The following is a 72,089-nucleotide window of genomic DNA, read 5'->3' on the forward strand; positions in this document are numbered from 1 at the left end:
GTCGGAGGCTTTCCTCGTCTTGACTACGATGTCATCGACGTAGGCCTCGACCATTCGACCAATGTGTTCTCCGAACATGTGGTTCATGCACCTTTGGTATGTCGCACCCGCATTCCTCAAATCGAATGGCATGGTAACATAGCAGTACATGCCAAAGGGTGTGATGAAAGAAGTTGCGAGCTGGTCGGACTCTTTCATCCTGATTTGGTGATACCCTGAGTAGGCATCGAGGAAAGACAGTGTTTCGCACCCAGCAGTGGAATCCACGATTTGATCGATGCGAGGCAGAGGGTAGGGAACCTTCGGACATGCTTTGTTTAGACCAGTGTAGTCTACACACATCCACCATTTCCCACCTTTATTTTTCACAAGCATAGGGTTGGCTAGCCATTCGGGATGGAATACACTTATGTCACACCCGGTTTTAGAAGGCAAACCGAATGCGAACCATGTACGTGCCAGGATCAGTTATTCACGTACACAGCAGTTACATAACATGGACATCATCACACAGTGCTCAAAATAGTATTAAAAGGGATAATAGTCGATTACATCATACGTTTGAGACGTCCATATAGTTCTTACAATAAATCAAAGTGCGGAAAAGAAACGTAGATAAACGCGGCCTTCACAGGCAGCCGACTGGGGGGTTGCTGCTAACCCACACCTAGAACTCGTCGTAGTCTTGGAACTCCTGGAAGTCTCCTTCCACAGCTTCATCTTCGCCTGAGCAGTGGTTGCAATGCTGACAACCTGGGGGGGTTTGGTGTGTAGAGCAAGGGTGAGTACACATCAACATACTCAGCAAGTATCCTGTTTGGCTGTAGTGGACTAGCTTTATGTGGGGATAAGTCAAGCAGTTGCTTTTAGTTGGTCAGATTATTACTTACTAGTAGAAAGCCAAGTTTTAGCATTACCCAAGTTATTAACCCGATGTACCCTTTCCAAACGGAAAGAATACTACTTACCAGCACCATAGTCATAACCAAAACCATCGATCTCATAACCACCTGTACCAAAGTATCTCTGATCAAGTCTCACTAATCACTGGAGCTCCCTTGGCCGCTCATAACCGTGAGCACGGCTGATATATCAGTTTTCAAACACTCTGCAGAGGTTGTGCACTTTACCCACAAGCCGTGATTCCCATTCTGCCCGGAGAGAGCTACTCCCCATTGACCACTACCTAGGTGGCCTAGCAGGGCATCACTACGTAGCCTTTACAAAGATTCCCCGGGGCTGTAGCCACCCGTTAGGTTTCCTAAATGTACCGCACTCCTCCCCAAGGGACAAATCAACCTTGGCAGAGCGAGCCGCATACACCGAGCCCCATTGACGACACGACGGCTAAGTGAACTACACCCCGGATCCTCTAATTATTCAGCTAAGGGCATCCCATTCCACCCTCATGGTTGCACTGTTTTCCCGGGCGGTCATCCATAGAACAGGTCCTTACGGAGAGGCACTCGAGAAACCGCTCGAGCCCCCTTGAATACCACAGATACAACATCATAATAAAAGAGGGAAACAACGTATCATTGATAATTCTCATCATGTTCATTGATTAGAGTTGAGCAATAGCATAAAGCTAAACAATAATAACCCAAAAGGTAATCAAGGACAAGGTAAATACAAAGCTAGTCAATCCTTAGGTTGATCATGGTATGCGGGTTGATGAATTATAAAGTAAATTGGACATAATAGGTCAGAGGACACTTGCCTTCACCAAACAGATGCTCAGGGTCTTCAGCTTCGTAGAACTCGAAGAGCTGGGTCATTTGGTCGTCGAAGCTTGTTCGCCGATTCCTCGAAGCTCGGAAATGGATCGCAGTCTATTCGCGACGCACAGCGAATACAAACAGGCACAAACAAACATATACTTGCATAAGAACATTACACCATACGAGATAAAATATTATAAAAGCGAGCAATATAAAATGGAGAGCGCTTCTACAGTTATGCGAGAAAAAGAACCGCGATAGTCGAAGCTATGGTCGAGGGGTTAGCATGTTTACACTAATCAAATGTAAATTAATACTACTAATTACTTTTGACTAACTTACTATTTTAATAGTTGACAGTTAAGCAAGTAACTTAATTAATATGAGCGATTCTAAGCGAGACGAATTAACGACGCGCGACGTGCAAACACGATGTGCGCAACGCGCGGACACAAACGACTTAGCGCGCGGACAACGCGCGATACGCGCGAACGGCATGCGGCAAGGCGCGCGACACACGCGAACGGCACACGACAACGCATGCGAACAACACGCGCAACACTCGCGAACGACACACGACGACGTGCGCGAAACAGCATCGCGACACGCGCGGACCGACATGCGAAACTAATAATTAAACAACGTGATTAAACTAAATAATTATTAATAAATAAGATTTCAGTTAAGGTTAATCATATTGGTGACTAATTATAAATGCGCGAATCGAATTCCTAAATTAGATTTTTAAATTGAAATGTCGTTTTAGTAGCCACTGGTTAAACAAACGTTTAACTAAATTAAATAAAATGTGAAAAAATTGGGATAAATATTTCTAAATTAAGATAATTTTAATACGAATCTAACGCAACTTGAATGGATCGAATCAGGTTTAAAACGCAAAAGTTATGAATGTTTTAAACCATACTGTAATTCGCGCGGACTAAATTTACAGAATTGTCATCTTCTTCCTCTCTTCATCTTCTTCCTCCCATCCATGGAAGAGAGAGGAGAGGAAGGGGAGGGGGCTGCGCAGGGGAGGACGAGGTTAGGCCGGCCGGGGGTGGGCGCGGCCGCACGGGGCGCGAGTGGAGCGGCCACCGCTGCCGGGGAGGGGTGCGCGCGGGCACGGGAGCACGGGAACGCGGGCGCCACCGCCGGCCACCGCCGCCGCCGCCGGGGAGGGAGAAGGGAGAGAGGGAGGAGGGGGGGCTCACCGGCGGGGGCGGCCGACGGCGGGGAGCGGCGGCCGAGCGCTAGGGCAGGGCGGCGGTTGGGCAGGGGGTAGGGGCGGCGCTAGGGAGAGAGAGAGGGAAAATGAGAGGGAGAGGGAGAGGGTTTGGGGAAAAAAGGGGGGATGGGGGGGCGGCTGGGCCTGCCAAGGCCCAAGAGGGGGCGCCAGGGGCGGCTGGGCCGGCCGGGGTCGGCCCACGGCGCGGGAGAGAGAGAAAAAGAGGAGAGAGAAAGAGAGAGAAAAAGAAAGAAAAGATCTTCTCCTCATTTTCGAAATCCGATCTTTCTACATGAATGCATTTGCACTTTCAAAGCAATCAAAAGAAATGCAAGGTTCGGCATGGTGCATCAAACAACATAAAGTATTTAGGGTTTTTCTTACACGGGAAATCCAAACCGAATCCCGCTAGAACTTTGGAAAAGGTCAAGGTTTAGCGAGGGAAAAAAAAGAAAAAGAAAAGGTAACGCCCGAATTTTGGCGAGTAAAGAAAAGAAAAAATTCAACTGCAAAATTCGGGGCGTTACAGAATACCTCTTTGATGAACCCTGCAGCCATCAGCTTGTGAATCTCCTCGCCTATGGCTCTACGCTTTTCTTCATCGAATCGGCGCAGAGGCTGCTTCACGGGTCGGGCTCCAGCTCGGATATCCAGTGAGTGCTCGGCGACTTCCCTCGGTATGTCAGGCATGTCCGAGGGACTCCACGCAAAAACCTCGGCGTTTGCGCGGAGAAAGTCGACGAGCACTGCTTCCTATTTGGGGTCGAGCTCGGAGCCGATCCGGATCTGCTTGGAGGCGTCATTGCTGGGGTCGAGAGGGACGGACTTAACCGCCTCTGCTGGTTCGAAGTTGCTGGTGTGGCGCTTCGCATCTGGCACCTCCTTGGAGAGGTTTTCCATGTCGGCGATGAGGGCCTCGGATCCGGCGAGGGCCTCGGCGTACTCCACGCACTCCACGTCGCATTCGTACGCGTGTCGGTACGTGGGGCCGACGGTGATGACCCCGTTGGGGCCCGGCATCTTGAGCTTGAGGTAGGTGTAGTTGGGGACGGCCATGAACTTGGCGTAACATGGTCTCCTCAGCACTGCGTGGTAGGTTCCTCGGAACCCGACCACCTCGAACGTGAGGGTTTCCTTTCGGAAGTTGGAGGGAGTCCCGAAGCAGACGGGCAGATCGAGTTGTCCAAGGGGCTGGACGCGCTTCCCGGGAATGATCCCATGAAAGGGCACCGCGCCGGCCCGGATCGTGGACAGGTCGATCTGCAAGAGCCCAAGGGTGTCGGCGTAGATGATGTTGAGGCTGCTGCCTCCGTCCATGAGGACCTTGGTAAGCCTGACGTTGCCGATGACGGGATCCACAACGAGCGGGTACTTCCCCGGGCTCGGCACGCGGTCGGGGTGGTCGTCTCGGTCGAAGGTGATGGGCTTGTCGGACCAGTCTAGATAGACTGGCGCTGCCACCTTTACCGAGCAGACCTCCCGGCGCTCTTGCTTGCGGTGCCGAGCCGAGGCGTTCGCCACCCGCCCACCGTAGATCATGAACCAGTCATGGACCTCGGGGAACTCCTCTGCCTTGTGAGCTTCCCTCTTGTCGTTGTCGGGGGCCCTGCCACCTTCCGCTGGTGGCCCGGCCTTGTGGAAGTAGCGCTAAAGCATGACGCACTCCTCAAGGGTGTGCTTGACGGGACCCTGATGATAGGGGCACGACTCCTTGAGCATCTTGTCGAACAAGTTGGGGGAGGTTTCTGAGGGTTCTCGTGCTCAGCGGCGGCGACAAGGTCTGCGTCGGCGGCGTCGCGTTTTGCTTGCGACTTCTTCTTGCCCTTCTTCCTCGTGCCGCGCTGAGCGGACGCTTCGGGGGCATCATCCGGCTGGCGCCCCTGAGGCTGCTTGTCCTTCCGGAAGATGGCCTCGACCGCCTCCTGGCTAGAGGCAAACTTGGTGGCGATGTCCATCAGCTCGCTCGCCCTGGTGGGAGTCTTGCAACCTAGCTTGCTCACCAGGTCGCGGCAAGTGGTGCCGGCGAGGAACGCGCCGATGACATCTGAGTTGGTGATGTTGGGCAGCTCGGTGCGCTGCTTCGAGAATCGCCGGATGTAATCCCGCAGGGATTCTCCCGGCTGCTGGCGGCAGCTTCGGAGATCCCAGGAGTTCCCAGGGCGCACGTATGTGCCCTAGAAATTGCCGGCGAAGGCTTTGACCAGGTCGTCCCAATTGGAGATCTGCGCAGGAGGCAGATGTTCCAGCCAGGCTCGAGCGGCGTCGGAGAGGAACAGGGGGAGGTTGCGGATGATGAGGTTGTCATCGTCCGGTCCACCCAGCTGGCAGGCCAGCCGGTAGTCCGCGAGCCACAATTCAGGCCTCGTTTCCCCCCAAGTACTTGGTGATGGTAGTCGGGGCCCGGAACCGGGTCAGGAACGGCGCCCGTCGTATGGCCCAGCTGAAAGCTTGCGGACCAGGTGGTTCAGGCGAAGGGCTCTGATCCTCCTCGCTGTCGTAGTGTCCCCCACGCCTGGGGTGGTAGCCTCGGCGCACCTTCTCGTCGAGGTGGGCTCGACGGTCGCGGTGATGGTGCTCGTTGCCGAGGTGGCCTGGGGCCGCAGGCGCTGTGTCCCGCGTGCGCTCGGTGTGGACCGAGGCCTCCCGCATGAATCGGGAAGTCGCGGCGCGATTCTTTGGGGGGTATCCCTACCTTCGGGAGGCAGAGCTTTCGTCCCGTCAGACCGCGGCATCCTCCAGGAGATTCCTGAGTTCTCCCTAGATACACTACCCCTCGGTAGTGGATGGTTCTGGCATCGCTCGGAGCAGTATTGCTGCTGCAGCCAGGTTCTAGCCGGCCCCACTGGAAGCCAGGGGTAGCCTTGCCCTGGCATCGTCGGTGATGCGGCACTGGACATCCTGGGCCAGATGACATACTTCTCCGGCCAGTGCTCGGCCTGCCCGCTCCTGCCCAATGTTCTGCCGGAGCTGCACAAGTTGTCCTGCTTCCTCGTCGAGCCTGTCATGCATCTCGCGGATTTGCTCGAGCTGTCTGTCCTGACCCCCCACAGGGACTGGTACCACAGCTAGCTCCCGAAGGATGTCAACGCGAGGCGCGGGCCTAGAGGGATCACCGTCCTCCGGCATACCAAGGTGGTTGCCTTCGTCGAGACCCTCTAGATCGACGTGGAAACATTCGTGACTTGGGCCACAGTCCTCGTCGCCGAGGCTGTGGCTATCATTGGAGCAATCGGAGAGGCAGTAGTCACATGCGGTCATGAAGTCCCGCATGGCACTAGAGTCACCGAGCCCGGAGAAATTCCAACCAGAGTTGGGCTCGTCGTCTTCCTCGGAGCCCGGGGGCCCGTAGGTCGAGACGGCCGTCAATGTGTCCCAGGTTGACCACATATGGTACCCCGGGAGGTTTGGATATGCCTTTATGAAAGCGTCCACCGAAGCGGGGTCGCTTGGTGGGTCAAAGCTGAATCTAAAAGGCACTGGATGGGAAATGGACTGTACCTCTTGATCGACGGATGGTGATGGAGTCGTGTCGGGGACGGACTGCACCGTTATCTCAGGTACAAGGCTGACGCCTAGCAAGTCCTTCACGAGCGTGCTGGCGTCGCTCGTCGTATGCTTGGGGTTGGCGTGTTGCGGGGAAACGACGCTTGTCTTCGTCTCAGGCGCGAGGTCAACGCCCGACGTATCCCCCGTTGGGGCGCCGGTGCCGTCGACTCGCTCGACAGCCGACGAGGTGCCGCCTCCTGCTTGGCCATGCCTGCCCCGTCTCCTCCTCTGTCGGCGGGGAAGGTGACGGGATAGACCCGGATGTCGCTCTTCAGCCACGTGGGGAAGATGTCGTCGATTCCGCCACCGGTGGGCGGGCTGACGGTCGTCATTGTCATTGTCGCGCGGTGGAGGAAGGAGTATCATGTCGTAGCTGCCGTCGAGGGACATGAACTCGAGACTCCCGAAACGGAGCTTCGTCCCGGGTTGAAGAGGTTGCCGGAGACTCCCCATCTGGAGCTTGACGGGAAGTTGTTCGTCTACACGCAGCAGGCCCCTACCTGGCGCGCCAACTGTCGGCGTTTCGACCCCGGGGGGTCCCTGGACCGACGAGTAAATTGTCGCTGCGTGTCCCAGCCCATATGGGTCAGCGTGAGATGGAGACACAAGGGGGGAAACAGTGAGGGGAAACCCGCGACCTCGTGTTGTCCTGCGCCCAGGGCGGATGCGCTTGCAGTAGGGGGTTACAAGCGTTCGCGAGGGAGAGAGAGAGAGGGGGCGTTAGGCTGCCCGTTCTCCCACGCGGCCACCTCTTTTGTATGAGAGCCCTGGACCTCCCTTTTATAGGCGTAAGGAGAGGGCCCAGGTGTACAACGGGGGGTGTAGCAGTGTGCTAACGTGTCTAGCAGAGAGGAGCTAGAGCCCTATGTACATGCCGATGTGTCTGTCGGAGAGGTGTTGCTGCCCTGTTCATGTGATGTCGTGGCCGTCGGAGGAGTGCTTGAGCCCTATGGAAGTACAGCTGTCGGGGTGTCCGGATCCTTGCTGACGTCTCCCTGCTTCCGTAAGGGGCCAAGAACCGCCGTCGTCATGGAGCACACGGGACGCCATCATTACTTGTTTTACCAGGGCGAGCCAGATGGGACGCCGGTCTTGTTCCCCGTAGCCTAAGCTAGCTAGGGGTAGGGTAATGATGGGGCCCCCCTGTGGCGTGGTCGGTCTGAGCCCGAGGTCAGGCGAGGCGATGACTCCTCCGAGGTCGAGGCTGAGCCCGAGCCCGGGGGTCGGGCGAGGCGGAGACCGTCGTCTTCCGGAGTAGAGGCTGAGTCCGAGCCCGGGGGTCGGGCGAGGCGGAGACCGTCGTCCAAGGTCGAGGTTGAGTCCGAGCCCTAGGGTCGGGCGAGGCGGAGTCCATCATCTTCCGAAGTCGTGGTTGAGTCCGAGCCCTGGGGTCGGGCGAGGCGGAGTCCATCGTCTTCCGAAGTCGTGGTTGAGTCCGAGCCCTAGGGTCGGGCGAGGCGGAGTCCATCGTCTTCCGAGGCCGAGACGGGGGCCGAGCCCTGGGGTCGGGCGAGGCGGAGCTTCCTATGGCGCCCAAGGCTGGACTTAGCTGTTGTCGGCCTCACTCTGGCGAGTGGCACAGCAGTCGGAGCAGGGCAGGCAACGCTGTTTTCCTGTTAGGTTGGTCAGTGGAGCGGCGAAGTGACTGCGGTCACTTTGGCTCTATTGACTGAGCGCACGTCAGGATAAGGTGTCAGGCGTCCCTTGCATTAAATGCTCCTGCGATCCGGTCGGTTGGTGTGGCGATCTGTCCAAGGTTGCTTCTCCGTGAAGCCTACTCGAGCTGGGCCTCAGGCGAGTCGAAGGTGCGCCCGTTGCTTGAGGAGACCCTCGGGCGAGGCGTGAATCCTCCGGGGTCGGCTGTCTTTGCCCGAGGCCGGGCTCGGGCGAGGCGGGATCGTGTCCCTTGGGCGGAGCCTTGGCCTGAATCGTGCCCATCAGGCCTTCGCATCTTTGTGCTGATGGGGTTTACCAGCTGAGATTAGGAGTCTTGGGGGTACCCCTAATTACGGTTCCCGACACACAATTTATGGATTTTGCCTTCTCGTGTCATTTTGATAATTCAATTCTATTAACAGATTTAAGGGAAGTTCCTATACCCATGGCTTGAAATGATAGTTTATATTTATTTATTTGTAAGCTATAATTGTGTTGTCATCAATCATAACAAGATAGACATTGCAAGTGCAGTCAAGCCCTAATGTTTGTTTTAGTGATAATCTATACTACTCTATTAAGAACCTAATGTGGGCACCTAGTGATACCACTGTTTCACCTTCCGCGCTGGGTCGTGCAAAAAAAATAGTGCAGAACAAGTACTCGAACCCACGCCTCCTGCTTTAGAAATTTGGGGCTAACCACCAAACCACACATACCTTAATACCTATTTATATGATACTCCCTCTGTCCTAGTATATAAGGCGTAACCACCTCTAGTTCAAAGACCATGAAATATAATTCTCTCTATACCACTGTATCGATGTACGCATGCATAGAGAGAGCACGCCTTATATTGTGGGATAAAAACAAAAAGTGGTTACGCCTTATATTATAGGACAGAGAAAGCATATAACAATCGTAGCAAAGTATGGCAACTGGCTAGTGAGATTTATTAAGTTATCAAGCATGTGATAAAAGTACAAGGATGTGTTATGACTTAGTGGAGCCCTCATTTACAAGATGTATAGTGATGAACTAAAAAGATGGTTCCAATTCTTTTTATATTCTATTTTTAGTATAGGAACCATCGTACTATAAAGGGGGATGCAACATGAAAGCTTAAGTGTGGGTGTAATGAATTTCATGAGTACTCAAGATGTGATCCACAACTGATACAGCTTATTGATGACTAACACATAATTCTTGTTCCCCCTCATGATTTGTTCTAGTTGGTCCTTATTCTTGGGCAACTTACGGTGTAGGATGTAGTTGATGAAGAGTTGTGTCTAGTCTAGTCTGATCACCATAAGTTTTTGTCAAATATCGGTGTGTCGGTTGGATATATATGAAAGGGAAATGTGCCCTTGGGCAATTTCTATTATGTTTTGGTGATTAAGTGTCCAACACATTTAATTAAGTTCTTATGTGCTAAATAAAGAGAAAAGTGCAAATCAAGACATGAGGTATGTTTCTAGACTTAGTACATTGTTTTCAGTACTAACATATTTTGTCTAAGTGCTAGAAACAGGAAAAGAAAGAATTGTAAATGACTTGGTTGTTGTTAGCCAAAGTCCAGCTCGGCCTGGCACACCGGACTATCCGATGGTGCACCGGACAGTGTCCGGTGGTGCACCGAACAATATCCGGTGCGCCAGGCTGGTTTTCTGTGAACAGGCCGCTCTCGGGAAAGTTTGGCGGCGTACGGCTATAATTCATCGGACTGTCCGGTGAGCCAACGGTCGCCAGCGCAACAGTCGGCCGCGCAATCCACGGGCGACGCGTGGCCCGCGCCAACGGTCGGCAGGGGGCACCGGACTGTCCGGTGTGCACCGGATAGTGTCCGATGCGCCAACCAGCCCGGAGCTGCAACGGTCGTCTGCACCAGAAAAGGAAAGGAGATCGGCACCGGACCGTCTACAGTGACTGTCTGGTGGCGCACCGGACTGTCCGATGCGCCACTCGACGGAAGGCAAGGATATCCTTCCATGTTGATCTTCAACGGCTCCAAGCTGCCTTGGGGTTATAAAAGGGACCCCTAGGCGCATGGATGAGCTACCTAAGCTTACAAGAAACTTTCTAAGTCTCCAATACTCCAACTTCACGCATTCAATTCTTAGAGATAGTGACTTGAGCTCCATTTGAGTTGTGAACTCCGTGCGTTGTGTTTTGAGCTCGAGTTGTGACTTGTGTGCGTGATTGTGCTATGGATTTGAGTCTTGTGTGTGTTGCTCTCCTCTCCCTTACTTTTGTGCTTCTTTTGTGATCATCATTGTAAGGGCGAGAGGCTCCAAGTTGTGGAGATTCTGCGCAAATGGGAGAAAGACTAAGAAAGGAAAAATCGTGGTATTCAAGTTGATCATTGGATCACTTGAAAGGGGTTGAGTGCAACCCTCGTCCATTGGGACGCCACAACATGGAAGTAGGCAAGTGTTACTTGGCCGAACCACGGGATAAAATTGCGTGTCTCTTGTGTGCTTTCTCTTTGATTGTCTATGTTCACAAGAGCTCGTTTCAAGCTACTTAGCCGTTCTAACTTTAATAACTAAGTTTTGTGGCTATTAGTGTTGAATTTTACAGGATCACCTATTCACCCCCCCCCCCCTCTAGGTGCTCTCAATTGGTATCAGAGTCGTTCTCTTCACGTAAGGGACTAATCACCCGAAGAGATGGATCCTAAGGGAAAGGGGATGGTGGTCAACGACAAGGAGAAGGAGTCCCTCTTCAACGAGCCAAGGGACGATAAGCCCACCGACTTAGGATCGAGTCACAAAAAGAGGGACGGGAAGAAGAAGAGGCGCATCAAGAAGATCATGTACTATGACAGTGATGCCTCGTCTTCTTCACCAAGAGACGACGACGATGATGACTCGTCGAAAAAGAAACCGGTTAATCAAAACTATTCATTTGATTATTCTCGTATTCCATTCAATTCTAATGCTCATTTGTTATCAATTCCACTTGGTAAACCTCCACACTTTGATGGAGAAGACTACTCTTTTTGGAGTCACAAAATGCGTAGTCACTTATTTTCTCTCCATCCTAGTATTTGGGAGATAGTTGAAAATGGAATGCACTTCGATAGTACGGATAACCCTGTGTTTATTAATGAGCAAATTCATAAGAATGCACAAGCTACCACTATTTTGCTAGCATCTTTGTGCAGGGATGAATACAACAAGGTGAGCGGCTTGGACAACGCCAAGCAAATTTGGGATACCCTCAAGATATCACATGAGGGAAACGACGCCACTATGATCACCAAAATGGAGTTGGTGGAAGGCGAGCTAGGGAGATTTGCGATGATCAGGGGAGAGGAGCCAACGCAAACCTACAACAGGCTCAAGACCCTAGTCAACAAAATTAGAAGTTATGGAAGCACAATATGGATGGACCATGACGTCGTTCGACTTATGCTAAGGTCATTCACGGTAATTGAACCCCATCTTGTAATCCTTATTTGTGAAAATCCCAGGTACACCAAAATGACGCCCGAGGAGTTACTCGGAAAATTCGTGAGCGGGCGTATGATGGTAAAGGAAGCACGATATGTGGATGATGCTCTTAATGGCCCTCTACCCGTCTACGAGCTTCAACCCGTTGCTCTCAAAGCAACAAGCAGCAGGGAGGCGCTACCAAGCAAGGTGGCACAAGTTGAGGCTGCCGGGCTAAACGAAGATGAGATGGCCCTAATCATCAAACGCTTCAAGACCACACTAAAAGGACGCAAGGAGTACCCCAACAAGAACAAAGCAAAGGGGAAGCGCTCCTGTTTCAAATGTGGTAAGACTGGTCATTTTATAGCATAATGCCCCGATAATGATAATGACCCGGAACAAGAAAAGCATGGGAAGAAGAAGAAGAAGGTTTACAAGAAGGCGAAGGGCGAGGCGCACCTTGGCAAAGAATGGGATTCAGACTGCTCTTCATCCGACTCTGACGATGAAGGACTGGCAGCCTCGGCCTTCAACAAGTCTTTGCTCTTCCCCAACGAACGCCACACTTGCCTCATGGCCAAGGAGAAGAAGGTGAGTGTTCGAGATTCCCCTAAATACTCTACTTCTAGTGATGAGGATTCCTCGGATGATGAAGTAGATTACTCTAGTCTATTTAAAAGATTAGATAGAGCTAAAGTAGAAAAGATTAATGAATTAATTGATGCTTTAAATGAAAAGGATAGACTTTTAGAAAAGCAAGAGGATATTTTGTATGAAGAGCATGATAAATTTGTTAGTGAAATTAAGAGAAATGAAATGTTATCCTCTGAATTGTCTGTCTGTCATGAATCTATCTCTAGTTTAAAGATTTTGAATGATGATTTAAATGCTAAGCTAGAGGAAGCTAATACTACTAGACCTTGTGTAGAACATGTAGTTATTTGCAATAGATGCAAGGACCTTGATGTTAATTCTTGTGATGAACACCTTACTTCTATTGCTAAACTAAATGATGAGGTGGCAAGTCTTAATGCTCAACTTAAGACTTGCAAAATTGATTTTGATAAATTAAAATTTGCTAGGGATGCCTACACTATTGGTAGACACCCCTCTATTAAGGATGGACTTGGTTTTTGAAAAGAAACCAAGAACTTAAGAAGCCAAAAGGCTCCCGTTCTCAATAAGGAGAAAGGGAAGGCTCCTATGGCTAGTAGTTCTCAAAAATGTCATGCCTACATTTATGATAGAAAATTTTCTAGGAATGCTCATTACAATAGGAGTTATGTTGCTTATAATGATTCACATGTTATGTTTGCCTCTAGCTCTACTTTTGTGCATGGAAGAAGTAGGCCTAGGAGAAGTAATGGTGTACCTCATGTGCCTAGGAGAATGTGTAATGAACCTTCTACCATTTACCATGCTTGCAATACTTCATTTGCTCTTTTATATAAGAATGAAAAAGTAGTTGCTAGAAAGTTGGAATCCAAATGCAAGGGAGACAAGACTTGTATTTGGGTCCCAAAGGCTATTGTGACTAACCTTGTAGGACCCAACAAGAGTTGGATACCTAAAACCCAAGTGTAAATTGACTTGCAGGTTTATGCATCCGGGGGCTCAAGCTAGATTATCGACAGCGGATGCACAAACCACATGGCGGGGGAGAAGAAGATGTTCACCTCCTACGTCAAGAACAAGGATTCCTAGGATACGATTATTTTTGGAGATGGGAACCAAGGCAAGGTCAAAGGTTTGGGAAAGATAGCCATCACAAGCGAGCACTCTATTTCAAATGTATTTTTAGTAGAGTCATTAGGGTATAATCTCCTGTCTATAAGTCAATTGTGCCACATGGGCTACAATTGTTTGTTTACAAATGTTGATGTTTCTGTCTTTAGAAGGAGTGATGGTTCATTAGCATTTAAGGGTGTATTAGACGACAAACTCTACTTAGTTGATTTTTCGAAAGAGGAGACCGATCTAGATGCATGCTTAATAGCTAAGACTAGTATGGGTTGGCTGTGGCATCGTCATCTAGCACATGTTGGGATGAAGAACCTACATAAACTTCTAAAGGGAGAATATGTGTTAGGACTAACCAATGTATGTTTCGAAAAAGATAGACCTTGTGCAGCTTGTCAGGCAGGGAAACAGGTGGGAAGCACTCATCACAACAAGAATGTGATGACAACATCAAGACCACTAGAGCTTCTTCACATGGACCTCTTCAGACCCATCGCCTACCTCAGCATTGGGGGAAGTAAGTATGGTCTAGTACTTGTTGATGATTTTTCCCGCTTCACTTGGGTGTTCTTAATTTTTGCAGGATAAATCAGAAACCCAAGGGACCCTAAAGCGCTTTCTAAGGAGGGCTCAAAACGAATTTGAGCTGAAGTTGAAAAAAGATAAGAAGCGACAACGGGTCCAAGTTCAAGAATCTGCAAGTGGAGGAGTATCTTGAGGAGGAAGGCGTGAAGCACGAGTTCTCCGCTCCCTACACACCACAGCAAATCGATGTGGTAGAGAGGAAGAACAGGACGCTTATCGACATGGCGAGGACGATGCTTGGAGAGTTCAAGACACCCGAGCGGTTTTGGTCGGAAGCTGTGAACATAGCTTGACACGCCATAAACCGGCTATATCTGCATCGCCTCCTCAAGAAGACCTCCTACGAACTCCTTACCGGTAACAAACCCAATGTTTATTACTTTCGTGTATTTGGGAGAAAATGCTATATTTTGGTGAAGAAAGGTAGACATTCTAAATTTGCTCCCAAAGCTGTAGAAGGGTTTTTACTAGGATATGACTCAAATACAAATGCATATAGAGTCTTCAACAAATCATCAGGTTTGGTTGAAGTCTCTGGCGACGTTGTATTTGATGAGACTAATGGCTCTCCAAGAGAGCAAGTTGATCTTCATGACATAGATGAGAATGATGTTCTGACGGCCGCAATGCGCATGATGGCGATAGGTGATGTGCGACCATAGGAACAACAAGAGCAAGATCAGCCATCTTCCTCTACAATGGTGCATCCCCCAACTCAAGATGATGGACAGGTTCCTCAAGAAGAGGCGCGTGATCAAGGGGAGCACGAGAAGAACAAGTTATGGAGGAAGAAGCACCACTGGCCCCTCCAACTCAAGTTTGAGCGACGATTCAAAGAAATCACCCCGTCGATCAGATTCTGGGTGACATAAGCAAGGGAGTAACAACTCGCTCACGTTTAGCTAATTTTTGTGAGCATTACTCATTTGTCTCTTCTATTGAGCCTTTCAGGGTAGAAGAGGCCTTGCAGGATCCAGACTGGGTGTTGGCCATGCAGGAAGAGCTCAACAACTTCAAGAGGAATGAAGTTTGGAGCCTGGTGCCATATCCCAAGCAAAATGTTGTGGGAACCAAGTGGGTGTTCCGCAACAAGCAAGACGAGCACGGAGTGGTGACAAGAAACAAGGCTCGACTTGTGGCAAAAGGTTATACCCAAGTCGCAGGTTTGAATTTCGAGGAGACTTTTGCTCTTGTGGCTAAGTGTCACACTCGGCTTTAAGGGACAAAGCCAGGTGCATCTCATACATGCGCCAAGAAGACAACATATATAATAACAGAGTGTATAGAGATAAATGTCAATAACATCAGAGTATTTATTACATAGCGGAAGTCTTACAAAATAAAAGATAAATATAAAACGAACTAAGGATCGTCGGTGCCAATGTCAACTGAGAAACGCCACCTAGATTGAATCGAACTCCTCGATACGTGGCTCCTCCTGAACCACCTGTTCTTCTCCTGTGGGGGTGTGAGACAGCAAGGGTGAGCTCACACATGTTCATCGTTCAACAAGTTGTGGGGAATAATGTGACATGAACTCACAAAGGTGAGAGTTCATGTGATGTGTAAGGCTAATCAATGACAGGGGTTAAAGCTGAGCATTGCTTTTAATAAGTTGGTCAAAATTTTATTAGCAATTACTAAGTGTAAGTAAATACCAAACCTTAAATAAAGTAATAGAACAAAATTAATAATAACCCATGCAATGCAAATGACAAAATTGAGTTTAGGTTCCATAATTTAATCATCGGAGAGTCCTGAGCCGCTCATGACCGTGAGCTCGGCTAGTATACCAGTTTTACACTCTGCAGAGGTTGTACTTTTTACCCACAAGTCGTGTTTCCCATGTCGCCAGGGTTAGCTAGGCCCTTAGACACTACCGAGGTGAATGGCTAGGAATCCACTACGAGGCCTTTACAAAGTTCCACTAGCTTCCGAAAACCCGCTACAGTTTATGGGAAGAGCACTTGCAAGAATCCCCCGTCTGATCGCCATCACAGCAAATCAACCCGAGAACCTCCTTGCATGCAACTCCCCTACTGCCCTTGCCCCTTTCGGGTAAGGTAGTCTTCCACTAGCTTTCCTAATTAGTTAGCCAAGGGGTCCCATTCCTCCCTTGTGGTGGCACGTGTTTCTCAAGTTAAGCTCCATGTTCCAATTAACAATAATATAATTGAAAGGGAATTAGGCTTACACCTAGTTCCTAAATAATTTTGGTGGTTGAATTGCCCAACACAAATAATTGGACTAACTAGTTTGCCCAAGTGTATAGATTATACAGGTGTAAAAGGTTCACACTCAGCCAATAAAAAGACCAAGTTTTGGATTCAATAAAGGAGCAATGGGGCAACCAAGGGCTCCCCTGGTCTGGCGCACCGGACTGTCCGGTGTGCCACCGGACAGTGAACAGTACCTGTCCGGTGCACCAGGGGACTCAGACTCAAACTCTTCGCCCTCGGGAATTCTCGGAAGCCGGCGCGCTATAATTCACCGGACTGTCCGGTGTGCACCGGACATGTCCGGTGCTCCAAGGAAGCGCGGTCTCCAGAACTCGCCAGCCTCGGGTTCGCGCGGCAGCTGCTCCGCTAAAATTCACCGGACTGTCCGGTGTGCACCGGACTGTCCGGTGTGCCAGCGGAGCAACGGTCATCTTCGCGCCAACGGTCGACTCTGACAGTAAACAGTGCAGAACAGTACACGCGGCAGAAGTCAGAGCAGAGGATCAGAGAGGCACCGGACTGTCCGGTGTGCACCGGACTGTCCGGTGCCACATAAGGACAAAGCCTCCAACGGTCGACCAGCTCCAATCTCAACGGATAGGATGACGTGGCTGGGGCACCGGACATGTCCGGTGTGCACCGGACTGTCCGGTGCGCCCATCGCCAGCAGCTTCTCCAACGGCTACAAAATTGGATGTTGGCTATAAATACCACCCCAACCGGCCACTTCAATGGGTGGGAGTCCAAGCAACATTCCAAGTCATCTAGTTGACATACTCAAGCCCTCCCAACCACCTATATTCATTGATCCATCATATACACAAGATTTAGTCCACTACACCCAACACAAGTGCCACAAAAGAGAGAGCAAGCAATTGAGAGCTACTCAATTGAGTTTAGCCCTAGCGCCTTGTGAGATTCATTGAGAGATAGTGTGCGCTACATCTTTGTGTTCATTTGCGCGTGGAGTTTTTGACTCCCATTCGAACTTCCTCCAAAGTGTTGGAGGCTTGTAAAAGCTAGCAAGAGACACCAAAGATTGTGGTGGTCCTTGTGGGATCGAGAGTGATCCTTGAGAAGAAGAAGAGCTCGCCGATCCTTGTGTGATCGGGAGAGAGGGAAAGGGTTGAAAAAGACCCGTCCTTAAGTGGACTCCTCAACGGGGACTAGGCCTTCGAGGGCCGAACCTCGGTAAAACAAATCACCTGTGTTCATTGTGCTTTTGCTTGTGATTTGTTTGCTTTCTCTTACTCTAAGTTCTCTTGCACTATTCTTTGCTCATATCATTTGGTGTTGCTTCAAGTTAAAATATCATTTAAGTGAAGCAACACTCCGCAAGAAAAGAACTTGAGTTAGTGCTCTTTTTCATCTAAGCTTTCTTGCTTTGTTATCATAGAATTATTAGTTGTATTGATTTATCACTTCCGCATTATTTGAAAGCTATACTTTTTACTAGCAAGAACTTAGTTTTTATACTCCGATAATTGTTCATCTTGTTCTAACCACTAATCAAAGGATCTAGTTGGGGGATAAAGTTTTAATTTTCAGGTTTCGCCTATCCACCCCCCCTCTAGGCGACTTTCAATTGGTATCAGAGCTAGGCACTTCATCTTGAGTCTAACAACTCGAAGTGATGGCTCGTAGAAGATCCCAAAAGAACAAGAAGACTCCTCCAACGAACGCAACTCAAAAGGAGGTAACTCTTGAGATATTATTTGATGATTGTTCTAATTATGATTCATGGTCTACTAGTGTGATAAATGCCTTTAGAACCATACATCCTCAATTAGAACAAATTATTGACAAGAGTATTTTCCCCTCTAGTTTTAATGGAAAAATTAATTCCGAAGAGGATCAAAGATGTTATCGCTTAAACTACCTAGCTTTTGACATCTTAAACAATTCTCTTAGCAAAGAAGATTATCGTGCCTTCATATCAAACTATGACGAATCCATTCCCGATGCGCATGATATTTGGACTAGAATTAAAATCAAGTTTGATGAGTCCAAACATAATAGTTCATTTAATGCCTCAACTTCCTTTAGTTTTTGTGATACTAACCCTTGCAAGGAAGAAGGAGAAAATGAACGATGGAGACCAAACGATGAATCCACCTCTCCAAAAGGTTTGTCTTCCCATTTCGATTCCCACATGTGTTGTGTAGCTAATGAAAATGATAGCGGAAGCACAAACGAGGATGAGGAGGAAGAAAGAAGCTTTGTGCATCTCTACGCTCGCCTAAGCCAAGAAGATAAGGCGGTCATGCTCAAACTTCTAGAAAGAGCGAGAGAACAAAGCGAAGCTCGTCAAAGGCTAGAAGATATTCTCTCCATAAAGATGCAACACTTTGACGAATTGACTAAAGAACATGAGGAGCTAAAGTGCTCTCATGTTGATTTGGTCCAAAGGTATGAAACTATTTCAATTGAGCAAGATAACGCTTTACATTGTATCGCTCAATTAGTAAATAGGAATACCTTGCTTAAGGACCAAATAGAAAAGCTAAAAGTTGAAAATCTAGCTTTTCAAAATAAATATGATATGCTTCTATGTTCTCATGAAAATCTTATAGATGATCATATCATATTAAAAATTGCTCATGAGGTTGTGATAGAAAATTTAAAATCCCAACAACCTCACTCATGCACATGTATTCAAATTGATACTATATTACCATGTGCTAATGCTTGTTGTTCGTCGACAAGCAAATCTTCTTTTGAGCTAGAATCTGCAGGAACAAATGATGATTCATATCAAAAGCTCAAAGAAGAAAATGAGAGGCTAAAGAAGAGCTTGACACAACTTAAAGGGAAATGCATTGCCCAACCTTCTCAAGATAACCGTGATCACATGGTGAAGAAGCTTGAGACGGGAACAACCGTGGCATGCACTACATCCCTTGAAGAAAATGTCAAGGATTTGAGGATTGCCAAGAGGAATAAACAAAAGAAGAAATTCAACACCTCCTCCAAAAGCCTCAACCACGCCTCCACAAAAGGTAACATCCAAGGCAACAAACAAGGAAAGAAGAAATCTTCAAAATTTGGAAAACGCCTATGCTACACATGCCGAAAGAAGGGACATCAATGCAAAGATTGTCCCATTGGTAAAAATCTCACTCCTAACTTGTCATTTGATTCATATATAACTAGGCAACCCAAGATTGCAACTTGTGCTAGAAAGGTAACAAGTTTACCAAGCGCTAGCACAAAGGACACTTGGGTTCCTAGATCTTTGTTTACTAACCTTAACGGACCCATCAAGCGATGGGTACCAAAATGTGCTTGACAAGATTTGTAGGAGAAGGAGATGGTATGAACCTTTGGGGTGCTTGAGGGAGTTAATTCAATTCTTATCAACTCAAGCTATCAATCTTCAAATGATCTACATATTCAAGATTGACCCAAGGTTACTTCAGTTTATTGTATTCAAAACTCATATCATCTCGGCAAGATATTAATGTTGTAGGAAATAAAGAATCATCATGTGCGGAATATCAAAGCCTACAACATGGAGGAAAGTCAAGGGATGGTAACATTTATATTCTTAAGTGCAATTATCTTAATTTGTCATATGTCTTGTGTAGTCACATAGAAATAGAAAGCACTTAAGGATGTTTTAAAAAATTATGTCATCATTCTTTGAAGAAAATTCCTCTCATATGGTAGATTGTGTATTCATCAAATTCTATATTATGACAATCTACATGTTTTTAAATTGTTGCAAGTTCACATGGCATGTTTCTACATTAATTATTCTATTATTGCCATGTTCTAGATATAGAGAGATACTTCATGTTCTTAAAAGAATAAGGTGTCATGTAAGGAATTCAAATACTTAGGACACTTATAAAAGGAAAATTCTCTCTATAGCTAGAAAAGTGAGACTATTGTTTTTATCTAAATAATTTAAGTAGTCTCACTTGTAGAGAATAAGTTTCTCTATGGAAATGCATATCTCATCATGTCTAGGAAATTCTATCCAATAATACATGTTGTATCTCTTATTGCTTAATTGGATATGATTCTTCTACAATTATCGCTCTCCATGTAATGAATTAGATTTATTCCCTTAAGTCTCAAGAGTTTAACCATGCTTGTTTTATGAGTTTAAAACGAGGCATACTTCTTGGAATGATCTAGTTCATATTATAAAGTTTCCATGCTTTAGTAATTCACCTTTTCATTCCCTATCAAAATAATTACTAAATGGAAACTAGTGCTTGTGTTGCTAACGTATCTCTTGAGCTTACTTATAAATATGCATAGAAGGAAAAGTACACAAGCCTCATGGGTTGATCTTCACCCAAAAGAAGAAAGGTAAAAGGAAAGGTATGGGAACTCATCTTCTTAATTAAGTTTAGTTCCCATCTCAATGGGTATTTAATCTAAATTATCATATTCTACCCATGTGAGAAATAGATTCTTTATTGGACTCATTTCAACTAAATGTGCATTCAATCTCATTCTTCTAAAAGCTCATGTCCATTAGAATCTATTTAATGCCTTTGCGATATTTATATATATGTTATCATATTGGATTGCCTTCAAGTAATGATTAGCTAACTTCAATATGATAAAGTAAAATCTCCAATGATTATTAAAATGCTTAAAAGGTGCTCACTCATTTTTCTCAAATGAAATGCACTAATGTTAAGGATTTTACTTCATGTCTGTGTGACTTATGGATGATAAATTGTTCATATTTATTTTCTAAAGTAATCATCATTCATCATATACTCCCTTGCGCTATTGACATCTCTCTTAAGTATTTTCAATAAGTTTGGAAGGAAAAAGAGACAACTACAAAGGGAGGACACTCAAATAAAAAAAAGGAACATCAAGGACAACAACACCTACTTGGACAATAAGGTTTTCACAACAATCAATGGTGTGGTTGTAAGCATTCTAAATCCTTTTTCATTATGATGTTACCAGGCTTAAGTTATTTGTTGCAAAATTTATGAGCCTTGATCAAAATGTATAATGCTTCCCCCTTTATGTCCTTAAAAGTGAATGCATCGAAATCAATTCTTTCAACTACCTGATGCATATCTTTAGGGGGAGTCCATTCTTATATTTTGATTATGTTGAGACTATTGCTTTATCTTAATAATTTCATATAGTCTCTTGCATGAGAATAATGTTTCTCATATAGTATGCTACTTCACATCAATCCAACTTGTTAAAATAATGTCGCTTTTATCAAAGATTGTTGCTTTCATTTCTAAAGTAGCATGCTTATTGGATTCTCCTACTTTCAAGCTTGATTGAAAGTTTAATGTCCTTGTTGCTCTCTTGATCGCATATTGGTTGATCATTAAACAACTTCGAGTATCACTTATGTTTCTTAGTGCCTCATGTAATTTCAATTTGATCTCAATTGATAATTTTAATTGACATCTATCTTGATATGCACTAAGGAAAAAGGAGAATTCATGATTCTTTTATGCAACTTGTGATCCATTTGATATATGCTAACAATAACTTGAAAAAGATCACTAGTTGTAGAACTCTCTCTTGTGCAAAGTATTTCCATATATTGTCATTGGGTATAGGTCTTAAGCAACTAAGACTAAGGACAAAGCACAATGAAGAGAGCGTCTCTATGAGAAGGTACAAAAGGGTAAAACCACTTCCTTTCATTTAAACTTGTACCTAAATCTTCCTCTTATAAGCATTCTTTGCATATCTTATACATAAGGAAGAGAAAGCATGTCCTTTGCATTTATCCCTGCTTCATACCTAGTTTAACCTCTTAAAATTTCACTCATGCATTATTGCATCTTTGCTAAAACTAGATGAAGTGATTCTATTGTCAAAGAGCTTAAAGCTTAACCTTGTAACGAGGATAAGCTACCTTTGTTCCAAAGGTGGATGGTCCTTAAGTCTCTTTGAAATCCTTAAAGGAAAATGCTTAAAATATCTGCAACATGCTTTCATAAGTGCATAAACTGTCTTGAGCATCACTCATATACTATGACACAATGCACTTCACTTTCTCTATGATATAGACTTGTTCTCATTAACCTAATTATGTGCACTTGGCATTTAAGGCCAAAATATGTATTCCTCTCAAGGCACATATTTAGGGGGAGAAATCTATATTATATAGAACTATGATCATGCTTAATTGACATATCTCTTGATCATATCTCTTTCATTTTGGTACAAATGCATATATCCTATTATTCCCGTACCATGACTACGACTAATATGTCTCCAAGTATATTACTATGCTAAGTCGTAGATTGAAAGGGAAATGGAGTCTTCGGCGAAAACAAAGGCTTCCACTCCGTATATCATACTTCGCCATCACTCCAAGCAACTCTCTATTCTTTGGGGGAGAAATGAGCATCAAAGAAAAGGACTTCGTCTCTGGAAGAGAGTAAGAGCCCAAAGCTAAAAGACCGGACTTCGCTTTTGGTATAATCTTAACTCATTTATTTATGCCCAAAGGGGAAGATAGCACTTCGAGGGCTCTAATGATTCCGTTTTTTGGCGATTCATGCCAAAAAGGGGGAGAAATGAGCCCAAAGCAAAAGGACCGCACCACCACCACTAAATTCAAAAACTTAGTGATTTCCAAAAGTATTTATCATTTGGTATCCTATTGTGTTCAAAAGGGGGAGAAAGTAGTATTTCAAAAATGGTATATCAAAACCCTCTTGAACACTAAGAGGTGGATCTCTTTTAAGGGAAGTTTTGTTAAGTCAAAAGAAAAGCATTTGAAACAGGGGGAGAAAATTTCAAATCTTAAAAAATGCTTTGCAAACTCTTATTCATTTACCTTTGACTATTTGCAAAAGATCTTTGAAATGGATTTACAAAAGGGATTTGCAAAAACAAAACATGTGGTGCAAACGTGGTCCAAAATGTTACATAAGAAAGGAACATTCCATGCATATCTTGTAAAGAAGTTATATTGGCTCAATTCCAAGCAACCTTTACACTTACATCATGCAAACTAGTTCAATTATGCACTTCTCTATTTGCTTTGGTTTGTGTTGGCATCAATCACCAAAAAGGGGGAGATTGAAAGGGAATTAGGCTTACACCTAGTTCCTAAATAATTTTGGTGGTTGAATTGCCCAACACAAATAATTGGACTAACTAGTTTGCCCAAGTGTATAGATTATACAGGTGTAAAAGGTTCACACTCAGCCAATAAAAAGACCAAGTTTTGGATTCAATAAAGGAGCAATGGGGCAACCAAGGGCTCCCCTGGTCTGGCGCACCGGACTGTCCGGTGTGCCACCGGACAGTGAACAGTACCTGTCCGGTGCACCAGGGGACTCAGACTCAAACTCTTCGCCCTCGGGAATTCTCGGAAGCCGGCGCGCTATAATTCACCGGACTGTCCGGTGTGCACCGGACATGTCCGGTGCTCCAAGGAAGCGCGGTCTCCAGAACTCGCCAGCCTCGGGTTCGCGCGGCAGCTGCTCCGCTAAAATTCACCGGACTGTCCGGTGTGCACCGGACTGTCCGGTGTGCCAGCGGAGCAACGGTCATCTTCGCGCCAACGGTCGACTCTGACAGTAAACAGTGCAGAACAGTACACGCGGCAGAAGTCAGAGCAGAGGATCAGAGAGGCACCGGACTGTCCGGTGTGCACCGGACTGTCCGGTGCCACATAAGGACAAAGCCTCCAACGGTCGACCAGCTCCAATCTCAACGGATAGGATGACGTGGCTGGGGCACCGGACATGTCCGGTGTGCACCGGACTGTCCGGTGCGCCCATCGCCAGCAGCTTCTCCAACGGCTACAAAATTGGATGTTGGCTATAAATACCACCCCAACCGGCCACTTCAATGGGTGGGAGTCCAAGCAACATTCCAAGTCATCTAGTTGACATACTCAAGCCCTCCCAACCACCTATATTCATTGATCCATCATATACACAAGATTTAGTCCACTACACCCAACACAAGTGCCACAAAAGAGAGAGCAAGCAATTGAGAGCTACTCAATTGAGTTTAGCCCTAGCGCCTTGTGAGATTCATTGAGAGATAGTGTGCGCTACATCTTTGTGTTCATTTGCGCGTGGAGTTTTTGACTCCCATTCGAACTTCCTCCAAAGTGTTGGAGGCTTGTAAAAGCTAGCAAGAGACACCAAAGATTGTGGTGGTCCTTGTGGGATCGAGAGTGATCCTTGAGAAGAAGAAGAGCTCGCCGATCCTTGTGTGATCGGGAGAGAGGGAAAGGGTTGAAAAAGACCCGTCCTTAAGTGGACTCCTCAACGGGGACTAGGCCTTCGAGGGCCGAACCTCGGTAAAACAAATCACCTGTGTTCATTGTGCTTTTGCTTGTGATTTGTTTGCTTTCTCTTACTCTAAGTTCTCTTGCACTATTCTTTGCTCATATCATTTGGTGTTGCTTCAAGTTAAAATATCATTTAAGTGAAGCAACACTCCGCAAGAAAAGAACTTGAGTTAGTGCTCTTTTTCATCTAAGCTTTCTTGCTTTGTTATCATAGAATTATTAGTTGTATTGATTTATCACTTCCGCATTATTTGAAAGCTATACTTTTTACTAGCAAGAACTTAGTTTTTATACTCCGATAATTGTTCATCTTGTTCTAACCACTAATCAAAGGATCTAGTTGGGGGATAAAGTTTTAATTTTCAGGTTTCGCCTATCCACCCCCCCTCTAGGCGACTTTCAATAATGATCTTGACATGAACATAAATAAAATAACAAAATAACTGGAACATGGATATAATAAATGATTATCCCAAAACCATATAAAGCAATAGCAAAAACTACCCATGTGATTCAGGGGCAAACAAGGTAATGAGATAAACAATCTAGGGTGACCTATTGGGTCCCATCAAAATTAAACATATGCATGGTAAATGATTATAAAGAACATTATTGGGTAACAAAGTGAATCAAGGGCACAACTTGCCTGGCACTTGAGATTCCAGGTACCAACTTGCTTTTGAGATGACACGTGTCCTCGCGCTAGTCGTAGCAATACAAACAAACATGGTATAGATAAAATTAACATCACACCAAACATAAAAATATACTGTATAATAATAATCTACGCGTCGCTAAGAGACTAACGCAACTTGAACGAATCAAATCGGAATTCAAACGAAGAAATTATGAATTTTAATGATTTTATGTGTTTTGTACAAGATTAAATTAGGAACTAGATTTTAAAGTGGTTTTCATGTCAAATCAGAGGTACTATGTGATAAACAATAATATTATAAAATTATAGAAATTGGAATGGGCTCATTTGGACTTAACATGAATTTTATATGAATTAAACAAGTTCTAGCAATTATTTTTCTATTAAAAATCCAATTCTAAATCCCTTTCTCTGATTTAACAGTACCCTGGTTTGCGCATAATAAACAGAGAACCCAGGGGCTGGGACGCAAAAACTCTATGACTCAATGAGCAGCGCGAGTGGGCCGCGGGTTGAATAAGAAAAAGAGCAGGGACTCTTTTGCACTATTTCCAGGCCGAAGGGGTATCGACTGTTTCTGGCTTCACGATCTGAGATCGAGGGTAAGGATTAAATCTCCCCTCAGCCCAAACCGGTGCGGAGCGAGGGCCGAACGATTCAAATCCGACGCTCCAAAACTAATATCGCAGAGCTCAATTCGAACCATACGATCCCGATCGTACGTTGCATCTCGATTGCGCGCAATGAACCTCAGCTTCTAATCTCTACCGCCCAATCCCGATCTAACGGTGCACGAGTATCGCCTTCCTCCTGACCTCGGACGGCGGCGCTCAGGTTAACCACGGTGGCGAGACGCTGGAGTTCGGCCGCAGGGGCCCCGATGACCCATTCCAAAATTAAATGGGTCACAATGTAGTGGAGAAGGTGGCGAAACCGGTGAAGGTAATCTCACAACTAATTATGGTGCCAGATCATTGGGCCGCGAGAATGCGCGGACACCCTGGTTGTGCACCGTGGCGAGCAATCGCGGACGCCCGAAATGCCATGGCTTAACCATGATTGGTCTAACTAGTCGTAGGCACAACGCGTAAGGAATGGAGCTTACCAGTACCGAAGTCGTGGAGGCGCTGGCCCTCAGTCGAAGCAGACGCCCTGCGGCGAGTAGTCGCTGATGAGCAATCCCTGGTGAAATTGATCACAACCCGCCCTGAAACCGACCGCCCGGGATCCCCGTGTCCATCTAGGCGTCGGGAGTCGCCCACCGGCGTTGGGCGGTGGAGAAAACAGGGCTATGGCGGCGGCAATTCCTTGTCTAAGGAGTTGGCATTCTAGTCGTATGGCGTGGCGTCGAGCGCAGTAACGTTGGGAGGTGAGGGATAGGTGCAGTTGGTAGGTATATGTACGACCGAAGCCCACGACTTGCAACATATTCCCCCGGATTCACGGTCGAGCGAAAATCACACCGCGAGCGGATCACGGGAGTTTGTTGCGGAAGGATGAGGATGACCCTGACAAGCCGACCCCACCAGCCAGCGGGAGCGAGGAAGCTGGGCGCGAATGTGCAGAGGCTGACATCCCGGGCCCCACCGCACAGCGCAGCGAAGTTCTGTAGATGGGCCGGCTGGGGTGAAATCGGCCGAGGCGTTGCTTTACCTTTTTTTTCTTTTTTCCTTTTCTTTTCCTGATTTCTTTTTTCCTTTTATTTTTGAATATCTATTTTGAATCCAAATTTTTCTGTGAACCTTGTACCTAGATCCAAATGTACAAATTGAACAAACATGTTATGGAAGGATTTTATTTATTTACTTTATTTTGTTTTTTCACTCTAATTTGCAAATTAGGGTTAAATTCCCAAATTTGGATATTAATATATTTCTTTTTATATTATTTTTATATTGTCACAAAATTGCACAAAATAAAATCCCATCATGATGCATGTATTATTTTTGGGTGTCTTTTTGTCATTTATTTATTTGTTATATGTGGTGTTCACACGAAATAACAAATATAGATAACAACCATATATATAAAGGACTAAAATTTTCTCTTTTTTAAACTTTTCTTACAAAGTGGGTATTACAAATCCTACCCCTTAAAAATAATCTCGTCCTCGAGATTTAAGAAGAACGAGAGAAAAGATGGGAACAATCGATGCGAAGCTCTTTCTCTCTGTCCCAAGTAGCTTCATCTTCTCCATGATGGCTCCATTGCACTTTGCATCTCTTAATAACTTTATTTCTTGTAACTCAAGTCAATGTATCGAGAATCTTGACAGGGTACTCCGTGTAAGTCAAATCACCCTGAACACTGGGCTCTTCCATTGGTAACTTAAGTTGAGACACATGGAACACATTATGCACATCAGATAGATTATCAGGTAGCTCGAGTTGATAGGCCATCTCTCCAACTCGCCTAAAAACTCTAAAGGGTCCAATAAAGCGAGGGGACAATTTGCCCTTAAATTTAAATCTCCTCATTCCACGAAGTGGTGACATCTTGAGATACACATGATCACCACCCTCAAATTCCAGTGGTCTCCTTCTATTATCAGCATAGCTCCTTTGACTGGTCTGAGCTACCCTCAAATTCTCCAGAATTATACGGATTTGTTCTTCTGCCTCTTGAATGAGTTTAGGTCCAAAGAACTGTCTTCCTCTAGTCTGATCCAATATAGAGGAGTCCTGCATTTCCTGTCATACCGAGTCTCGAACAGTGACATCTTTTAGACTGGTCTGGTAACTATTATTATATGAGAACTCAGCATAAGGTAGACTCTTGTCCCAACTACTACCATGCTGAAGGGCACAAGCTCTCAACATGTCTTTCAATACTTGATTAGTCCTTTCAGTCTGTCCATCAGTCTGAGGATGATAAGCCATACTAAAGTTCAACTTCGTATCCATATTCTCATGAAAACTTTTCCAAAATCTGGAGGTAAACTGTATCCTCTATCCAAAATGATCTTCTTCGGTACACCATGTAAACACACAATCCGAGCCATATATAACTCTACCAATTGAGGTCCCTTATAATTAGTCTTGACCGGAATGAAATGAGCCACTTTGGCCAATCTATCCACAATAACCCATATAGAATCATATCCTTTCGAGGTACGAGGCAATCCAGTAATGAAATCCATACCAATCTCTTCCCACTTCTATTTGAGTATCTTTAATGGGTACAATAGTCCAGCTGGCCTCTGGTGTTCAGCCTTAACTCTTTGACACACATTGCACATAACCACATGTACAGCCACATCTCTCTACTCTCTTCAGTCCACACCACAAGTATTTTTGCTTCAAATCCTGATACATCTTGGTACTCCCAGGATGAATAGAATAATCAGAGTCATGGGCCTCCTTTAAAATAGTCTCACGAAGGCTTTCAATACCAGGAACACATATCCTGTCCTTGAACCATACGGTGCCTTGCTCATCTTCGGTGAATTCCGGACCTCGTCCTTCAGAAATCAGATCCTTAATCTCTTGCATTTTAGCATCACCAATTTGTCCTTCTGTGGATTTCTTGCTCCAAGGTAGGTTCCACATCAATAATAACTCCTTCAGTGTGAGCAACTATTCCCAGGTTAAGTCTCCTAAAATCCTCATCAACCTCATAGGGTAGCTAGGCAACAACAGCTGAATGAACATGCTCCTTTCGACTCAAGGCATCTGCAACCAAGTTTGCCTTGCCCGGGTGATAGTGAATCTCCAAATCATAATCCTTGATAAGCTCCGACCAACGACGTTGCCTAAGGTTGAGATCCATCTGAGTGAATATATACGTCAAACTCTTATGATCCGTGTATACTTGACACTTGGTTCCCATAATATAATGTCTCCAAATCTTAAGCACATGCATAACGACTGCCAGTTCTAAGTCATGAGTGGGGTAGTTCAATTCATGTTTCCGCAACTGACGAGACGCATAGGCAATCATGTGTCCTTCTTGCATAAGCACACATCCCAAGCCTTGGCCACATGCATCACAATAAATGTCAAATCCCTTCTGTAGATCTAGCATAACCAACACTGGTGGCGACATCAACCTCTTCTTCAATTGATCAAAGCTGTCTTGGCACTTCTCGTCCCACTTAAATTCTCTTCCCTTCTCTAGAAGTGAGGTCATACGCTTAGCGAACTTAGAAAATCCTTTAATAAATCTTCGATAATATCCTGCAAGTCCCAAGAAACTCCGGACCTCAACAACTGTAGTGGGTATGCTCCACACCACTATATCCTTAACTTTAGCAGGATCCACTAAAATTCCTCCATTAGATATGATATGACCAAGAAATGACACCTCGTCAATCCAGAACTCGCATTTACTGTACATGGCGTAGAGTTGATTATCTCGTAACTTCTGTAGCACCAATCTCAGATGTTCCTCATGATCACTATCACTCTTGAAACAAAAATATCGTCGATGAAACCACGACGAATCTGTCCAGATCATGGACACCTTATTCTTCAGATCCATAAAATAGACTGGTGCATTAGTTAGTCCAAGTGACATAACAGTTAACTCATATAAACCATATCAGGTCGAGAAATCCATCTTAGAAATATCCGATGGCCTAAACTTCATTTGATGGTAACCCGATCAGGGATCGATCTTTGAGAATACACTTGCACCTCTCATCTGATCAAATAAATCTTCAATGCGGGGTAACGGATACTTGTTCTTCACAGTGACATCATTAAGGGTCCTATAATCCATGCACATCCCTTGCGATCCTTCTTTCTTCTATACAAATAGAACCGGCGCTCCCCAAGGTGAGGAACTCGGACGGATGTATCCAGCCTCTTGTAACTCTGTTAATTGCTTCTTAAGTTCCTTTAGTTCTTCTACGGACATCCTGTATGGCCGTTTATAAATAGGAGTAGTCCTAGGTAAGAGATCAACAACAAACTCAACTTCCCTATCTGGTGGTATCCCTTGTAACACCTCTAGAAAAACATCCGAAAAATCTCTAACCACACGGATGCTGTCACCCACAAACTTCTCATCTACTAAGAATGTCGCTAATCTGGCGGTGGTAGTTACTGCAATTTCAACTTCAAATCTTTCTCCTTTGGAACTGGTGAGTTCTTTGGTTCCTTTAGCACAGTGTATATACTGCCTTTGCCTTTCTTAACCATGACATACCAAGGATCACGTCTATAGTGCTCTCTTCTAACACTACAGGGGTAGCCCATCTGGGTTAGAAACACAGGGTAAGAAAGGAAGAATTGTAGATAAGGCGAGTAATTACGAGAAATGTTACTGTAGGGGATTTATTAACTAAGTAGATTAGTGTGTCACCTACTAAAGCTAATACATTACCTTATGGTGGTACATGCTAAGATGCCCAACTATACTATTTCAATCAATCAAAGAAGCAAATCAGGCATTGATCATCAGAACAATCAACCAACATTTTTAATAGAGAAAATAGTTTCAATTTTGTCTTGGGTTTCCTATCTCTAAAAAAAGTTTATAAATGTAGGATTCCAAGGTGTGAAATCCATCTTGCCTTGAAGCAGAAAAGATAAGAATAATCAGATTAGAACAGTAGAAGGTGAGACAGGATCAAGATAAGTATAGAGAGAATCAGAGTAAGGTAAGTATAGAATGAATAAGAAGAAGGTAAGTAGGGAAGGGTTTTGTCCATTTCTATCTAGGTTTCGTCCTACAGTCAAAATTTCCTCTGATACCACTTCTGTCACACCCGGCTTTAAGGGACAAAGCCAGGTGCATCTCATACATGCGCCAAGAAGACAACATATATAATAACAGAGTGTATAGAGATAAATGTCAATAACATCAGAGTATTTATTACATAGCGGAAGTCTTACAAAATAAAAGATAAATATAAAACGAACTAAGGATCGTCGGCGCCAATGTCAACTGAGAAACGCCACCTAGATTGAATCGAACTCCTCGATACGTGGCTCCTCCTGAACCACCTGTTCTTCTCCTGTGGGGGTGTGAGACAGCAAGGGTGAGCTCACACATGTTCATCGCTCAACAAGTTGTGGGGAATAATGTGACATGAACTCACAAAGGTGAGAGTTCATGTGATGTGTAAGGCTAATCAATGACAGGGGTTAAAGGTGAGCATTGCTTTTATTAAGTTGGTCAAAATTTTATTAGCAATTACTAAGTGTAAGTAAATACCAAACCTTAAATAAAGTAATAGAACAAAATTAATAATAACCCATGCAATGCAAATGACAAAATTGAGTTTAGGTTCCATAATTTAATCATCGGAGAGTCCTGAGCCGCTCATGACCGTGAGCTCGGCTAGTATACCAGTTTTACACTCTACAGAGGTTGTACCCTTTACCCACAAGTCGTGTTTCCCATGTCGCCAGGGTTAGCTAGGCCCTTAGACACTACCGAGGTGAATGGCTAGGGATCCACTACGAGGCCTTTACAAAGTTCCACTAGCTTCCGAAAACCCGCTACAGTTTATGGGAAGAGCACTTGCAAGAATCCCCCGTCTGACCGCCATTGCAGCAAATCAACCCGAGAACCTCCTTGCATGCAACTCCCCTACTGCCCTTGCCCCTTTCGGGTAAGGTAGTCTTCCACTAGCTTTCCTAATTAGTTAGCCAAGGGGTCCCATTCCTCCCTTGTGGTGGCACGTGTTTCTCAAGTTAAGCTCCATGTTCCAATTAACAATAATATAATGATCTTGACATGAACATAAATAAAATAACAAAATAACTGGAACATGGATATAATAAATGATTATCCCAAAACCATATAAAGCAATAGCAAAAACTACCCATGTGATTCAGGGGCAAACAAGGTAATGAGATAAACAATCTAGGGTGACCTATTGGGTCCCATCAAAATTAAACCTATGCATGGTAAATGATTATAAAGAACATTATTTGGTAACAAAGTGAATCAAGGGCACAACTTGCTTGACACTTGAGATTCCAGGTACCAACTTGCTTTTCAGATGACACGTGTCCTCGCGCTAGTCGTAGCAATACAAACAAACATGGTATAGATAAAATTAACATCACACCAAACATAAAAATATACTGAATAATAATAATCTACGCGTCGCTACGAGACTAACGCAACTTGAACGGATCAAATCGGAATTCAAATGAAGAAATTATGAATTTCTAATGATTTTATGTGTTTTTGTACAAGATTAAATTAGGAATTAGATTTTAAAGTGGTTTTCATGTCAAATCAGAGGTACTATGTGATAAACAATAATATTATAGAATTATAGAAATTGGAATGGGCTCATTTGGACTTAATATGAATTTTATATGAATTAAACAAGTTCTAGCAATTATTTTTCTATTAAAAATCCAATTCTAAATCCCTTTCTCTGATTTAACAGTACCCTGGTTTGCGCGCATAATAAACAGAGAACCCAGGGGCTGGGACGCAAAAACTCTAAGACTCAATGAGCAGCGCGAGTGGGCCGCGTGTTGAATAAGAAAAAGAGCAGGGACTCTTTTGCACTATTTCTAGGCCGAAGGGGTATCGGTTGTTTCTGGCTTCACGATCTGAGATCGAGGGTAAGGATTAAATCTCCCCTCAGCCCAAACCGGTGTGGAGCGAGGGCCGAACGATTCAAATCCGACGCTCCAAAACTAATATCACAGAGCTCAATTCGAACCATACGATCCCGATCGTACGTTACATCTCCATTGCGTGTAGTGAACCTCATCTTCTAATCTCTACCGCCCAATCCCGATCTAACGATGCACGAGTATCGCCTTCCTCCTGACCTCGGACGGCGGCGCTCAGGTTAACCACGGTGGCGAGACGCCGGAGTTCGGCCGCAGGGGCCCCGATGACCCATTCCAAAATTAAATGGGTCACAACGTAGTGGAGAAGGTGGCGAAATTGGTGAAGGTAATCTCACAACTAATTATGGCGCCAGATCATTGGGCCGCGAGAATGCGCGGACACCCTGGTCGTGCACCGTGGCGAGCAATCGCGGACGCCCGAAATGCCATGGCTTAACCATGATTGGTCTAACTAGTCGTAGGCACAACGCGTAAGGAATGGAGCTTACCAGTACCGAAGTCATGGAGGCGCTGGCCCTCAGTCGAAGCAGACGCCCTGCGGCAAGTAGTCGCTGATGAGCAATCCCTGGTGAAATTGATCACAACCCGCCCTGAAACCGACTGCCCGGGATCCCCGTGTCCATCTAGGCGTCGGGAGTCGCCCACCGGCGTTGGGCGGTGGAGAAAACAGGGCTATGGCGGCGGCAATTCCTTGTCTAAGGAGTTGGCATTCTAGTCGTATGGCGCGGCGTCGAGCGCAGTAACGTTGGGAGGTGAGGGATAGGTGCAGTTGGTAGGTATATGTACGACCGAAGCCCACGACTTGCAACATATTCCCCCGGATTCACGGTCGAGCGAAAATCACTCCGCGAGCGGATCACGGGAGTTCGTTGCGGAAGGATGAGGATGACCCTGACAAGCCGACCCCACCAGCCAGCGGGAGCGAGGAAGCTGGGCGCGAATGTGCAGAGGCTGACATCCCGGGCCCCACCGCACAGCGCAGCGGAGTTCCGTAGATGGGCCGGCCGGGGTGAAATCGGCCCAAGCGTTGCTTTACCTTTTTTTCTTTTTGCCTTTTCTTTTCCTGATTTCTTTTTTTCCTTTTATTTTTGAATATCTATTTTGAATCCAAATTTTTGTGTGAACCTTGTACCTAGATCCAAATGTACAAATTGAACAAACATGTTATGGAAGGATTTTATTTATTTACTTTATTTTGTTTTTTCACTCTAATTTGCAAATTAGGGTTAAATTCCCAAATTTGGATATTAATATATTTCTTTTTATATTATTTTTATATTGTCACAAAATGCACAAAATAAAATCCCAGCATGATGCATGTATTATTTTTGGGTGTCTTTTTGTCATTTATTTATTTGTTATATGTGGTGTTCACACGAAATAACAAATATAGATAGCAACCATATATATAAAGGACTAAAATTTTCTCTTTTTTAAACTTTTCTTACAAAGTGGGTATTACACTAGGCTAGAGTCTATTCGAATATTATTAGCCTATGCCGCTCACCACTCTTTCAGGTTGTTTCAAATGGATGTGAAGAGCGCTTTCCTCAACGGGCCAATCAAGGAGGAGGTGTATGTGGAACAACCCCCTAGCTTTGAGGATGGCAGGTACCCCGACCATGTGTTTAAGCTCTCTAAGGAGCTCTATGGACTTAAGCAAGCCCCAAGAGCATGGTATGAATGCCTTAGAGATTTCTTAATTGCTAATGCTTTCAAGGTTGGGAAAGTCGATCCAACTCTTTTCACTAAGACTTGTGATGGTGATCTTTTTGTGTGCCAAATTTATGTTGACGACATAATATTTGGTTCTACTAATCAAAAGTCTTGTGAGGAGTTTAGCAGGGTGATGACACAAAAGTTCAAGATGTTGATGATGGGCGAGTTGACCTACTTCCTTGGGTTCCAAGTGAAGCAACTCAAGGATAGCACCTTCCTCTCCCAAACGAAGTACACTCAAGACCTTCTCAAGAGGTTTGGGATGAAGGACGCAAAGCCCGCGAAGACACCGATGGGAACCGACGGGCATGTCGACCTCAACAAAGGAGGTAAGTCCGTTGATCAAAAGGCATACCGGTCTATGATAGGTTCCTTGCTTTATTTATGTGCTAGTAGACCGGACATTATGCTTAGTGTATGCATGTGTGCTAGATTTCAATCCGATCCCAAGGAATGTCACCTTGTGGTCGTTAAGCTAATTCTTAGGTATTTAGTTGCTACGCCTTGCTTCGGGATCTGGTATCCAAAGGGGTCTACCTTTGACTTAATTGGATATTCAGACTCCGATTATGCTGGATGCAAGGATGAAAGGAAGAGTACATCAGGGACGTGCCAATTCCTAGGAAGGTCCCTGGTGTCTTGGAGTTCAAAGAAACAAACATCCGTTGCCCTATCCACCGCTAAGGCCAAGTATGTTGCCGTAGGACAGTGTTGCGTGCAACTACTTTGGATGAGGCAAACCCTCAAGGACTTTGGCTACAATCTGAGCAAAGTCCCACTCCTATGTGACAATGAGAGTGCAATCTGCATGGCGGATAATCCTGTTGAACACAGCCGCACTAAGCACATAGACATCCGACATCACTTTCTGAGAGACCGCCAGCAAAAGGGGATATCGAGGTGTACCACATTAGCACCGAGAACCATCTAGCCGATATCTTTACCTTAGATGAGAAAAGGTTTTGCAGGTTGCGTAGTAAGCTAAATGTCTTAGATTCGTGTAACTTGGATTGATCTATAACATACATGTGTTCTATGCCTTTGATTATGCTACTTTATGCATTTCAATCCATTATTGTTTATCGGTGGTGCTCAAGTTGTACACATAATCCCCGTACCTCACAAGTCCATTTGCGAGTGATGCACATATTAAGGGGGAGATGTGCTACAACTTGACCCTTTGAGACTAATCTGTTTGCTTGAGTATACTTGATGTAGTCTCAAAGGTGCATTGAAAAGGAAAATGGACTTGGACATTGCAAAGACTTCCACTACACTCCGGTATTAGTGTACTCACTTCTAAGTTCATACTTATGCTCTTATTGCCCTTTTGCTCTCAATTGACAATTTTGGTGAGGCAATGGGGTATTTTTGATAACCTCATTTGGTGTTGCTTCAAGTTAAATTCCCATTCAGTGAAGCAACACGTTGCAAGAAAGAACTTGACCTAGTGCTCTTCTCATCTAAGGCTTCTTGCTTTGTTATACTATAACTTATTAGTAGTATTGATTTATCACTTCCGCATTACTTAAGCACAATACTCTTTACAAGCAAGAACTTAGTTTTATACTCCGATATTTGTATATCTTGTTCTAACCACTAATTAAGGGATCTAGTTGGGGGATAAAGTTTTTATTTTCAGGTTTCGCCTATCCACCCCCCCCCCTCTAGGCGACTTTCAGGCCCAATAACTTTGGAGGTTCTGCCACAATCCCAAAAGCACTCTCGACGGATGGGCTATGAAAGGGTCGATAAGAAAGGGCCTAAGGTTCATGAACCAATTGTGTGACTCGACGCCCCATGCTAGGTCCCTAAGATGGTAAGGGACATAAGGGCAAGTGGGTCCCAAAAACTCAAAATGGCAAAACCTCGGTTGTGTCAGTAGCAGACAATAGAGCGAATTCGACCGCGCATGCCACCTACTTCAGATTGGCTTTGGTACCATGATGGTTGATGATAAAGTCGAGTAAGGTCTCTAATTCTACACTAATGGTGCACTTGGTCAAGTTAAGCTTCCATCGAAGTCTTCACAAATTTGCAAAGGTCACACTCAAGTTTCAATTAGGGACTAAGGAATTAGGGTTTCGATAACCACATCATCCATGTAAACTTACGCATTGTACCTAATTTGAGTACTCAAGCAATCTTGAATAGCACATGTGTCCTAAAGAATATTGTAGTGTGACAATATGCACCAAAAGGTGTAATAAACAAAGTCTTTTATTGATCTTCTTTTTTGAGGGTGATATGCTGGTAGCCTAAGTAGCAATCAACAAAGGAGAGTAGAGCACAACCACAATATTGTGTACAATTTGGTTGATGTGAGGTAGACCGAAGGAATCCTTCACACAATGCCTAGTTTGGTCCATATAGTCGATACACATCTGTCACTCACTAGCATAGGGTTGCGATCCACTCTAGATGATCTCTTTGGTGAACTCTACCGACACTAGCTTTGTGACTATTTCTTAATGATGGTTTTTCTATATCTCAAGCTTGGAATGATTAACCTCCCATAAATTTTTACCAAAGTTTGACCATAAAATTTGCAAATACGAATTAATTACATAAAAATCATAGCTCTAAAGATACAATTAAAACTTTGTACTAAATTATATCATATCATATGTTTACAATTGGACCACTCATATCGAGTCCAACAAAAAAATAATGCTCATTGAATCATGTATGACATAGTTATATATTTATTTACTTTAAACTGTTTAATGGAAATAAACCTAGATAAATCTATAACTCAATCATATATGATCTAATAAGCATATTTTTTACTATAACTCAAATATGCAATGATTAGCCCATCATAAAAAAAATCATCACAATTAGACTAAAGACTAGAGAAACTGCAGCGATAAATCAATGACATAAAAACATAGATATAAAGTTACAATAAAAACTATATACTAAATTATTGCGTAGATCTATTCATATGAAGTCTAACATAATTATATTTTCTATTTTATGATTTTTATTACTATGATTTTTAAAGATTTAGTTAAAATGAACATAAAAATACGAAGGGAATTAGGTAGGGGTCAAGTGTCTGATTTTAAGAGAGAAAGGAGAAGTTATTTATGGTTTTAGAGGTGTTTGAATGCACTAGAGCTAATAGTTAATTGACTAAAAATTTGTTAGTAGAGCTAGCTAACAAATAACTAGCTAACTAGTAGATATTTTTACTAAAAATGGCTAATAGCTGAAATATTAATTAGGGTGTTTAGACGTATGTAGCTAATTTTAGCCACTAACAATTAGCCCCTAGTGCATTCAAACACCCTTATATTTGGTGGAAAAGAAGTGGTTTTTATGATAGTCTAGGGAGGCAAAACAGACCTTTTTCATACCAGAATACCATTTGCAAGCCCATATTGCTAGTGACCGGAGGGCCCTTAATGTGTCGCACGGACCAGTCCTGCCAACAATGGATTGTTTTGGTTTCCACTTGATCGGTGGAGGTGGGCTCGCTTATACCATCCTGATTGCATTGGGCAGGGAACTGGCCCGAGTCGGACATTAGCGAACCTGATGCCGTGACGCGTAGAACCAACCCCACCGTGAAGAAACCTTTACAGGCTGTACGTAGGGCCGTGCCGTCGCCCCTCCTTCCTTCGTCGATCTCTCTCTCGGCGACGACTGGGCGACCGCTGCCTCCTGTTGCCCTGGTCTCCATTGGGCCCTTTGCCAGATTTTCTTTCGCCTCTCCGCCGGCGACGAACACCACCACCAGGTGCGCCCACCCCTTCTTTTCCCTCTCTGCCGCGCGAAACTGAGCACCCAAGCCCTAAGCCTTTTGTATTCGGATCTGATCTAATTACGAAGTTTATACATATATTATACATACCACTAACTTCGATTTTTTCTTACAAAACTTATCGGGTGTACATGTGTACACTCATGTCATTTACTGAGTCTTCCTAGTAGTGGAGCTTGGGCATGAAAGTAGGAGGGGCCAATATGATATGGAATGTAAGGAGAAGGGGTATGTTAGCGTTCCATTATTATCACTTAAAGTGGTGAAACTGTTTTCTAGCTTAGGAGGGGCCATGGCCACTATGATCTTAATTAAGTTCCGCCACTGACATGCTCTTGAACTGAGCACTGAATAATTGATCAGTTATTTCTCAGTGTGAACCATGTATTTTACTTTGAAATTTTATGGATATCACCTCAATTACAATGTCAAGCATGGTTTATGGATATCACCTCAATTACAATGTCAAGCATGGAACATGTGCCGTGTGGAAGCCACACTCTCTGTATCAGTATATCTTCCTGCCTAGTCACCTGTATATTTCAGGGCACTGTTTCCTTTTGCTATATTGTTATGTCTTGGTGGCTTGCGGAGGTAATAATGTGTAAGAAGGAACATTAACTGAGCTGTGATCTGCAGGAATGGGCTTGTGGACGTTGCTGGAGGGTTTTTTGCTTCTTGCAAATGCGTTGGCTATATTGAATGAAGACCGCTTTCTCGCTCCAAGGGGATGGAGCATGTCTGAAGTATCAGGAAATGGGCAAACGAAGTCGTTGAAGGGCCAGATCGTGGGGCTAATCTATGCTACACAATTTCTGAGGATGCCCTTAATAGCACTCAATGTTCTGATCATTGTTGTGAAACTGGTGTCTGGCTGAGGCTCATTATCTAGTTTTCACTGTTGTGTTGGATTGATATCTGTTCCAGCATGATGTAAAAGTTAGTAATACTCAAAGCTGCTGGAAATATGTTCATTTTTTACTCTAATGTGAATTTCTGTTATTTCTTCTGGTAAATTAATTCTGGTCAGAAAATGGCTCTAAACATTTATACTATCAAAGCATTGTGCAATGGTGTTATCAATTTATTCGAAATATTTCTTATGTAGTTTGTGAGGACATCTTTTCTTGGTTTTACTTCTGAATTGCTAACACATTTGTTGCTTATTACTAGTATATTTTATGGTTGCTGCTTCACCATTGTAGTGTTCAGTGGTTTTTGACGATTGAATATTGCTTACAGCTAGAGGCATTTGTCTCCTAGCTCAGGTTGAGTGGTGATGCAAACCAAACTTTTTGGCTGTTCATCCTTGTATATACATTGTACCATATACCTACTCGTTGCAGATCCTTTTGTTTGGAAACTATTCTGGGTCCAATCTGGTGTTAATCCATATCCAGTCTCTTCAATGTTAAAAAATTCTAGCAGTGCCTTTTGATAGTGCCAGATTGTCATCAAGTGGAGGAAAAAGAATGATGATTGTTTCTCCCATTTCTGCTGCAATTCGAATGAGAGGCTTGATGTATATTCATATGTTTGGTATGCAGCATCAGTACAAGCATCAAATATCTGTGGTGGCGTCAATTGAACACCTTAATAATGTTCCAATATATTTCGTTTCATTACTAAATTTAATAGCTGTATAGTTTTCCCATACAATGTTGGTATAAATGATTGGATCATTTGGCACCATTTCTTACTATAATCATGCACATTGAAAAGATCATGCGTAGATAGTATGAGCTGTCTCTGTACAAATTGTCCCCTCTCCGCAGGGGAAGCTGCATTCACCATAGCACAGGTTTCATTCCATGACATTGTATGACTAAATTGCAGTGCCCCTCTTAGTACAGACACTTTGCACTTTCGTTAAGGTGAGGTCTACACCAAGTTCTGGCTCCACAATGAGTTTCAGTGTTGGAGAATGCTGGTAGTGTGGTGAGAGCTTCAAAACAAACTTGGAGACGATGAGAGAGATGAGGATCTTGAGCTCAGCCATAGCAAATCCCTGCCCTAGGCAGGTTCGGGCCCCAGCACCAAATGGCAAGTATGAATGTAGCTGGGGTCGAACATCAGAGAAGCGCTCTGGGTTGAACTCTTTCACATCAGGCCCCCATAGCTCTGGGTCAAGATGCATTGTGGAGACAGGGATGTAGATGTTGACACCTTTTGGTATATGTACGCCACCGAGCTTCAGTTCCTGGAGGGCCTGCCTTGAAACAAAGGCACCTGCTGGGTACAACCTCAAGGTTTCCTGGATCACCATTGTCAACTAAATTGGCAAACAATCAGGAAATTAGTGGTATGTTCTAACAAATCGAGGCAACGCTTCTTACAACTATTATGAGATGTAACTGGATAAGAGCATACATTTTTCATCTTCTGAAGTGACCGTGAGTCTACTGGCTGGCCTCTGCAGACTTCATGCACCTCTTCTCGTACTCGATTCTGCCATTCTGGGTGCAGTCCAAGGAGCATTAGACACCACGCAGCTGTAACAGCTGTGCTCTCATGTCCTGCAAAATATATGCTCTTGCAGTTATCCACTATAAAGTTCTCTGCCTCGGCAATGCCCACCCTACTGGTGCTTGCGCTGTGAAGAATTGCACTCAGTAAGTTCCTGTCTTCTCCACTTTCCTTTACGATTTCAAGAATTAGTTTGCGGACTTGTTTGTGAAGCTCCCAGGCCTGCTTGTTCCTCATTGAAGGAAAGAACCTGCAAGCATTTATAGCTTTAATTTTACAATTTACAGGTCTGTTCAATCAATGTGTTGCCTTGGGTCAGTAATAGTTCTTTCATTTTGTTTATTCACAATCAATTATGCACTTGATACACGAGTATTTCGTTTACCCCCTAACCTTAGGCCAGTCATTTCAGCTAGCACATTTGGCTTGGACACAGCCTGCTGGAGTTCTCTGATCTTCATAAAGATTTCCTTTCCTTTGATGTAGCTGCTTCCAAAGCACGTTCTAGAGATCACATCTGCAGAGTAAGCCCTGATGTCATCGTCGATCTTAATGTCTGTGATCCCACCATTTCTATCAACTCTCTCTTCCCATGACATAAGCAGTGGCTGTGCAGAATCGACCATCAGATCCACCATGCCCTGTGTATGAGTAAAAGTTATTGACATGTCAAAATGCATGGTTGCCGCTTGCTGTTGTCAAACTTCTAAACTCTAATTTATTGATCAATGCCCACGGTAAGAAAAATGTTTCCTTTTACTAAAAAAAAGTTTTCTTGGATATGACAAACTGAATGACTGTATTGTACTCCCATCTGTTCTAAATAGGAAATTAGGAAGCCATAGTAGCTCTTTTGGGTACATAGTTTTTACAGCATATCTAAGCATAATTTATATAAGACAAAGTTACGTATCTAGAAAAACTAAAATTAATGACTTACAATTTGCAACGGAGGTAGTATAGCTGAGGGGAAAAAATGCAGAGCTCCTAAAAGTGGTCCTGACCCATATTAAATGGATGGATCAGAATGTTGTAGTTTTGCTGTTGGGAGTGGTCCTAGTTAGAATCTTTGTCACACGATATCTAGCTGGATCAGAATGTTGCATGCCAGCTCTCATACTGAACTGTCATTCTGTATTATGTTTGCAAATAAGAGGACACATAGACCCGCAACTTAATTGCTGAGACCCACAGAGCACTAACAGCTCTCAATGCTCTTTCATCAATCTGAAATCTCTGAATATTTTGCAGATGGCATTTAAATCGATTTCTGCAATGCCTCTTTGAACCCAAAAAAAAAATTGCCAGGAGTGCGATTGGCTCGCGGGTGCTTAGATTGTTATTTTGCTCGTGGGTGCATGTATGGTAAAAAATTTGATCATGCATAGCTCCGCCCCTGCCAGGATTGGCAGCTATGGAGTGAACAAGTGGACAGCATCTGAAACACGCATAGGATTGGATTTGTCATATTGGTCAGTTTGCGTACGACTGCACTGCATAGGATTTGGATGAGGCCAATGTGGACAACCAGTAATATCCAATGATACACTATTTTATGCTGGTGATTACTGTTGGGCTCATGGCCTCGTACCTTGACCTTGTCCAGGAAGAACTCCGGGGCGATGATTTTCCTCTGGTGCAGCCAGGCCTCGCCGTTGGACTTGAGGATGCCCCCGCCGAAGAGGGGCTCGTGCGTTGCCTTGAGGTAGGAGCTCTTGCCGAGGTCCAGCGACACGCAGAGGTTGATGTCCCGGACCACGTCGGGCCGGCTCACGTGAAGGAATACGACGTTCCCCATGGAGTAAGTGAATATGGGACCTGCATTATATTTCAGTGAAACTGGACAAGTCAGCTGAGGCTCGTTGTATAGGCCTGATCTACTACGGTCACTGTCCGGTTGATGAGCGAACTGTCACGGCGTACTGTAGGTTAACAGAGACCGGGTATGGGTCCATCTCCGGTCAAGTGGGCGTGGACAGGGTTCAGTCGACGAGTCATGGTCATGGTTGATAAGTTTTCCCTACCCCTCATGATTAATTGTTTACTCAAGTGTGCATGTGTTTGGTAGTAGTATGTGTTTTGTTAGTGTTGAACCCCAAATTGAGGAGGCGGACGGTCCGGCCCTGAGGCCGGACGGTCCGCGGTCCGGACAGTCCGCGTCTGTGGGCCGGACGGTCCGCGCATGCGTAGAGCAGTTTAGGGTTCCGAGTTTTGTGCTATGTTTGTTGGCTAGATTTGCGGAATTAGCTCGGAATCCAGTCGTGTAAAGGGTCCAGCCCCCCTCCTCTATAAAAAGAGAGGTCTACGGCCGATTAATCATCAACAATCGAATCAATACAACTTCTATTTCGCATTTTATCCTAGGAGTAGTTCTAGTCTAGTTTAGCTTTAGCCTTCCAATCCCCAATTCTTCGTCTCTCTTCGACTCTACGTCGATTAGTGGAGTCTAGGTCGGCCGGCCCGAGCCTAGACACCACCTAGGATCTCTCCTCCCCGACGGGGTCCCTCCCGGGAGCGAGATCCAGGCGCCATCGGCGGTCTTCCGCCGCCCCTGCGCACGCGCGGACCGTCCGGCCCTAGGGCGCGGACCGTCCGGCCGTCAGGCAGGGAACTCGGGCTCCTGCACCAGGTCGCGGACCGTTCGGCCCTGTGCCGCGGACCGTCCGCGCCTGACCAGAAAGCACCGCCGCCTCGCACCAGGCCGCGGACCGTCCGCCCCTATGCAGAGAGCACTGCCGCTGGTTCTCTTGAGTAATTGGCGCCTCCGAAAAAGGCGTCAACAGTTAGGAAACAAAATATCAGCGGGATAGCTCGGCCGACAGAGCGGTGGGGGGCACCCCACTTGTGGTTGCGGTCAGCCTCCGCCGCTCCAGCTCCCCGTCCCGTCACCCGTAAAACCGCACGAGGCGCAGACTTTTCTTCCCGTCGAGATGCGGGGTGAAAGCAGACGGGGGCGCACACGCATGCCCGGAGCCAGCAGCCAAACCGCCGCTCGGCAGCCAATCCAAGCAGACGCCTCTGTCGACCGGCTGTTCCCATCCCGGCCCCGGCCCCGGCCCCGGCCCCGGCCCCCCGTCTCTCTCGCGCTGGAATGCGGGGATCACAATCCACATCACAGCAGTTGGACGACGCATCAGCCATCGCTGGCCATCGGCTTCGGCCAAGCCCGCCTGGATAGAATCGCCGTTGCCGGTGACGCGCCCGCGCGGCGGGGCACAGCAAAAAACCAAAACAGGGCCCGGCATGCAACGCGCGACACCCCCCCCCCCCCCCCCCCCCTGCGCGCGCGTGCGTGCGGCCCCACGCCCGCGCCACGGCGCTGCTGCCTGATGGTGGCTCCCGAGTTCCGTCCACGGAGCGCGCGACGTGATGATACACTGGTACTATATATATATGAGTCTTTTTTAAAAAAACTAATCAAATTTAAGGTAATATAACTCTTAAAAACTAGTTAGAATTACTTATAATTCGAAAATGTGGTAGTTATATTAATTAGATGGAGCTATGCGAGCGAGCGGCCTCATAAAAATGACGTTTATTATATTGTGATACTGTAGTATTTGTTTAGCTACCAAGAGCGAAAGCAACAGAAATCCTAATTCAGAAAGGATAGAGACCAGAATATATTAGTTGAACGATCAGGAGCAAGAAGCATGGGGCCAGCATCGATCTACTTGGCTAGAGCTAGCTAATTAGCTCCCGGTCGGTTCCCAAGGCCCGGCCAGTCCTGTCCTGTCCTTTTGCATTGCGCCAAACCTACAGAACATGATCTTAAAAAAAAAAAGAAAACCAAACCATCGTCTCAACCCCATCCCGGCTTTATTTACGATTCGTTCGTTTCAGACCTCTGTACGTTTTGTTTGTTCTATTTATCGTTACGTCTCTCCGGTCCGTGCCGCTAGAGTCCAGGGAGCTAGCTAGCTGCACGCCGTGATGGCCAGCTCACCTAATTTATCCTGCTGCCCAACAGTAAACAGCAACAGCAAAAGTAGCTTATTAAGCCGCGCGAGGAAGTCATGAGCGTAAGGCCAGCACCAGCACGAAATAATGGAGTTATTTTTCTCGCACATGTGTTTGGTTTGAGGTTAAAATAAGATGAGATAGCGGTGAGCCGGTGACATCGTCTATTCGATTTTTTGGATCACGTCGTCACAAAAAAATACTTCAGTGTTTATCTCGTTCCCACATGATTTTTATCAAACACTATAGAAACTGTGGCAGCTCTCTTTCATCCCTCCTTGTATATTCAATGATCCAACCAAACACACTTTTAGTACCGTTCAACTATATGTGCACAAATCAACACCATCATTGCCGGGTCCTTGACAAGGATGGCACTCGGTGACAGAGAGAGTAAAGAAGTGGTGCGCGAGATTATTGTTGCTACTACTCGGTGTGGTGACATGCGGCCGCCGTATTCCTGTTGGCCTGTGGAGTGCCCCCAACAACTAACTTATTAGATGGCTCAATTATTGGGCTAGACATGTTACCAACACTCACCCATCTGTCTGCTGCTATCCTACTGGTTGGTCTTCTATCCCAAATTATGGGGGCTTGGATTACATGCCTAAAAGGCTGATGTTTGCCATCTAATTAAGTGTTGTTTTGTACTGCAAATTAAGGCGTTCAATGAACCAACGTTTTTTAGTCACCTTATCATCCCCAGAGTGTCGTCGGTCTCTAGTACTACTCGGTGTGGCTACCTACGATACTAGTGACAGAACACGTCCACTGAACTCAAGTAAAAGCTAACACAAGCCACTGACTCAGTACTGCTCTCATCCCAATTAATTACATCAGACAGATATACATATTGCGTATTTGTTTCATCAATCCGATTTCTTAAACTAGTGATTAATTGGCTCGTCCAGCTGGGAGCTAGAGCGGTGAAACATTTTAAGGTTATCAACAGCGGCAAGCGAGCAGAAGTGCAGAACGAGAGAGTAAAGCAAGCATCATAGCACACTTCAAACTAGCTAGGCATGGAGAAAGCCGTAGCACATGCGTGCCCCCCAGACACACACCAACAAATGCAGTGTGTATGAAAGCGTAGAAGGGCGAAGACACGTACGCACCGTACTCTTTCCTCCATTTCTCGTAGTAGGGCAGCACCGCCGGGCGGTAGTCGTGCACGATGCCGCCGCCACCGCCGCCGCCGCTGCCGCTACTGCGTGCCGACGCGCGCGCAGCCTTCGCAGCGGCGGCCGCCTCCCTCATGTCGGCGAGGTTGCCGTACGGGAACGACGGCCGCGGCCCGCCGATCTTCTGGTCCTCGAACTTGGCGAGGACCTTCTGCGGCACGAGCCAGAGGATGTGGTAGAGGTACACGGCGAGGCCGCACGCCCCCACGCAGCACAGGCTCAGCAGCACCTTCACGGCCATGGCCACCTCCATTATTATATAGCTTCGCGCGCGCTACGAGAGATGTGATCCTCGCTCCCCTCTCCCTGATGGCGTGAGACTTCCCACTCTTCTCTCTCTCTCTCTTGCTACGAACGAGCTATGAGTGCCAGGCCCAGGGGTTGATGAAGGTGGTGGTGGTATGTATATTGAGAGGTGAGGGTGGCCGGGTGGTGTCCCCAGCTGAGTGAGGAACTCGGCCACTCGGGGAAGGTTGCCAACTTTGACATAAAAGGCTCCCGAGTAAAGAAGCTTGGCGCTTGCAAGAGGGCCGGCCGCCACTCACATGTGCATCCTTCGAGCGGGTGGGCCGCAACACGATAAAATCCCCAAGTGTGCCCATGTTTACTCAGAGTTGATTTCCCAGCTTCTCGCCGTACATCAAAAGGGTTCAACCGTGATATGAACATAACTCGCTCATTCCAAATACAGTTAACTGTTTGGCTTCTGACTTGAGCCATATAGTAGAAAGCTCTCAAATTCACGGTCTTGTGCGATGGGAATTATAAACTTTGAACTTAAACTTTATCCGGGGTCAACGTTAAGAACGAGTAATAATGAAATCGGAATACGAAAGAGAGTTCTTCTTGTCATGAGTTGCTCAATCAATGGATAACGGATAACTTTTGGAGCTAAACTCAAAACGATTGCAAGCAAGAGAACTTAGAGAGGGGGGAGAAGAAGAATCAAATCGCAATACAAAATTAGCACAAAGACACGGGCGATTTGTTTTCCGAGGTTCGGTTCCAAAGAACCTACTCCCCGTTGAGGAGGCCACGTAGGTCGGATCTTTTTCAACCCTTTCCCATTCTCAAACTGTCACTTATATCGGTCGAGTGTTTGTCCTTAATCTCGAGGGTCACTTAGACCCCGCAAGGATCACCACACAATTAGGTGTCTCTTGCTAGCTTTACAAGAGAGAATTTAGAAAGAGAGGAAAAAAGCACGATCAAAACACCAAGCCAAAGAGCAACAAAATATCACAATGTCACACTCTTTTGTGTCTCTCCAAAGCACTAATCACAAATGATTCTCGAACACAATTATGGTACTTGGAGATGGATTTGATGCTTTGAGTGTGGATGGAGTGAAGTCTTTGCTCCTTGCAATGAATGTGAGTTGTGGAAGCTTGGTTGTATTGAATGGAGGTGGTTGGGGTTGAATTTATAGCCCTCAACCACTACATAGCCGTTACCAATTTCCTGCCACACGCGAACGGTATGTGCCCCTTGGCCGGACGGTCCATCCCTGCATATCAACGGTTAAAATCTCAATGGTCGGCAATAACGACTGTATCAATGTCTATAAGTGCATTAACTGCGTCATCAGATGTCAGATAAAGCAGTCGCAAACGGTCCGGCTGTGCACCCCAAACGGTCCGCGAGGACGCTAAAATGAATTTTATCAAACCCGACACCTTCGGGTTTTTTTGGGTTTTCAACGGGTGGACGGTCCGTGTCTCATGGCTGGATGGTCCGTACTTGGTCTCTGACAGTACTCATCTCACCTTCGGACAATTCGTAGTAGAGGTTCTGATATTTGCCTAGTTTTTGTTCGAGGTGTCGAGGACGGTCCATCGGAAGGGCCCGAACGGTCCGTGCATAGGTGATTTCTTCAAAAACTCTCATGTCTAGAATAATCTATGTTATTTAGGACAGTCGACTTAGAATTGAGATGAATAGACTTTTGCACCTGTGAAACAATTAACTAGGCAAACTAGTTAGTCCACAAGGTTGTGATGGTCATCAAGCACCAAAATCAATTTAGAGAAAATGGCAAAATCCCATTTCCCTTTCATATGGGAACAAGGGATCTTGTTCAAGAGTATCTGGTGTTTAAATTGTGGTCGTTAAGATTTGAGTGGGAGATGTCGAAGATGACTGAAAAGGATGCTTTGGATGCGGAGACTGGGCTAGTCGGACTTCGCTATAAGTATAAGTTTGAAGATGCGTTGGGGAGCCTTGTGATGAGCGATTAGGTTCTGTTGAGGCGAAGTGCAATGATATTCTTAGGAACTTTAGTAAACCAGAAGTTGAAGCATTGTATAGGGCCTTTGCAGCACGAAAGAATCGTCGATTAAATCGTGTTTTTTATGTTATCGGCTTGTTTTAACCTGACCACCCTTATGCGGTTCAGGAGACAAAGAAGAGGAAGAAGCAAATGTCGAAGGTGACGACCAAGCGTCGCAAAATTCTGAACGTGAAGGCCAAGGAAACATATTCTCAAGCTTCAGAAGAGACACTGGTAAAACAATTTCAAAGTTTGTTATTTTGACTTTAATACTATTCTTTGCTAATTTTATCTGGTTTTTTATTCCTTTATGCAGGTGACGCCCGAAGCTATGAGGTTGCCTACCATTGAAGAGACTCCCTTAGCAATGGTTATTTCTAATATGAAGGAAACCACTGCTTCAGATCTTTTAATAAACAACAAAGAGGAAGACGAAGTATGCATAGCTCCATTAATGAGCTCATTCTTCTTGATGACGACGAGGGCGACCATGCACCGGTCGAGGCCACTGCTGCAATAGACACGCCAACAATGGAGACCGCATAGCACGCTGTGGCTGCAGTGGTACTAGAGGATCCAAAGATCCAGACCACACCCCTAGCAGATATACATCTGGTGGTCGTAGTGCCCGAGGAAAAGACCGGCTCTACGAAGCCTGCGACGAGAGATGACAAGGGAAAGGGGCCTGCTGAAATTGAGGATGCTAAGAAGGTCATTGAGGATGACACACCAGTACACCACTAGGCGAAGGGCATTTTGATCAAATGTTTGGGGGCCGACGATACAGGGTTCACCACTCAACTGGAAAGGTTATGGGCGCTAAACAGTTGGTCGAAGCTATCGGCTTCACTGAACAACTTGGGTACCCTTTGGGGGAGGGTCTGAGGATTGTTGGTATTTTTCCCAGACAACTTGGAGACTGGAGTATGCCGCTACATGGTGGATAACATAGGTATGTCGAAGCTAGAGGTCATAGTATCAACGATTCCTCCAAAGATTTTTCGGATTGTCCCTAGGTCCGGGTACTGAAGAGAGGAGTTGCGACTGGATCTCTCTGAGCTGGTAGCCAAGACTCCACTGGCACATGACGAAAGTGGCAAACTTTGGTGGCAGTGGCCCTCTGAAGGTCAAACAGTCGAGGGTCCTTAGGAAGTGGCCACACCTCTATCTCGTCTCGCTCTCGAAAACAAGGTGGAGGAACTGGTAGAGTGGCAGAGGGAGCGGGAGCGGGTGGAAGCAGGTGTGGTGGAGGCTGTAGGCATAGCAGGTGTGGTGGTAGGCTCAAGAGTGGCAGAAGCTGGCATAGTGGAGGAAGGTGGAGTGGTAGTGGTGACAGGAGCCAAGGGGTCAAACCGAACAGGTGTAGTGTGAGTTCGGCACGAGAGGCGACAGATCCAGAAGGCGATCTGATCAGAGACAATCCTCAACTGTCCTCCCTCCTCTGCTCTATCAACTGTTGCTGCTACTATTTGAGAGCACCTAGAGGGGGTGAATAGGTGATCCTGTAGAATTCAACACTAAATTCCAACAACCTTGATTATAAAAATATTAGTGCGGGTTAATCAAGTCAATCAGACGAGCTCTTGCGAACACAGACAATCAAGAAGGAACAATCACAAGAGACACGCGATTTTATCCCGTGGTTCGACCAAGTAACACTTGCCTACTTCCACATTATGGCATCCCAATGGACGAGGGTTGCACTCAACCCCTTTCAAGTGATCCAATGATCAACTTGAATACCACGTCTTTTCTTCCTTATCTCTTTTTCCCGTTTGCGAGGAATCTCCACAAGTTGGAGTCTCTCGCCCTTACAACAAAGATCACAATGAAAGCACAAGAGTAAGGTTGGGGAGCAACACACACAAATTCGCAGCACACACACGCACACAAGCCAAGACTTGAGCTCAAAATGAAGCACAAAGAGTTCACAACTAGAACAGAGCTCAAATCACTAACACAATCGATCAAGTGTGCGGAGACGGAGTGTGGGAGACTTAGAATGCTTAGTGAATGCTTGGGTGTCTCCTCCATGCGTCTAGGGGTCCCTTTTATAGCCCCAAGGCAGCTAGGAGCCGTTGGAGGCCAACAAGGAATGCCAAAGTTGCCTTTTGTCGGGTGGTGCACCGGACACCGGACAGTCGTTGTAGACGGTCCGGTGCGGATCTCCTTCCTATTTTGGCGCAGATGACCGTTGCAGCGCCGTGTCAGTTGGTGCACATCGGACAGTTCGGTGCCCCCTGCCGACCGTTGGCGCGAGCCACGCGTCGCCCGCGGATTACGTGGCCGACCGTTGCGCTGGCGGTCGTTGGCTCACCGGACAGTCTGGTGAATTATAGTCGTATGTCGCCAAATTCTCCCGAGAGCGGCCTGTTCACTGGAGTCCAGCCTGGCGCACCGGACACTGTCCGGTGCACCACCGGACAGTCCGGTGAGCCAGACCGAGCTGGACTTTGGCTGTACTCAGCCAAGTCTTCTGCAATTCTTTCTTTTCCTGTTTCTAGCACTTAGACACAATATGTTAGTACTCAAAACAATGTACTAAGTCTAGAAACGTACCTTGTCACATGATTTGCACTTTTTGCTTGTTTGGCACATAACAACTCAAAGATTATGTGTTGGCACTTAATCACCAAAACATTATAGAAATGGACCAAAGACACATTTCCCTTTCAATCCCCCCCTTTTTGGTGATTTATGCCAACACATCAAAAAGCAATCAAAATAAGTGCAATATCAATGCAAATGAGGACCAAATTGTTTTTTGACTCTAATTTGGCATATTCAGATCATTCTTTGCCACCACTTGGTTTGTTTTTGCAAATCAAATTCATTTTCCTATCTCTAAGTCAAACTCACTTGTTTGGGCATAAAGAGAGATATTCCAAGAGTGAAATTGATCAAGACCCAAAAACTCCCCCCTTTTCCCATAATCATAAAATCTCCCCACAAGAGACCAAATTTTGCAATAAGAGTATTTTGACAAATCAAAAGTTCTAACTCTACTATTTTCAAAATTCTCAAGTGGTAGCTGATCCATTTGCTTTGGCCTTAATTTCTCCCCCTTTGGCATTAAGCACCAAAACGGGATCATTTTTGGCCCTTTAACCCCATTGCCTCACCAAAAATGTCAATTAAGAGCAAAAAGGCAATAAGATCATAAGAATGAACTTGGAGGTGAGTACACTAATACCGGAGTGCAGTGGAAGTCTTTGCATGGTCCAAGTTCACCTTTCCCTTTCAATTCACCTTTGAGACTACATCAAATACACTCAAACACAAAGGTTAGTCTCAAAGGATTGCGTTGTAGCACTTCTCCCCCTAAATATGTGCATCATTCACACATGGACTTGTGAGGTCCAGGGATCCCTTGCACAACTTGAGCACTATAAATAAGCAACAAATTGCATAAATGTATAAGTAACATGATCAAAGGCATAAAACACATGTATGCTATAGATCAATCCAAGTTACGCGAATCTAAAACATTTAGCTCGCTATGCAGCCTGCAAAAGGTTTTCTCATCTAATGGCTTGGTAAAGATATCGGCTAGCTGGTTCTCGGTGCTAATATGGAACACCTCGATATCTCCCTTTTGCTGGTGGTCTCTTAGAAAGTGATGTCGGATGTCTATGTGCTTAGTGCGGCTGTGTTCGACAGGATTATCCGCCATGCGGATTGCACTCTCATTGTCACATAGGAGTGAGACTTTGCTCAGATTGTAGCCAAAGTCCCGGAGGGTTTGCCTCATCCAAAGTAGTTGTGCGCAACACTGTCCTATGGCAACATACTCGGCCTCAGCGGTGGATAGGGCAACGGAGGTTTGTTTCTTTGAACTCCAAGACACCAGGGACCTTCCTAGGAATCGGCACGTCCCTGATGTACTCTTCCTATCAACCTTGCATCCAACATAGTCAGAGTCTGAATATCCAATCAAGTCAAAGGTAGACCCCTTTGGATACCAGATCCCGAAGCAAGGCGTAGAAACTAAATATCGAAGAATCCGCTTAACGGCCACAAGGTGACATTCCCTTGGGTCGGATTGATATCTAGCACACATGCATACGCTAAGCATAATATCCGGTCTACTAGCACATAAATAAAGTAGTGACCCTATCATAGACCGGTATGGCTTTTGATCAACGGACTTACCTCCTTTGTTGAGGTCGACATGTCCGTCGGTTCCCATCGGTGTCTTCGCGGGCTTGGCGTCCTTCATCCCAAACCGCTTGAGAAGATCTTGAGTGTACTTCGTTTGGGAGATGAAGGTGTCGTCCTTGAGTTGCTTCACTTGGAACCCAAGGAAGTAGTTCAGCTCGCCCATCATTGATATCTCAAATTTTTGAGTCATCACCCTGCTAAACTCCTCACAATACTTTTGATTAGTAGAACCAAATATTATGTCATCGACATAAATTTGGCACACAAAAAAGGTCACCATTACAAGTCTTAGTGAAAAGAGTGGGATCGGCTTTCCCAACCTTGAAAGAATTAGCAATTAAGAAATCTCTTAGGCATTCATACCATGCTCTTGGGGCTTGCTTAAGTCCATAGAGCGCCTTAGAGAACTTACACACATGGTCGGGGTACCTATCATCCTCAAAGCCAGGGGGTTGTTCCACGTACACCTCCTCCTTTATTGGCCCATTGAGGAAAGCGCTCTTCACATCCATTTGAAACACCTGAAAGAGTGGTGAGTGGCATAGGCTAATAATATTTTAATAGACTCTAGCCTAGCCACAGGAGCAAAAGTCTCCTCGAAATCCAAACCTGCGACTTGGGCATAACCTTTTGCCACAAGTCGAGCCTTGTTTCTTGTCACCACTCCGTACTCGTCTTGCTTGTTACGGAACACCCACTTGGTTCCCACAGCGTTTTGCTTTGGACGTGGCACCAGGCTCCAGACTTTGTTCCTCTTGAAGTTGTTGAGCTCTTCCTGCATGGCCAACACCCAGTCCGGATCTTACAAGGCCTCTTCTACCCTGAAAGGCTCAATAGAAGAGACAAACGAGTAATGCTCACAAAAATTAGCTAATCTTGAGCGAGTAGTTACTCCCTTGCTTATGTCACCCAGAATCTGGTCAACGGGGTGATTCCTTTGAATCGTCGCTTGGACTTGACTTGGAGGGGCCTGTGGTGCTTCTTCCTCCATAGCTTGTTCTTCTTGTGCTCCCCTTGATCACACGCCTCTTCTTGATGAACCTGTCCATCATCTTGAGTAGGGGGATGCACCATTGTTGAGGAAGAAGGTTGATCTTGCTCTTGTTGTTCCTGTGGTCGCATATCTCCAATCGCCATGGTGCGTATTGCGGCCGTTGGAACATCGTCTTCATCTATGTCATTAAGATCAACTTGCTCTCTTGGAGAGCCATTAGTCTCATCAAATACAACGTATCTAGAAACTTCAACCAAACCCGATGATTTGTTGAAGACTCTATACGCCTTTGTATTTGAGTCATACCCTAGTAAAAACCCTTCTATAGCTTTGGGAGCAAATTTGGAATGTCTACCTTTCTTCACCAAAATGTAGCATTTGCTCCCAAATACACGAAAGTAAGAGACATTGGATTTGTTACCGGTAAGGAGTTTATAGGAGGTCTTCTTGAGGAGACGATGCAGATAGAGCCAGTTTATGGCATGGCAAGCTGTGTTCACAGCTTCCGACCAAAACTACGAGGGCGTCTTGAACTCTCCAAGCAACGTCCTCGGCATGTCGATAAGTGTCATGTTCTTCCTTTCTACCACACCATTTTGTTGTGGTGTATAGGGAGCGGAGAACTCATGCTTGACACCTTCCTCCTCAAGATACCCCTCAACTTGTAAGTTCTTGAACTCGGACCCGTTGTCGCTCCTTATCCTTTTCACCTTGAGCTCAAATTCGTTTTGAGCCCTCCTTAGAAAGCGCTTTAGGGTCCCTTGGGTTTCTGATTTATCCTGCAAAAAGAACACCCAAGTGAAGCGGGAAAAGTCATCTACAATTACAAGACCATACTTACTTCCCCCGATGCTAAGGTAGGCGACAGGTCCGAAGAGGTCCATGTGAAGAAGCTCCAGTGGTCTTGATGTTGTCATCACATTCTTGCTGTGATGAGTGCTTCCCACCTGTTTCCCTGCCTAACAAGCTGCACAAAGTCTATCTTTTTCGAAGCAGACATTGGTTAGTCCTAACACATGTTCTCCCTTTAGAAGTTTATGAAGGTTCTTCATCCCAACATGTGCTAGACAGTGATGCCACAACTAGCCCATACTAGTCTTAGCTATTAAGCATGCATCTAGATCGGCCTCCTCTTTCGAAAAATCAACTAAGTAGAGTTTGTCGTGTAATACACCCTTAAATGCTAATGAACCATCACTCCTTCTAAAGACAAAAACATCAATATTTGTAAACAAACAATTGTAGCCCATGTGGCACAATTGACTTACAGACAGGAGGTTGTAACCAAGCGACTCTACTAGAAATACGTTTGAAATGGAGTGCTCGTTGGTGATGGCTATCTTGCCCAAGCCTTTGACCTTGCTTTGGTTCCCATCTCCAAAGATGATAGTGTCTTGGGAATCCTTGTTCTTGACGTAGGAGGTGAACATCTTCTTCTCCCCCGTCATGTGGTTTGTGCATCCGCTGTCGATAATCCAGCTTGAGCCCCCGGATGCATAAACCTGCAAGACAATTTACGCTTGGGTTTTAGTTACCCAACTCTTGTTGGGTCCTACAAGGTTAGTTACAATAGCCTTTGGAACCCAAATACAAGTCTTGTCTCTCTTGCATTTGGATCCCATTTTTCTAGCAACTACTTTTTCATTCTTACATGCAAGTGCAAACGAAGTATTGCAAGCATGGTAAATAGTAGAAGGTTCATTACGTACTCTCCTAGGCACATGATCCACAACATGATTTTTCCTAGGCCTACTTCTATCATGCACAAAAGTAGAGCTAGAAGCAAACATAGCATGTGAATTAAACACATCATAACTCCTATTATAATGAGCATTTCTAGAAAATTTTCTATCATAAATGTAAGCATGACATTTTTGAGAACTACTAGCCATAGGAGCCTTCCCTTTCTCCTTGTTGAGAGCGAGACCTTTTGGGTTGTTAAGTTCTTGGTTTCCTTTTGAAAACCAAGTCCATCCTTAATAGAGGGGTGTCTACCCACGGTGTAGGCATCCCTAGCAAATTTTAATCGATCAAAATTAATTTTGCAAGTCTTAAGTTGAGCATTAAGACTTGCCACCTCATCATTTAATTTGGTAATAGACATAAGGTGTTCATCACAAGCATCAACATCAAAATCCTTACATCTATTATAAATACTAACATGCTCTACACATGAACTAGATTTATTTGCTTCCTCTAGCTTAGCATTTAAATTATCATTTACACTCTTTAAACTAGACACAGTTTCATGGCAAGCAGATAATTCAGAAGATATCATTTCATTCCTTTTAATCTCTAAAGCAAGAGATTTTTGCACACTAACAAACTTATCATGCTCCTCATATAAAATAACCTCTTGCTTTTCTAACAATCTATCCATTTCATTTAGAGCATCAATCAACTCATTGATTTTATCTACTTTAGCTCTATCTAAGCCCTTAAATAAATCAGTATAATCTACTTCATCATCACTAGAATCACCATCGCTAGTAGTATACTTAGAAGTATTTCAAACACTTACCTTTTTCTCCTTGGCCATGAGACATGTATGACGTTTGTTGGGGAAGAGTGAAGATTTGTCGAAGGCTGAGGCGGCTAGTCCTTTATCGTCGGAGTCTGATGAAGAGCAGTCAGAGTCCCACTCCTTTCCAAGGTGCGCCTCGCCCTTCGCCTTCTTGTAGTTCTTTTTCTTTTCACTCTTGTCGTGTCTCTCTTGTGCCTGGTCATTCTCATTATTGGGACATTGAGCAATAAAGTGACCAGTCTTACCACATTTGAAGCAGGAGCGCTTTCCCCTTGTTTTGTTCTTGTTGGGGGTACTCCTTGCGTCCTTTAAGTGCGGTCTTGAAGCGCTTGATGATAAGCACCATCCCATCCTCGTTGAGGCCGGAAGCCTCCACTTGTGCCACCTTGCTTGGAAGCGCCTCCCTGCTGCTAGTAGCCTTAAGAGCCACAGGTTGAGACTCGTAGACGGGTAGTGGACCGTTTAGTGCATCGTCCACATATCGAGCCTCCTTCACCATCATGCGCCCACTCACAAACTTCCCAAGAATCTCCTCAGGTATCATCTTGGTGTACCTGGGATTCTCACGAATAAGGTTTACAAGATGAGGGTCAATTACCGTAAATGACCTTAGCATTAGTCGGACGACGTCGTGGTCCGTCCATCTTGTGCTTCCATAGCTCTTAATCTTGTTGACCAGGGTCTTGAGCCTGTTGTATGTTTGAGTTGGCTCCTCTCCCCTGATCATAGCGAATCTTCCCAGTTCGCCTTCCACCAACTCCATCTTGGTGATCATGGTGGTGTCGTTTCCCTCGTGTGATATCTTGAGGGTATCCCAAATTTGCTTGGCGTTGTCCAAGCCGCTCACCTTGTTGTATTCATCCCTGCACAAAGATGCTAGCAAAACAGTGGTAGCTTATGCATTCTTATGAATTTGTTCATTAATAAACATCGGGTTATCCGTACTATCGAAATGCATTCCATTTTCAACTATCTCCCAAATACTAGGATGGAGAGAAAAATAAGTGACTACGCATTTTGTGACTCCAAAAAGAGTAGTCTTCTCCATCAAAGTGTGGAGGTTTACCAAGAGGAATTGAAAGCAAACGAGCATTGGAATTGAAAGAAATACGAGAATAATCAAATGAAAAGTTTTGATTAACCGGTTTCTTTTTAGACAAGTCATCATCGTCGTCGTCTCTTGGTGAAGAAGAGGAGACGTCACTGTCGTAGTAAATAATCTTCTTGATCCGCCTCTTCTTCTTGAAAGGGAATTAAGCTTAGACCTATTTCCAAATTAATTTTGGTGGTGGAATTGCCCAACGCAAATAATTGGACTAACTAGTTTGCTCTAGTCTATAAGTTCTACAGGTGCCAAAGGTTCACAATAAGCCAATAAAAAGACCATGAAAAGGGTTCAAACAAGAGAGCAAAAGACAACTCGGAAGGCACCCTGGTCTGGCGCACTGGACTGTCCGGTGTGCCACCGGACAGTGTCCGGTGCCCCAGGAACTCGACGCCCAACTCTTCACCTTCGGGAATTTTCAGAGGAGCTCCGCTATAATTCACCGGACTGTCCGGTGCACCACCGGACAGTGTCCGGTGCCCCAAGGGAGAGCAACTCTGAACTCGCCAGCTTCGGGAATCCGCTCCGCTATAATTCACCGGACTGTCCGGTGAGTCACCGGACAGTGTCCGGTGCACACCGGACTGTCCGGTGTGACAGCGGAGTAACGACTACTTCACGCGCAACGGTCGACTGCAACGCGTTAATTGCGTGCCTGCGCGCGCAGAGGAGCAGGGCATGCGCGGGTGGCACACCGGACAGCCTACAGGGCCTGTCCGGTGCACCACCTGACAGCCAGGCGGGTCCACAAGTCAAAGCTCCAACGGTCGGAACCCAACGGCCAGGTGACGTGGCTGGCGCACCGGACTGTCCGGTGCGCCCGTCGACTGCAGCCTCCACCAACGGTCAAGTTTGGTGGTTGGGGCTATAAATACCCCAACCACCCCCACATTCAAGTCATCCAAGTTTTCCACCTTACAACTACTTACAAGAGCTCTAGCATTTAATGCTAGACACAACCAAATAGATCAAATCCTCTCCCAACTCCACACAAAGCTCTAGTGATTAGAGAGAGAGAGAGATTTGTTGTGTTCTTTTGAGCTCTTGCGCTTGGATTGCTTCTTTCTCTCATTCTTTCTTGCGATCAACTCAATTGTAACCAAGGCAAGAGACACCAATTGTGTGGTGGTCCTTGCGGGGAAGTTTGGTTCCCGTTTGATTGAGAAGAGAAGCTCACTCGGTCCGAGGGACCGTTTGAGAGAGGGAAAGGGTTGAAAGAGACCCGGTCTTTGTGACCACCTCAACGGGGAGTAGGTTTGCAATAACCGAACCTCGGTAAAACAAATCCTTGTGTCACACTCTTTATTTGCTCGCGATTTGTTTTACACCCTCTCTCGGACTCGTTCTTATTTCTAACGCTAACCCGGCTTGTAGTTGTGATTAAGTTTGTAAATTTCAGATTTGCCCTATTCACCCCCCTCTAGGCAACTTTCAATTGGTATCAGAACCCGGTGCTTCATTAGAGCCTAACCGCTCGAAGTGATGTCGAGAGATCACGCCAAGAAGGAGATGGAGACCGGTGACAAGCCCGCTACAAGCCACGGAAAGGCTTCATCAGAAGAGTCCCGCAACAAAGGGAAAGGGAAGGAGAAGAAATCCCCTTCACACAAGTCGCGTCGGAGCGGTGACAAGAAGAAGAAGATGAGGAAGGTGGTCTACTACGAGACCGACTCCTCGTCGCCATCCACCTCCGGCTCCGACACGCCGTCCGTAACTTCTAAGCGCCATGAGCGCAAGAAGTTTAGTAAGATCCCCCTACGCTATCCTCGCATTCCTAAACATATGCCTTTACTTTCCGTCCCATTAGGCAAACCACCAACGTTTGATGGTGAAGATTATGCTAGGTGGAGTGATATGATGCAATATCACCTAACTTCACTCCACAAAAGTATATGGGATGTTGTTGAGTTTGGTGTACAGGTACCATCCGTAGGGGTTGAAGATTATGATGAGGACGAAGTGGCCCAAATCCAACACTTCAACTCCCAAGCCATAACTATACTCCTCACCTCTCTAAGTCGAGAGGAGTATAATAAGGTGCAAGGGTTGAAGAGTGCTAAAGAGATTTGGGACGTACTCAAGACCGCGCACGAAGGAGACGAGGTGACCAAGATCACCAAGCGGGAGACGAACGAGGGGGAGCTGAAAGGGAAATGTGCCCTTGGGCCATTTCTAAGTGTTTTGGTGATTTAGTGTCCAATACAAGTGCCTAAGTGTCAAAAGGTGGACAAAGTACAAATCAAGTATAAAGGTATGTTTCTCAGACTTAGTACATTGTTTTAGAGACTAATGTATTGTGTCTAAGTGCTGGAAACAGGAGAAAATGAACTGGAATTAAAAGATGGCTTTGTTGAGCCAAAGTCAGCTCTGTCTGGGTGCACCGGACAGTGTCCGGTGCGCCAGACTGGCTCAGACGAACTTGCTGCTCTCGGGAAGAAATTAACGGAGTACGGCTATAATTCACCGGACTGTCCGATGTGCACCGGATAGTGTCCGGTGAGCCAACGGTCGGCCGCGCGATCCGCACGGGACACGTGGCCGAGCCAACGGTCGGGAGGGGAGCACCGGACTGTCCGGTGTGCACCGGACTGTGTCCGGTGCGCCAACGGCTCCAAGGCGCCAACGGTCGGCTCCGCCAAATAAGGAAAGAGATCCGCACCGGATAGTGTCTGGTGGTGCACCAGACTGTCCGGTGCGCCAGTCGACAGAAGGCAAGAAAGGCCTTCCTGGAATGCACTCAACGACTCCTAGCTGCCTTAGGGCTATAAAAGGGACCCCTAGGCGCATGGAGGAGTACACCAAGCATTCTCAAAGCATTCCTAAGCACTAAGACATCGATTCCGCGCTTTTGATTCCTTGCGATAGCAATTAGAGCTCTAGTTGGGTTGTGAACTCATTGAGTCATGTTGTGAGCTCTTGTTGCGACTTGTGTGCGTGGTGTTGCTGTGATTTCTTGTCTTGAGTGTGTTGCTCATCCCTCACTTACTCCGTGCTTCTTTGTGAATTTCAAGTGTAAGGGCGAGAGGCTCCAAAGTGTGGAGATTACTCGCAAACGGGATATAGTAAAGCAAGCAAAACACCATGGTATTCAAGTGGGTCTTTGGACCACTTGAGAGGGGTTGATTGCAACCCTCGTCCGTTGGGACGCCACAACATGGAGTAGGCAAGCGTTGGTCTTGGCCGAACCACGGGATAAACCACTGTGCCATCTCTGTGATTGATCTCTTGTGGTTATTGTGTTTTGTTGAGACTCCTCTCTAGCCACTTGGCATTATTGTGCTAACGTCTAATCAAGTTGTTGTGGATTAAGTTTCAAGTTTCACAGGATCACCTATTCACCCCCCCCCTCTAGGTGCTCTCAATTGGTATCAAAGCCGTTCTCTTCAAGTAAGTGACTAATCGCCCGAAGAGATGGATCCTAAGGGCAAGGGGATCGTGATCAATGATAAGGAGAGGGAGTCCTTCGTCAACGAGCCAAAAGATGACAAGCCTACCGACTCAGGCTCGGGCCACAAACGAAGAGATGGGAAGAAGAAGAAGACGAGGCGCATCAAGGAGATCGTCTACTACGACGACAGCGATGAGTCCTCTTCTTCCCAAAAGGACAACGATGACAACGACCACGACAAAAGAAAGACGGTTAATTCGAACTTCTCTTTCGATTATTCTCGTAATCCGCACAGCTCAAATGCACATTTGCTTTCCATCCCTCTTGGCAAACCTCCACACTTTGATGGGGAGGACTACGGATTTTGGAGTCACAAAATGCGTAGTCACTTGTTCTCTCTCCATCCAAGTATATGGGAGATTGTTGAGAATGGAATGAAATTTGATAGCTCGGATAGTCCTATATTTATTAATGAACAGATTCATAAAAATGCACAAGCTACTACTGTGTTGTTAGCCTCTTTATGCAGGGACGAGTACCATAAGGTGAGCGGCTTGGACAATGCCAAGCAGATCTGGGACACCCTCAAGATCTCTCATGAGGGGAACGACGTCACCTTGCTCACCAAGATGGAGTTGGTAGAGGGCGAGCTCGGGAGATTTGCAATGATAAGGGGCGAGGAGCCAACCCAAACATACAACCGGCTCAAGACCCTCATCAACAAAATAAGGAGCTACGGAAGCACGCGATGGACGGACCACGACGTCGTTCGCCTAATGCTAAGGTCCTTTACTGTACTTGATCCACATCTAGTGAACAATATTCGTGAAAATCCTAGGTACACCAAGATGTCGCCCGAAGAAGTTCTTGGGAAGTTCGTGAGCAGGCGAATGATGATCAAGGAGGCAAGATACGTGGACGACGCGTTGAATGGTCAAATCAATGAGCCTCAACCCTTTGCTCTTAAAGCAACAAGAAGCAAGCAGGCGCTACCTAGCAAGATGGCACAAGTTGAGGCGGCAGGGCTAAATAATGAAGAAATGGCTCTCATCATCAAGCGCTTCAAGACGGCGCTAAAGGGTCACAAGGGACAGCCAAGCAAGACCAAGACAAAGGGGAAGCGCTCATGCTTCAAGTGTGGTAAGATTTGTCATTTTATCGCTAACTGCCCCGACAATAATAGTGACCAGGAACAGGGGAACAAGAGGGAGAAGAAGAAGGCATACAAAAAGGCTAAGGGCGAGGCACACCTTGGCAAGGAGTGGGACTCGGATTGTTCGTCATCCGACTCCGACAATGAAGGACTCGCCGCCACCGCCTTCAACAAGTCATCCCTTTTCCCCAACGAGCGTCACACATGCCTCATGGCGAAGGAGAAGAAGGTATGTACTCGAAACAATGCCACTTATGATTCTTCTTGTGATGATGAGTCCAGCAATGAAGAAATAGATTACTCTAGTTTGTTCAAGGGATTGTATAGAACTAAAATAGATAAGATTAATGAATTGATTGATGCCTTGAATGAAAAGGATAGACTTTTAGAGAAACAAGAGGACCTTTTATATGAAGAGCATGACAAATTTGTAGAGGCACAAAAATCTCATGCTTTAGAAGTTAAAAGAAATGAAATGCTTTCTTGTGAACTATTTTCTTGCCATGAGACAATTTCTAGCTTAAGGAGCATAAATGATGATTTGAATGCTAAGCTAGAAATAGCTAGTAAATCTAACTCTTGTGTAGAACATGTTATGATTTGCAATAGGTGTAAAGATTTTGACATTGATGCCTGTAGTAAACACCTAGTTTCAATTTCCAAATTGAATGATGAATTGGCTAGTCTTAATGCCCAACTTAAGACTAGCAAGAATGAATTTGACAAGCTAAAATTTGCAAGAGATGCCTACACGATTGGTAGACACCCCTCAATTAAGGATGGACTTGGCTTCAAGAGGGAAGCCAAGGACTTAACAAGCCATAAGGCTCCCATCTCCGCCAAGGAGAAAGGGAAGACCCCTATGGCTAGTAGTGCTAAAAGGAACCATGCTTTTATGTACCATGATAGAAGACAGTCTTATAGGAGTTGTAATGCTTGTGATGCTTTTGACTCTCATGCCATGTTTGCTTCTAGTTCTACCTATATGCATGGTAGAGATATGTCTAGGAGATATGTTGTTCATATGCCTAGGAGAAATGTTGTTAATGTTCCTAGGAAAGTTGATGAACCTTCTACAATATATCATGCTTGCAATGCTTCATTTGCCATTTGTAGAAAGAATAAGAAGGTGATTGCTAGGAAGTTAGGGACAAGATGCAAGGGAGATAAAACTTGCATTTGGGTCCCTAAGACAATTGTGACTAACCTTGTAGGACCCAACAAGAGTTGGGTACTGTCACACCCGGTTTTAGAAGGCAAACCGAATCCGAACCATGTACGTGCCAGGATCAGCAATTCACGTACACAGCAGTTACATAACATGGACATCATCACACAGTGCTCAAATAGTATTAAAAGGGGAAATAATAGTCTATTACATCATACGTCTGAGACGTCCACATAGTCTTTACAATAAATCAAAGTGCGGAAAAGAAACGTAGATAAGCGCGGCCTTCACAGGCAGCCGACTGGGGGTTGCCGCTAACCCACGCCTAGAACTCGTCGTAGTCTTGGAACTCCTGGAAGTCTCCTTCCACAGCTTCATCTTCTCCTGAGCAGTGGTTGCAATGCTGACAACCTGGGGATGGGGGGGGTTTGGTGTGTAGAGCAAGGGTGAGTACACATCAACATACTCAGCAAGTATCCTGTTTGGCTGTAGTGGACTAGCTTTATGTGGGGGATAAGTCAAGCAGTTGCTTTTAGTTGGTCAGATTATTATTTACTAATAGAAAGCCAGGTTTTAGCATTAACCCAAGTTATTAGCCCGATGTACCCTTTCCAAACGGAAAGAATACCACTTACCAGCACCATAAACATAACCAGAACCGGCAGTCTCATTGCCACCTGTAAACCAAAGTGTCTCTGATCAAGTACCACTAATCACTGGAGGTCTGGAGCTCCCTTGGCCGCTCATAACCGCGAGCACGGCTGATATATCAGTTTTCAAACACTCTGCAGAGGTTGTGCACTTTACCCATAAGCCGTGATTCCCTCTTGCCTCGGGCCGATCAAACCCTTAAACACTACCGAGGTGAACAGGCAGGGTCTCACTACGTAGCCTTTACAAAGATTCCCCGGGGCTGTAGCCGCCCGTTAGGTTTCCTAAATGTACCGCACTCCTCCCCAAGGGACGAATCAACCTTGGCAGAGCAAGCCGCATGCACCGAGCCCCATTGACGGCACGACGGCGAAGCGAACTACACCCCGGATCCTCTAATTATTCAGCTAAGGGCACCCCATTCCACCCTCATGGTTGCACTGTTTTCCCGGGCGGTCATCCATAGAACAGGTCCTTACGGAGAGGCACTCGAGAAACCGCTCGAGCCCCCTTAAAGGCCACAAGTACCACATCATAATAAGAGAAGGGAAAACAGCGTATCATAGATAATCTCATCATGTTCATTGATTAGAGTTTGAGCAATAGCATAAAGTTAAACAATAATAATCCAACCCAAACAGGTGAACGAGGATATGGATAACAAAAGCTAGTCAATCCTTGGGTATAAATGTGTAATGCGGGAGGTGAATTAAAGAATGAATAGGACAGAGATAGGTCCAGGGACACTTGCCTCCACCAACCGACTGCTGCTCAGGGGCTTCTCCTGCGAGTCCCTCGGGCTCTTCAACCGGATCGTTCTCTATGCGAGTGCAAACATACATACATCCATCCATTGAAATTAGGAAACCAACAATACACCATACAAGAGAACAAGTAGATTAAACATGCATAGAATATCACATATAATAATGAGTTTACCATTGTTAGAAAGAAACGAGGGAAGGTCTCGCAGGGGTTAAGGCTTATGCTCGAGATGCACTACGGGTAGACGAATAACTCAACGCTACGTGCCCTAGTTCTACTTAGCTCCAATTAGTTCTAACAAACGGATTAGCTACATGCATAATTCGAATCATGACCATTTCCAGTTGATCGACATTAAATGAGGTAGATAATTACTTACATGAATTAACTAACGTAACCGATTTCTAAATTGAGTTTCCATTTATTAATTAAATAATGCGGTCACACGCATAGAATGCACGGGGGGTAGATGGGTGGCTCGGGGTAGACGATCGTGTCGCGGACGCGATAGGGCGCTATGCGTTGCGTCGCGGGCACGACGAGCCACGCTAACGCACCGTGCACCACGCGAGCACGTACGCGCAAGGCCGCGCTGACGTGTCGCGAACGAGTCGCGCACACGCCGGGGCCGAGCCGCGCACGCGCTACGCAGGGGCACCACGGCCGCGCGAGCCGAAGCTGCACCGGGCCGGGGCCGCGCTGCGCAGGGGCAAGACACGCCAATGCGGGCGGGACCGAGCCGCCATGGCCGCGAGCCGCACATCTTGCACTGCGGACAGCTTCTCTGGCAGACTGAGCTGATACGCACACGCAAGCACTTCTTCAACTGAGACACATGAAAGACATCATGCACTGCGGACAGCTTCTCTGGCAGACTGAGCTGATAGGCCACTTCTCCACGCCTTGAGAGAATTTGGTACGGACCAATGTAGCGGGGTGCTAGCTTGCCTCTGACTCCGAACCTTCTGACCCCTCTGATCGGTGACACTTTCAGATAGACAAAGTCTCCGACTTCGAAACTCAGCTCTCTTCTTCTTGTGTCTGCATAACTTCGCTGCCTCGATTGCGCTATCTTCAGATTCTCTCGGACCATCTTGATGTTCTCTTCAGCTTCGAGTAGAATGTCTGGCCCAAACACCTGCTTTTCTCCAGGCTGATCCCATTGCAACGGGGTTCTACAACTTCTTCCATAGAGCGCCTGAAATGGTGACATCTTCAAACTGGCCTGATAACTGTTGTTATAGGAAAACTCTACATAAGGCAATCTCTTATCCCATCCGGACTGATCTTGCAACGCACAGGCTCTCAACATATCTTCAAGAATTTGATTGGTCCTTTCGGTCTGACCATCTGTCTGCGGGTGGTAAGCTGAACTAAAATTCAGATGTGTGCCCAAGGCTTCATGCAACTGCTGCCAGAAATGAGAGGTGAACTGCGATCCTCTGTCTGACACTATCTTCTTTGGCACACCATGAAGACAAACGATCCGAGACATATACAACTCTGCCAATACTGCACTGCTGTAGTTGGTCTTGACAGGTATGAAGTGGGCTGACTTGGTCAAACGGTCCACTACTACCCAAATGGAATCGTAGCCGGCTCGAGTGTGAGGCAATCCGACTATGAAATCCATACCGATTTCATCCCATTTCCACTGAGGGATTTGCAACGGTTGCAACAATCCAGCTGGTCTCTGGTGCTCTGCCTTAATTCTTCGACAACTATCGCACATAGCCACATGCTCTGCGATTTCCCTCTTCATCTCGTACCACCAGAATTTCTTCTTCAGATCCTGATACATCTTCTCACTGCCAGGGTGAATCGAATAGGCTGTCTCATGAGCTTCCTTGAGAATCAACTCCCGAATAGACTGGACATTGGGAACACACAAGCGGTCTTTGAACCATATCACACCTTCTACATCTTCTCGAAAATCTTTGCCTTTGTCTTCTAGAATCAGTCGCCGGATCTCACTGATCTTCTCATCATTCTTCTGCGCTTCTTTGATTTCGCGCTCCAAGGTAGGTTCCAACTCGACTGTGACTCCTCGCGAATTGTTCAGAAACCCGAGACTCAACCTGTCGAACTCCTTGGCCAACTCATAAGGCATCGGACGAGCGATCATCAGATTGATCTGACTCTTCCTGCTCAAAGCATCTGCCACTACGTTTGCTTTGCCTGGATGGTAATGGATTTCCAACTCATAGTCTTTGATTAACTCTAACCATCTTCATTGCCTCATGTTCAGCTCTGACTGAGTGAATATGTACTTCAGACTCTTGTGGTCTGTGTAAACATCACATTTCTGTCCATACAGATAGTGCCTCCATGTCTTCAGTGCATGAACCACTGCTGCCAACTCTAGGTCATGGATTGGGTATTTCTTCTCATGAACCTTCAGCTGTCGGGACGAGTAAGCCACAACTCTTCCCTCTTGCATCAACACACATCCCAAACCTGTGTAACAAGCATCACAATACACCGAGAAGGGCTTATGCACATCAGGTAAGACTAAAACAGGCGCTGTAGTCAACTTCTCTTTCAGCGCTTCAAAGGCCTCTTAACATTTCTGGGTCCACTTGAACTCAACTTTGTTGCCTAGCAACGTTGTCATTGGTTTCGCAATCTTCGAAAACCCTTCAATGAATCGCCGATAATATCTGGCCATTCCAATGAAACTCTTGATTCCTCGGGCATCTGTTGGCGCTTTCCAGTTCAGAATGTCTGCCACTTTCTTCGGATCCACAACCAATCCTTCTTTGTTGATTATGTGACCCAAGAACAGGACTTCACTGATCCAGAACTCACACTTGCTCAACTTTGCATACAACTGGTGCTCTCGCAATCTCTGCAATACCATCTTCAAATGATCTGCGTGCTCTTCTTCGCTTTGAGAATAAATCAGAATGTCATCAATGAATACCACCACAAACTTATCGAGATAGTCCATGAATACACTGTTCATCAAGTTCATGAAGAACGATGGTGCATTGGTCAAACCAAAAGACATCACTGTGAACTCATATAACCCATACTTGGTAATGAATGCCGTCTTCGGAATGTCCGAAGGTCGGATCCTGAGCTGATGATAACCTGACCTCAGATCAATCTTGGAGAACACATTGGCTCCTCTCAACTGGTCGAACAGATCTTCTATTCTGGGCAAAGGGTACTTGTTCTTGACTGTGACTTCATTCAGAGCTCGATAATCGATACACATCCTTTTGGTGCCATCTTTCTTCTCCACAAATAGGACAGGGGCGGCCCAAGGCGAGGTGCTTGGCCAGATGTAACCTTTCTCTGACAGCTCATCAATCTGCTTCTTAAGCTCAACCAACTCTGGTCCGGATATTCTGTAAGCTCTCTTAAAGATAGGGGCGGTTCCAGGAAGGAGCTCTATGGCAAACTCAACTTTCCGCTCTGGTGGCATACCCGGTAAGTCCTTTGGAAACACATCTGGGAACTCGGACACAACCTTGATACTCTCAATTGGGTCTGCTTCACCGCTATCGACAGCTATCTGATAACAACTTCCTTTCTTTGGCTCAGGTGGGACTAACTCGGTCACCACTTCCTCTCCTAGTGAGGACACCAACTTGATTGTCCTTTTATCACAACTGATAACTGCCTGATACTTATTTAGCCAATTCATCCCTAGGATGACATCTATTCCCTAAGTACCCATTACTATAAGGTTGGCGAGAAACGCTATCCCCTTATTTCCACACATACATTCAAACAAATGCTATCGGCTCGAATTCTACCACCGGCTGAGTCAATTTGAATGGGGGTTGGCATGGTAGTAATTGGAAGATTATGTGCTTCTACCCATGATGCAGTAATGAAAGAATGCGTTGCTCCAGTATCAAATAACACTTCTGCAATATGGGAGTCGACTGGGAACATACCTACTATCATGTCGGGGGTCTCCTGAACTGATTCAGCCTCCAAGTGGTTCAGTCTCCCATGATTATAGCGCGGTTGAGAGCGGTTGTCTGCTCCAGGCTGAGGCACGTTTTGCTTTGCTGGGGCATTGGGGCCTGACTGCTGCTGGGCTGCCTTCTTCGGACATTGCATCACCCAATGGCCTTGCTCTCCACAGTGGAAACATGCTCTGTTTCCAACCTAAGCTGGTGCTGCCTGACTGTTCTGCTGATTTGCTGGGGCAGTAAGACGAGGTGCCTGCTGATTCTGCCTCTGAAACTGACCTCCTGACTGATTGTTCTGACGGTTCTCATACTGATGCTGAGGATACTGCCTTTGGAACTGCTGATGCTGCTGAGGTGGACGCTGGTTCTGCCTGAACTGCTGAGGTTGATTGCCTGAGAAACGAGGACGATTGCTGCTTCCAGGCTGGGGTCCACTGATCTTGCGCTTACGATCCTCCATCTCCTTACGCTTCCTCTCTGTCATGATTGCTCTGTCAATCAGGTGCTGGAATGTCGGGAAGGTGTGATTCATCAGCTGATAGTGCAGAGGGTCAACCAAGCCTCTCAGGAAATGGTACTGTCTCTTGGCGTCGGTGTTGACATCTTCAGGAGCATAGCGAGACAGCTGCAGAAACCTGTCCCGATACTCACTGACAGACGATGACCCTTGCTTGAGAGCCAGGAACTCCTCCTTCTTCACTGTCATCAGACCTGCAGGAACATGGTACTGACGAAAGCTTCCTCTGAACTCTTCCCAGGTGATTGTGTCGGGGTGGGCATGGGTGGCGAGGTAAGACTCCCACCATGACTGAGCTGCTCCTCTCAACAGACGGGGACCATACAAGACTTTCTCCCTGTCATCACACTGAGCGGTATGCAACTCCCGCTCCACAGTGCGCAGCCAGTCTTCAGCATCCATGGGGTCAGAAGAATGAGCAAACGTTGGTGGATGACCTCTCATGAATTCAGCACGCTTGTCTCTAGGCATCTGAGGCATCTGAGGCTGAGGTGGGGCCTGCTGCTGTTGTTGTTGCTGCTGCTGCTGGATGGCGGCCAGAGTCTGACCGATGGCTTGAACTGCCTGAGTCTGCATCAGAAACATCTGCTCTATCGACATTGGGGGCGGGGGTGGCAGGTGCTGTTGCTGGGGTACCTCTTCCTGTTGAGCGGCTCGCTCCTGCTGAGCACGCCTTCCTCCTCTGCGCCTGTTCTCTGACATCTGCAGAATGCAACCACAAATCAGAACCAATCTTGCAAATCTTGCAGCATAAGAAAAGAGTATAGAATTCTTCAACAACACTGAACAGATGAGCATCTTCACTGATCTCCAGCACAGACCAACACAGCTTCTCAGATAAAGAGGAAAGTGGAATAAAAGGTTTCCCAACTAGATAACTACTCCTTTAACATATAATAGGTAAACCAAAATGCAGGGGATGCCAACACTCTGGTGACAGTCATTACAAAGATCCAAATCAAACATAGTTCATCATGACAAACATAAATGCACAGGATATAGCAAACTACCCTGTCTAACTAAGACTAACTAAAAGTGAGACCAACGCTAAGACTGAGACTAAGACTAAAAGTAAAACTTCTATATTAAGCACTTATTACAAGACTCCACACTGACGATCTATGGTTCCAAGTCTATCTTGGTCTTGCAGTCGGGATTGCCATAGGCTGGTGTCCATGCCGAGGTGAGCGGTACGGGTGCTGAGTCCCGGCGGGAGCGGGGGAACCACCGTCCAGGTGACGGCGCTCCACGCGCTCAGCCCGCGGCAGGGCGATCTCAGCACGAGCCCTACTCAGCTCGTCTAGTGCATGGTCCAGCTCCGTGTTTAGCACGGCGGCTAGGTTGACTGTGCTGCTCAACCTAGGATTGTCCTCACCGACGGGTGAGACAATCACGCCTCCTGTGCTGCCAGATGGACGGCGGGGGTAATACTTCATGTCGAGACCGTCAGCTACCCCACCGAGAACCGAGCAGTAGTGCGAAAGCGCACGCCGTGCACCATCTTGCATGGCCGCCTCAGCTGAGTCCCGCTCAGAGATAGAATAGTGCTCTCAGAAGGCCTCTGCACCCTGGAGACTGTTCTCCGGACGGCGCACCAAGCAGGTCGCCTCCCAACGGTCCGGGTAGACCCCGCGACTATGCTAGTAGACCACACAACGATACTCGATGGACCAAGTACGCCGGTTAAGTGCCCGACGTAGCAGGGTGTCGAGCGCATCGTGGAAGTGACACCCGTGAGCAGCATCGCGAGTGATGGGTCGAGCAACCCATCCTTCCGGCTCCTGGTCAGTAGAGAAGTCGGTGTCGTGGCTCGAGCTGTCGTCGCCACCTCCGTCGTCTGGGTCTCCTCCAGCAGCTACTCCAAAAGCTGGGGTGCCCAGTGGTGGTGCAGGGGGCACCTCCAGGGGAAGCACAGGGGAGTAGCTCCTCACGGACTCTATCTCCTGCTGGAGCGAGAAAGAAGAGCCCTGCTGCTCCTGTCGTCGACGTTCCTGCTCCTCATGTAGGCGGTGGTGCAACCTCTTCAAGTGGCTGGACTGCCCGGCCACGGGACAGCGAAGCGGACGCTCAGCAAGGCGGGAGGGTAAGAAGGGGATGACGGACTTTCGTGCAGTGTGTCTAAGTCGAGCCATCTACAAAAGACATCGCAAGCAAAAGAGTGAGAACAGAATTAATATGACCAACAAATAATGAATCATAAATAAATGAAGGATTAGAATAAAACACAATTTTCAGCAAGGTATAATATATAGTAGAATATAGGTTTGGTCAGTATGACCAACTTTTGAAGGGATATCAGAGTCAAGGCAGGGACAGAGGTCTATAGTCCTTAGAACGACCATTCTACTCTAGGTTAGCGATCCTACAGTCAGCACGGCTTTGATACCACTTATGTCACACCCGGTTTTAGAAGGCAAACCGAATGCGAACCATGTACGTGCCAGGATCAGCAATTCACGTACACAGCAGTTACATAACATGGACATCATCACACAGTGCTCAAATAGTATTAAAAGGGGAAATAATAGTCTATTACATCATACGTCTGAGACGTCCACATAGTCTTTACAATAAATCAAAGTGCGGAAAAGAAACGTAGATAAGCGCGGCCTTCATAGGCAGCCGACTGGGGGTTGCCGCTAACCCACGCCTAGAACTCGTCGTAGTCTTGGAACTCCTGGAAGTCTCCTTCCACAGCTTCATCTTCTCCTGAGCAGTGGTTGCAATGCTGACAACCTGGGGATGGGGGGGTTGGTGTGTAGAGCAAGGGTGAGTACACATCAACATACTCAGCAAGTATCATGTTTGGCTGTAGTGGACTAGCTTTATGTGGGGAATAAGTCAAGCAGTTGCTTTTAGTTGGTCAGATTATTATTTACTAATAGAAAGTCAGGTTTTAGCATTAACCCAAGTTATTAGCCCGATGTACCCTTTCCAAACGGAAAGAATACCACTTACCAGCACCATAAACATAACCAGAACCGGCAGTCTCATTGCCACCTGTAAACCAAAGTGTCTTTGATCAAGTACCACTAATCACTGGAGCTCCCTTGGCCGCTCATAACCGCGAGCACGACTGATATATCAGTTTTCAAACACTCTGCAGAGGTTGTGCACTTTACCCATAAGCCGTGATTCCCTCTTGCCTCGGGCCGATCAAACCCTTAAACACTACCGAGGTGAACAGGCAGGGTCTCACTACGTAGCCTTTACAAAGATTCCCCGGGGCTGTAGCCGCCCGTTAGGTTTCCTAAATGTACCGCACTCCTCCCTAAGGGACGAATCAACCTTGGCAGAGCAAGCCGCATACACCGAGCCCCATTGACGGCACGACGGCGAAGCGAACTACACCCTAGATCCTCTAATTATTCAGCTAAGGGCACCCCATTCCACTCTCATGGTTGCACTGTTTTCCCGGGCGGTCATCCATAGAACAGGTCCTTACGGAGAGGCACTCGAGAAACCGCTTGAGCCCCCTTAAAGGCCACAAGTACCACATCATAATAAGAGAAGAGAAAACAGCGTATCATAGATAATCTCATCATGTTCATTGATTAGAGTTTGAGCAATAGCATAAAGTTAAACAATAATAATCCAACCCAAACAGGTGAACAAGGATATGGATAACTGTAATACTCAAATTTGTATACAAAGGAATATAGTGGATTTCCACATTTTGTGTGCCTTAATTGCATCATGAAAAGAGCATACACAAAGTTTAGAGATGAATTAAAATAAATGGTAAAAAAATAATAATATGCATCATGTTG

General features: G+C 45.9%; 2 protein-coding genes and 1 long non-coding RNA gene across 3 annotated transcripts; 2 read left to right on the top strand and 1 right to left on the bottom strand.

The window, feature by feature from the left end:
• Nucleotides 1-37,754: 37,754 nt before the first annotated feature.
• LOC103634612 (Yos1-like protein) lies at nucleotides 37,755-39,104 on the top strand. Its single transcript, NM_001329111.1, has 2 exons — nucleotides 37,755-38,064; nucleotides 38,728-39,104. Exon 2 carries the CDS (start codon nucleotides 38,730-38,732, stop codon nucleotides 38,964-38,966), a length of 237 nt encoding a protein of 78 aa, NP_001316040.1. The 5' UTR covers nucleotides 37,755-38,064; nucleotides 38,728-38,729; the 3' UTR covers nucleotides 38,967-39,104.
• Nucleotides 39,105-39,672: 568 nt separating this feature from the next.
• CYP714B3 (Cytochrome P450 714B3) lies at nucleotides 39,673-46,168 on the bottom strand. Its single transcript, NM_001397138.1, has 5 exons — nucleotides 45,630-46,168; nucleotides 42,146-42,372; nucleotides 40,948-41,195; nucleotides 40,459-40,804; nucleotides 39,673-40,360 (listed from the first exon to the last, which is right to left on the bottom strand). The coding sequence occupies exons 1-5, from the start codon at nucleotides 45,946-45,948 to the stop codon at nucleotides 39,914-39,916; spliced, it is 1,587 nt and encodes a 528-aa protein (NP_001384067.1). The 5' UTR covers nucleotides 45,949-46,168; the 3' UTR covers nucleotides 39,673-39,913.
• Nucleotides 40,508-42,603, top strand: LOC118474045 (uncharacterized). The gene is made up of 2 exons (XR_004853803.1): nucleotides 40,508-41,291; nucleotides 41,806-42,603. It is a non-coding gene; the product is annotated as an uncharacterized lncRNA (long non-coding RNA).
• Nucleotides 46,169-72,089: the final 25,921 nt, after the last annotated feature.

The sequence above is a fragment of the Zea mays genome, chromosome 1, assembly GCF_902167145.1.
Source record: "Zea mays cultivar B73 chromosome 1, Zm-B73-REFERENCE-NAM-5.0, whole genome shotgun sequence".
NCBI classification, from domain to species: Eukaryota; Viridiplantae; Streptophyta; class Magnoliopsida; order Poales; family Poaceae; genus Zea; species Zea mays.

What these genes read in the sequence shown, in the direction of transcription:
- LOC103634612 (NM_001329111.1), top strand. Translation starts at nt 38,730, where the DNA reads ATGGGCTTGTGGACGTTGCTGGAGGGTTTTTTGCTTCTTGCAAATGCG.
- CYP714B3 (NM_001397138.1), bottom strand. Translation starts at nt 45,948, where the DNA reads ATGGAGGTGGCCATGGCCGTGAAGGTGCTGCTGAGCCTGTGCTGCGTG. An exon ending in TCTTCCTGGACAAGGTCAAG is followed by an intron (nt 41,196 to 42,145) that starts GTACGAGGCCAT and finishes ACTCATACACAG; the next exon opens with GGCATGGTGGATCTGATGGT. An exon ending in GCTGAAATGACTGGCCTAAG is followed by an intron (nt 40,805 to 40,947) that starts GTTAGGGGGTAA and finishes AAATGCTTGCAG; the next exon opens with GTTCTTTCCTTCAATGAGGA.